This window comes from Salmo salar, chromosome 27 (genome assembly GCF_965601325.2).
Source record: "Salmo salar chromosome 27, fSalSal1, whole genome shotgun sequence".
Lineage (NCBI taxonomy): Eukaryota > Metazoa > Chordata > Actinopteri > Salmoniformes > Salmonidae > Salmo > Salmo salar.
In genome coordinates, this window is record NC_138317.1 from 11,101,388 (window position 1) to 11,173,476 (window position 72,089).

General features: G+C 43.1%; 1 protein-coding gene across 1 annotated transcript; it reads right to left on the reverse strand.

Annotated features, from left to right (window-relative positions):
- Window positions 1-10,078: 10,078 nt before the first annotated feature.
- Window positions 10,079-44,588, reverse strand: LOC106588418 (glutamate receptor ionotropic, kainate 5). Its single transcript, XM_014177375.3, has 19 exons — window positions 42,118-44,588; window positions 40,676-40,840; window positions 39,540-39,637; window positions 36,538-36,703; window positions 34,385-34,563; window positions 33,117-33,170; window positions 30,645-30,806; window positions 27,414-27,566; window positions 25,234-25,338; window positions 24,910-25,017; window positions 23,783-23,986; window positions 20,700-20,813; window positions 19,480-19,589; window positions 19,023-19,196; window positions 18,079-18,244; window positions 17,341-17,566; window positions 15,766-15,894; window positions 13,024-13,190; window positions 10,079-12,310 (listed from the first exon to the last, which is right to left on the reverse strand). The coding sequence occupies exons 1-19, from the start codon at window positions 42,224-42,226 to the stop codon at window positions 11,657-11,659; spliced, it is 3,243 nt and encodes a 1,080-aa protein (XP_014032850.1). The 5' UTR covers window positions 42,227-44,588; the 3' UTR covers window positions 10,079-11,656.
- Between the last annotated feature and the right edge of the window lie 27,501 nt (window positions 44,589-72,089).

Here is a 72,089-nt window from a genome sequence, read left to right on the forward strand (position 1 = left end):
AGTAGATTTCGTAAATATTTTTTCAACTTCTTTAGTTTGAAAACGTAGTTTATCGGCTTTCTTCTGACCCTCTATGAAATGTCTAAGTTGTAGGTACTTAAAAAAAAACTTTGTTGGGTAAGTCAAACTCAGTTTTTATCTGTTGGAATGATTTAAGAATGTCCTGAGTAAATAAAGGCATAAGGTCAGCAATACCCTTCATCTTCCATTCCAGAAATCCAATACTTCTTATTTGGAGGGGAAAATCTGGATTAAGGGCAATCGGTGACCAGAGTAATATATGGTCTGGAATCGCAAGTACCTCCTTGCATCTTTCCAAGCTAAGAGTGCATTATGTACTGTAAATTGTCAGATAAGGCCTGGATATTTTCAAAGCTATTATAAATGGTAAGGTAGCTAATGCTCTTGGATGACATGCTATTGATTCCATTCCACCTAAAGTGAGTGCATCTGTCTAGGCACCAACTAATCATGTGCTTGATCTGTGCAGACCAGTAATATAGTTGCAGATTTGGCAAAGAGACCCCTCCTAAATCCTTAGGCTTAATTAGCTTGGTAAATTTGATTGTAGGTTTTATTTTTTGTTCCAGATGTTTTTTTTTGAAGATATATTGGCATTCATTTTCTGAAAAAAGGACTGAGATAGATGGCAGGGAATATTTTGGAATAGGTCATTTAGCCCAGGAAGGATATTCATCCTGACGACATTAATTCTGCCAAAAAGAGAGTTTGGTAGGGTAGACCAGTTACTCAGATCCTGTTTAATCTTTGTAAGCAAAGGCATATAATTTGAAGTAAACAGGTCTTTAAGATTTGGAGTAACATATATGCCCAAGTATTTTAAGCCTGTTTCAGTCAATTGGAAAGGAGATATCGTTTCTAAGTTGATTGTAGAAGGGTTATTCAAAGGTAAAGCCATGGATTTATCCATGTTAATTTTGTACCCTGACAGGTACAAAATTGTACCTGTCTCTTTCAAACATATTATTTAGAGCAGGCATGAAGATAGGGCATATCGCAGGCCAGAACTTCTTGTAGAACTCTGCAGAGAGGCCGTCTAGGCCGGGTGCCTTGCCAGAAGGCATTGCCTTAATAGTTTCCCAAACCTCTTCAGGAGTAAAGGAAGCATTTAGTCTATTTCTGTCAGCAGGGGGGTGTAGCTGGTGCATGAAGTCAGGCGCAGGAGAGCAGAATGAGTGAGCATCGTACTTTACTCAAAATAAAGGCACAAGGTAACAATACACTTGACCAACAATAAACGGTAATCAATTACACACGGGTGAAAACAGCACCTGTCGAAAACCAGCCATAATGTACCGAATGAACATAGAAACAATCACGCACAAAAACATGGGGGAAACAGAGGGTTAAATACATGAACATGTAATTGGGGAATGAAACCAGGTGTGTAGAAAACAAGATAATCTTCTTCAGATATTTTGCAATTTCGTTGTTCGATCTTGTACATTGTGAACTATAAAGAGACGTATAGAAGTTGCAAAAAATATTATTGATAAGCAATTGATCATAAGAAGTGGAGCCATCTGCCATTCTTATAGACTTAATCAATCTTTCATTCTGTTCTTTTTTAAGTTGGTGTGCAAGTAGATAGCTCGGATGGTTACCATACTCATATTTTTGCTTTGTAAAAAACAACATTTTTTTTGCCTGCTTTATATGCTCTAAATTGAGTTTGGCCTCAGCACAACTTAGTGAATTCCAGTTCTCCTGGGTTGGTGGATGTTTATGAAAAAGTTCTAAATTCTTTACTAAATGCTTCTTCCATTCTAAGCTTCTTGATCAGAGAGGCTTGGGAAATGATATGACCCCTTATGGTTGCTTTAGCAGCATCCCAGACAGTTTCGGCTGAAACAGGGGAGAGTTGATTGTCGAGTCAGTAATGTGATCATTGATCTTTTATCACAGAGCAGAATCCTTCATTTTTAAAGACGTATTAAGTATCCAATATCTCGTTTTGAGAATTGTTTTGCCGATTTCAATATCTATATACACTGGGGCATGGTCGGAAATTACTATTGAACCAATAGCACATGACTGGACAACATGCATGTAAGTAGAGGGCATAAAAAAATGGTCCAGTCTAGAATAGGAATTATGGGGTTGTCACGTCCTGACCATAGAAAGCTTTTATTTTCTATGGTAGAGTAGGTCAGGGCGTGACAGGGAGTTTTCTAGTTGTTATTTTCTATGTGGGATTCTAGTTTAGTTTTTCTATGTTTGGTGATTGGTATGATTCCCAATTAGAGGCAGCTGGTAATCGTTGTCTATAATTGGGGATCATACTTAAGTAGCTTGTTTTCCACTTGGGGGTTATGGGATATTGTTTATGAATAGTTGCATTGTAGTCACGGTTCGTCTATTCTTTATTTGTTTTGTAATTGCATTACGTTTCACTTTATAATAAATTATGTGGAACGCTACTCACGCTGCGCCTTGGTCCGATCCTTCATCTAACGAACGTGACAGGGGTCTAGAGTAGAAAGTATAGTCTCTAACTGAATGAATGAATGAATAAAATGTTATTTTCGTGTCAAATCGCCAATTGGCAACCCATCCCTTATGGGATTAATTGACACATAAACAAACATTACATTAATTCACTGTGGTAATTAAATGATAATTCTTCTTCTGGCGTTCTCTGCATTGCGCATCACATAAAGAGTGGATAAATACATAATAGTAAGTAATGTCATCCAAACAATAATTACATCCCTAGAGCAGTATAATAATATACATTCATATATACATACATTCACACTGCCATATATACACATACCTACTGCGGCAGATGGCAGGGCATCTGAGAGGAGTGGTTATTGAAGGGAGATATCTTGCAGCCCGCTGGTTCCACCCCCTCACCTCTTCCTGCCGTCTGCCATAATAGGTACAGTATGTGTATATATGCAGTGTGCATGTATGTATATATGTATGTATATTATTTTACTATTTTATGGACTTCCTGCCCCAGGCGAGCCTATGGATCATTAAGCCAGGGAACACTGGGGGATAAAAGAAGAAGCGGCCTGCACAACGGGGCAGAGAACGGAGAGGGAAGCGTGTGTTATGAAGAGTGTAAGAAGTAAGAGAAATAACTGTGTGATTACTCGTTGTGACCTGGACTGTCTGACTCACTGTGTACTGAACCGGATTGGCTGAAGACCTGAGTTTTAGGATTACCCCTGGAGAACGGAACAGACAAGGAGAATGGATTGTGGACTGTGAAATGGTTGGTGAATTCCCCCCTTTTCCCCAGTGTTCAAAACTTCCTAATAAACTCCCCATTTGCATTCTAGTTGTGCTCCTTATGCGTGTTTGGTTATTGAACTTGGTGACGTGGAAACCCCACACCCTTGAACCTGCTACACTACATACATACATACATACATACATACATACATACATACATACATACATACATACATACATACATACATACATACATACATACATACATACATACATACATACATACATACATACAGTGGGGGAAAAAAGTATTTGATCCCCTGTTGATTTTGTACGTTTGCCCACTTACAAATAAATGATCAGTCTATAATTTTAATAGTAGGTTTATTTGAACAGTGAGAGACAGAATAACAACAAAACAATCCAGAAAAACGCATGTCAAAAATGTTATAAAATGATTAGCATTTTAATGAGGGAAATAAGTATTTGACCCCTCTGCAAAACATGACTTAGTACTTGGTGGCAAAACCCTTGTTGGCAATCACAGAGGTCAGACGTTTGCTGTAGTTGGCCACCAGGTTTGCACACATCTCAGGAGGGATTTTGTACCACTCCTCTTTGCAGATCTTCTCCAAGTCATTAAGGTTTCGAGGCTGACGTTTGGCAATTCGAACCTTCAGCTCCCTCCACAGATTTTCTATGGGATTAAGGTCTGGAGACTGGCTAGGCCACTCCAGGACCTTAATGTGCTTCTTCTTGAGCCACTCCTTTGTTGCCGTGTGTTTTGGGTCATTGTCATGCTGGAATACCCATTAACGAACCATTTTCAATGCCCTGGCTGAGGGAAGGAGGTTCTCACCCAAGATTTGACGGTACATGGCCCCATCCATCGTCCCTTTGATGCAGTGAAGTTGTCCTGTCCCCTTAGCAGAAAAACACCCCCAAAGCATAATGTTTCCACCTCCATGTTTGATGGTGGAGATGGTGTTCTTGGGGTCATAGGCAGCATTCCTCCTCCTCCTCCAAACATGGCAAGTTGAGTTGATGTCAAAGAGCTCCATTTTGGTCTCATCTGACCACAACACTTTCACCAGTTGTCCTCTGAGTCATTCAGATGTTCATTGGCAAACTTCAGACGGGCATGTATATGTATTCTTGAGCAGGGGGACCTTGCGGGCGCTGCAGGATTTCAGTGTTTCACGGCGTAGTGTGTTACCAATTGTTTTCTTGGTGGCTATGGTCCCAGCTGCCTTGAGATCATTGACAAGATCCTCCCATGTAGTTCTGGGCTGATTCCTCACCATTCTCATGATCATTGCAACTCCACGAGGTGACATCTTGCATGGAGCCCCAGGCTGAGGGATATTGACAGTTTTTTTGTGTTTCTTCCATTTGCGAATAATCGCACCAAATGTTGTCACCTTCTCACCAAGCTGCTTGGCGATGGTCTTGTAGCCCATTCCAGCCTTGTGTAGGTCTACAATCTTGTCCCTGACATCCTTGGAGAGCTCTTTGGTCTTGTCCATGGTGGAGAGTTTGGAATCTGATTGATTGATTGCTTCTGTGGACAGGTGTCTTTTTTACAGGTAACAAGCTGCGGTTAGGAGCACTCCCTTTAAGAGTGTGCTCCTAATCTCAGCTCGTTACCTGTATAAAAGACACCTGGGAGCCAGAAATCTTTCTGATTGAGAGGGGGTCAAATACTTATTTCCCTCATTAAAATGCAAATCAATTTATAACATTTCTGACATGCGTTTTTCTGGATATTTTTGTTGTTATTCTGTCTCTCACTGTTCAAATAAACCTACCATTAAAATTATAGACTGATCCTTTCTTTGTCAGTGGGCAAACGTACAAAATCAGCAGGGGATCAAATACTTTTTCCCCCCACTGTACATACATACCTGACATTAGGATGTAACTCTCTCCATAGGTCTATTAAACCAGATGAATCACAATCGCATCTGAGAGCATTTGAGGCTCTATGATTCCAGACTAGAGCAGTTGATGATTTATCCAGTTTACCCAAAGTACAATTAAATTCTCCTGAAATAAACCCAAGTCCCTTGCAGTGTTGATTAAATAATAAAATCATGTCAGACATATATTTTGGGGAGTCTGTGTTTGGGCCATGTACATTTAATATAGTAAAATGTTGACCAAGTATACTACCTGTAATCTAAATAAATCCTCCTTCACGGTCTGTATCTTGGTGCTCAAATATAAATGGATTTTTTTTATTTACGAGGACAGCAGTGCCTCTTTTGTTTGAACTAAAAGAAGAAAAGTGGACCTGGCCCACCCAATCCCTCTTCAGTTTAGCATGTTCTGTTGAAGATAAATGGCAATTGAAACCCTTTCCTTTTTTTAAGAATGTTCGAATTTTCTTCCTCTTGACCACATGCCGAATGACCAAAACATTCAAGGAGACTGCTTTAAATGAACTGTTTATGTTACAGCAGTAGTAAAGAATAACTTAACCCAGTAGTGCATCACAAAAATGAAAACAATTACTAAGACGTTTGTGTAACCCTAAACTAAAAAAGAAACATATAAATAAAGTTTAGAAGAACCCCACTGCCAAGTCACCAAATTAAACGACAGATCCCAAAAACACTATCTACCCTGTTTTCTGTCACTTTACTAACAGGAAGCCCACTAAGGGTTTTTAAGAAAAAAAGAGGAAAAAAAGTTTCACTATGTCCTATGTTGAATAAAGGGGAATTAACATAGATCTATGGACATGTGGATGAAAAAGGAATAACCTCATTTTTCAAATTGTCCTAAGCATTATTGCTATAGCACTCATATGCACGTTCCCGAACAGACACACCATACAGTCACATGTAGCCTAGCCTATATAATACATTTAAAAAAATGCAAATTGCGGGCCTAAAGAAAATGAATATATCCTAGTAATAACGCCCCTTCGCCTACCTTGAGGCCCAACTAAATGAGCAAATTAACAGGAACGTCATTGTGCTTTGGTTTATTCATCCATTCATAAAAAAAAATGAAGAAGAACCTCAGTTCTAGACATGAAAAGCTTAGTTACATTACACCATAATGCTTATTAATGATTACTTTGAATACCATGGCATGGTAGACGGTTCCGTCGCGAAGTAACGTTAGTCAGCAATCTGTATGCGGTGCATTGACTGCCCAGCTAGGGTAAATTAAAGTTACTCACGTCCATGTCCATACACTGTCCATGTGTGCACCCTAATAACATAACTAGCAACCTTCACGGATCTGGGTTCTGTGCCGCTGTAGAGTGTAGAGTGGATATCGATGTCTCGGTAGAAGGTGAGCGCAGACTGGGGATCGTCAAAATGTGTGGCTGGCCCCCTGGAAAGTAATCCTCATTTTAGCCTGGTGTATCAGGCCAAATCTGACTCCTGCCTTGTGAAGGCGGGCTTTCACATCTTTGTATTCAGCTCTGCGTCTTGCCAGGTCTGCCGACTAATCTGGGAAGATATCGATCCGCTTGCCATTGTAGTTCAGTTGTCCTCTTTTGCGGGAGGTCCGAATAATTTTCTCTTTGGTCTGGAAGTAATGTAGGCCGACCAGCATTGCTCTGGGAGGGCGACCGGGCTGTGGTTTTTCCGCTAGAGTGCGATGCACCCTGTCGATGACTGGGGGCCTGTCAAACGTCTCTCCCCCGAAGACGTCTTGCAGAAAATAGGCCATGAACTCGGTAGCATTGTGCCTTTCTGTTCCTTCTGCGGTTTCCGACCACACGTATGTTCCGTCTCCGGGAACAGTTTTCCTGTTCATCTAGACTAACCTTTAGCTTAACGTTCTCTGAGGTAAACTCATTGTTTTTGGTCTCCAATTAGGTAAGCGGTTTCCATATCCTTTATTTTTTGGGTTTGTGTCGCCATAGTTGACTGGACTTCTGTCATAATTTCATCTCCTAGACTTGAGACAGAGGAGCGAAGTTTGGTCATGAAATCAGAGCGTAGTGTAGCCATTTCTGCGCGGATGGTGACTAGCATCCGCCATCTTGTTACTGGTCTTCGTTGCATCTTCTTGTTTACCGTTTCGTCTCGTTTTCCCAGTTCCAGACCTATCAAATTTGTACCACCTGAATGTTGCTAGAGTCAGTAGGTGTGCAAAGTGTGTTCTAATATTGATAGATAAAAGGTTAAAACATAAAAGCATCAAGAGGCCTCAGAACATGTCTTTATGTAGCCATGTTGAAACCCTCTCTCTGTCCAAACTTTTGAATGGTACCTTACATTTGAAGTCACTTTTATGTTGACACTAGCTGCGTTACAAAACAATTTACCTCACAATTGGGGAAATACAGTTGAAGTCGGAAGTTTACATACACCTTAGCCAAATACATTTAAACTCAGTTTTTCCCAATTCCTGACATTTAATCCTAGTAAAAATTCCCTGTTTTAGGTCAGTTAGGATCACCACTTTATTTTAAGAATGTGAAATGTCAGAATAATAGTAGAGAAAATGATTTATTGCAGCTTTTATTTCTTTCATCACATTCCCAGTGGGTCAGAAGTTTACATACACTCAATTAGTATTTGGTAGCATTGCCTTTAAATTGTTTAACTTGGGTCAAACGTTTCGGGTAGCCTTCCACAAGCTTCCCATAATAAGTTGGGTGAATTTTGGCCCATTCCTCCTGACAGAGCTGGTGTAACTGAGTCAGGTTTGTAGGCCTCCTTGCTCGCACACACTTTTTCAGTTCTGCCCACAAATGTTCTATAGGATTGAGGTCAGGGTTTGTGATGGCCACTCCAGAACCTTGACTTTGTTGTCCTTAAGCCATTTTGCCACAACTTTGGAAGTATGCTTGGGGTCATTGTCCATTTGGAAGACCCATTTGCGACCAAGCTTTAACTTCCTGACTGATGTCTTGAGATGTTGCTTCAATATATCCACATAATTCCCCCCCCCCCCCCCCCCCCCCCCCATGATGCCATCTATTTTGTGAAGTGCACCAGTCCCTCCTGCAGCAATGCACCTCCACAACATGATGCTGCCACCCCCGTGCTTCACGGTTGGGATGGTGTTCTTCGGCTTGCAAGCTTCCCCCTTTTTCCTCCAAACATAATGATGGTCATTATGGCCAAACAGTTCTATTTTTTTTTTGTTTCATCAGACCAGAGGACATTTCTCCAAAAAGTACGATCTTTGTCCCCATGTGCAGTTGCAAACCGTAGTCTGGCTTTTTTATGTTGGTTTTTGAGCAGTGGCTTCTTCCTTGCTGAGCGGCCTTTCAGGTTATGTCAATATACAACTCGTTTTACTGTGGATATAAGATACTTTTGTACCTGTTTCCTCCAGCATCTTCACAAGGTCCTTTGATGTTGTTCTAGGATTGATTTGACATTTTCGCACCAAAGTACGTTCATCTTTGGAGACAGAACGTGTTTCCTTCCTGAGCGGTATGACGGCTGTGTGGTCCCTTGGTGTTTATACTTGCATACTATTGTTTGTGGTACCTTCAGGCGTTTGAAAATTGCTCCCAAGGATGAACCAGACTTGTGGAGGTCTACAATTTTTTTTCTGAGGTCTTGGTTAATTTCTTTTGGTTTTCCCATGATGTCAAGCAAATTACTTGTGTCGTGCACAAAGTAGATGTCCAAATCGACTTGCCAAAACTATAGTTTGTTAACAAGAAATTTGTGGAGTGGTTGAAAAACGAGTTATAATGACTCCAACCTAAGTATATGTAAACTTCCGACTTCAACTGTATCTCATAACCTGTGATTTAAGGAGTCAGGTGAATTAAGAACTCCTTTCCGTGAAATGTATTTTCCAGTTTGCCTCAATGCCTTGACCTTAGGCCTACTGACACCCTGTGTCACAGAGTAGCACTGTGGAGTGGCTGTACTACACTGTTAACTACTGATCCTGTGTTAGACTAGTGATGGCCAGGGGATGTTGTACTGTGAAAATCTATAAAATCTCTCAATCCCAAATTAAAATATTTCTGCGCACAAAAACACAGACATATGCAAAAATACCAGATATAGCAGTTTGTAATCATTTAAAAAAAGATATATATATATATATATATATACAAACAAGCCTGAAGGTAGGGAATAATCCTGCTATCTTTCGTCATGAAAGGTCCAAGTTGGGACGCAGGCAGAGGAATTCAATGACACTCTTCCTGCGTAGCCTCAACTGTCTGTCCTCTTGGCACAGAAGTGACAACAGGTACAAGTCCACTGCCACCATTGAAATTCCATGCTACAGTGATAAAGTTGACCACATCTGAGGGGTCGAGGGTGGTATTAAACGTGACGTTCTTTCCCAGTACCACAAACTCAGGACCAGCTGGCAGAATGCCATCTATATTGCAGTATCCTGAGAGAGATTCGTTTTACAAGTGTGGATGGCATGGATATAGGCCTAAACTATCTGCAGTGGCAAGATAGATACAATCCACCGAATACATCAAGAAGCTTTGTTTTCTTAGCTCCGCTATTTAATGCAACAGTCATAATGTATTCAGTAATCTTACCAACAGCTGACATCAAAAGTCATAAGTGACCTCAAAATAAACTAATCCATCCAGGACGTCTGAAACCCTTCTAGTGACAGAGAAAAATGCATGCTACTTGTTGCTTTTACTGACTGAATGACTCTATTCTGCACTGCACTGTACCCTACTGCACTGTAGCTCCTTCTACTGAGACATAATGTATTGTTGAGGGCTCTCATGACTTGTATGGACCGGCCAGTGCAGTGTAAACCATCCTGTGTGACAGACCACCAATGACACAACTAGATACAGCAGGAAATTGTAACTTATAGCTATTAAATCAGGTTTATGTTCATGCACACACACACACACAGGCACAGACATATGCAACGGCACCAGATTCAGAAGTTTGTGTACTGTTTTTTATTCCAAATACCTTTTGTGAGTCTATATATTTAACATAAGACGACTACGCCCCTCTTACAGTACCCCACACTTCAACAGTAATAATAATAACAATATAATCGTAATAATATACATTTTGTCGTCATTTTCTTAATAATCCATTTAGCACTGGTATAGAAATCTGAGGGGAAATAAGAAAGAAAGAGCATTAAATATGACAAAATGCACTTTGACCCATTCTTTCCTCTGTATGCACACACACACACATACACACTTATGACCCCCGTATGAATCACACAGAACACACATTAACACAGGTTTCCTCTTACCATATGAATCACACAGAACACACATTAACACAGGTTTCCTCTTACCATTGGCCAGACAGGACTGTGCATTACGTTTCTCCTGTTCTGCTTCGTATAACTATACGCAATCATCGTTTCGTCTCATTTGTCATTCCTTGTGCTGAGTTTGGTATTCTCCTTTTCTCTTGCTATTTATATCCACTTTCTTAAATTCTGATCTGTTTGAAGGATTCACAACGTACCGTGTCGTTTAACTGTGCTCTGTAGCTCCGCTGCTCTGTCATTTGATGGGGCTACGATACACTAACTCTGTGTTTGAAACTCTGTGGCAAAACTGGCTTGTTGATCAGTGGAAGGCAAAGCCACACTCTGCTACTCTGACAAGCAAACACAGACTGTAATATTGAGTCCTGTGATCTGGGTGTACTGTCAGTATATGTTTTAGAGAAGGCCACTTTAGACTATTGACCTTTGAACTTTGTTCCCGGGCTTGTGATTGGTGGGAAAGAGACCTCATTTATGCACGAATGGTTATGATCTCCACATTGGCTTTCTTAAGGATCTTTAATGACAGACCAAAAACACGAGTCAATAACTAAACAGTGACCAAGAAACCAATGATGACAATAAAAAGATATTCTAAATAAAGCAAGATAGAAAATAAATTAGGCGAGTTAGACTCTGAGAGAAAGCAAATCGAAAACACAGATCCCAAAGTTCAAGCTCTTCCAGCTGCTCTGGGGAAAAAAATATGCATCTTCTTGTGAGAACCAACTTCTTGAAGCGCTAGAGTTTCTGTGTGTTTGAAGTCTTATGGTCCCCTGAACCTCTCCGGCGCTTGTTGGATAGGTCAAGTCCTCCCATCAGATCCAAGTGAAAGAGAGAGAGAAGGTCAAAAGCCAAAGCAGGCAGCTTGAACACACTTATGCCTACTGTTGAACGGTCACCACATGGTCTCTCACTGCACCGTAGGCAGCTAACGGTCATATGTGGTCAAAAGTAATTTCCCACTCCATAGACAGCCTGTTCCATTGCTTAGCAGGACTCCTGGTTTAGGAGGACAGCCTTGACTAGGTTGGTGTCTCCGCAAATTCTGCCCTGGAGAATAACCCCTTCGCCGCCCCCTCAAACGGGTCAGAGTGGTTTGATCCTGCCGTGTCAATGCGCTACAAGCTCACAGCCCCTTCCGCTCCTCGTTCCTACGCGTTTCTCTGTTGAACCCTGACCTTTGACTTTTAACCCTCGACTCTTGTCACATGTCCGATCCCTCCGTCCCTCCTCAGTCTTGTTTCCCCAGCAGCAGGTCTGTGGTGGGCGCCTTCGCCGGGGGTAAGGGCCGCGGAGGGGGCGTGGGCTTAGGTTTGGGTCGCTTGGGGCTCGCTGTGCCGCAGCCGCCCCCCTCGCTGTCGGTGTTGGTGGAGGAGGGTGGCGGGGGTGGAGTGAGGCGGGGCAGGGACATGGAAGAGTGTGGGCCGAGGTGGGGCGGGATGCGTGAGCAGGACGATGCTGACCTCAGGCTCTGGATGCGCCGACACTCCTGGCAGATCCGCACGTGGGCACAGCTCCGGGAGGGTGGCGCTGTGGCAGCCTCGGCCGGGGGAGGGGGAGTTGTGGTGTTGGCACCCAGCGGGTCCTCCAGGAGGCGCTGTGGCCCCGGGCCCATGTCTGAGGGCCCCCCCCCTACGGCCCCGCATCCACCCCCTGCTGCTCCCCCTCCGCCAGTCAGGTGGCCCGAGCTGCTGTACAGCTTGCCGTTACTGAGGCGCATCTCGCGGACTAGGCGGATGGGTCTCGGGACACCCAGCTGGAGGCGGGTGGGGTGGCGCAGGACGCCGCCAGTGCTGGCCAAGGGACGCCGCCGCCGAGAGCGTGAGCTCTTCTTACAGGAGATGGCGTTGCGGAACTCAGTCAGCATCTCCTGACACACTGACACCTAGGTGAGAGAGAAGAGGAAGATAGAGGCAGAGAGCGACAGAGAGAGGGAGAGGAGGGATAGGGAGATAAAGAGAGAAGGGGATGATCGTGTGAATGTGGGAGAGAAAGACAGAGGAAAATCTTCCGAGGTTTACTAAAGTTGTTGCACTGTTCAAATACGGTGGGAAATGGAAATATGACAAATAAGTAGCTACCTCCAGTGACACTGACACACATTCAAAAGGATCTCACATTCAGAGCGAAGCTAAAGACGGAGACAGGAATCACAAAAACAAAGAAAGCAGCAAGCAGAGATAAAGTAGGGGCAAATGAAAGTCACAAACAGCGTTTTACCCAGACGACAATGAAATAAACAACACAATGGACTAGCGGGAGGAATAACAATGACCAACACAAAACATAGAGACAGAGACAGGAGTGGAGAGAGAGAGAGAGAGAGAGAGAGAGAAAGGGGGAGAGAGAACTGAATCCCAGACAGCCTAGACAGAGAGCTAGAGAGACGAGGGAGCGAGAGAGAAATGGAGAGAAACACAGGATAAAGAAAGGAAACGCAGACATCAACCATCCCCCACTGTTTGCTTGCAGCCATTTACACATCGACACGACGACGCCGAAGCACAACACTCACTGCACTGCACTACACACCACACGAGAGAGAGGGAGAGAGAGAGCGAGCTGGCGGACTGGAGTTGTGTTGCCGTAGTAACCTACTGGAGGGTGTCTGTGGTTTCGGCCGGGGCAGGAGTGAGGGCGTACCTCGTCTGTCTCTGCCGAGCGGCGGGTGGACCACACAAACTCCATGACGGCCACGAACACGGCGACGATGAGGCCACAGATCAACACCACAAAGATGCCCCCGATGTTCTCCATGCCCAGACCTGCGGAGGAACCGAGGAATTATGTACACAGTTCTAACACACGGATAGAGAGGGAAGGGTAGGGCTGTGTGTAAGGACATACACTTGCACACACATGCACGACACGCAAGCACGCACACAGATATTTATGATTACCCCCGGCACACACATAGGGCACAGAAAAAGCACAGGACAAAATGAAATAGCCTCCACGGGCTCATAAGGTCATTTTCATGCTCTCTATACAAAGCCTTAGGGGCCGAAAAGCTCTGTGAACCTTAAGCGGCCTAATGTTCCCACAGAGAGTGTGTGTGTCGCCAAAGACTTCAGTCACCCAAGTCATGGACTGTTCTCTCTGCTACCGCACGGCGAGCGGTACCGGAGCGCCAAGTCTAGGAAAAATGTATCCTTAACAGCTCCTACCCCCAAGCCATAAGACTGCTGAACAATTCATCAAATGGCCACCCAGACTATTTACATTGACACCTCCCCCCTTTGTTTTTACACTGCTGCTACTTGCTGTTAATATCTATGCATAGTCACTTTACCCCTACCTACATGTACAAATTACCTCGACTAACCAGTACCACCGCACATTGACTCGGTACCAGTACCCCCTGTACATAGATAGCCTCGTTATTGTTATTTTATTGTGTAACTTTTTTTTTTTGTTGGTACATTTACATTTTCGTCATTTAGCAGACGCTCTTATCCAGAGCGACTTACAGTAGTGAATGCATACATTTCATTTAATTTCATGCATTTTTTTTTTGTACTGGCCCCCCGTGGGAATCAAACCCACAACCCTGGCATTGCACACACCATGCTGGCGTTGCAAACACCATGCTCTACCAACTGAACCACAGGGAAGACTGGTAAATATTTTCTGAACTCTATTTCTTGAACTGCATTGTTGGTTAAGGGCTTGTAAGTAAGCATTTCTCGGTAGGGTCTACACCTGTTGTATACGGCGCATGTGACAAATTTGATTTGTTGTGGGTGTGTACAATTCAACAAGCCTGCATTCATTGACTTAATAAGTCAATCAACCACACAAATCCCCTTTGGCTCTTCCTGTTCTATTTCTAAGACAGAATATTCAACACGAAGGTTTTACATGTTTTTCTATTTTTTTTTTATCTTCAAAATGTCTCATAAGAATGCTCTGAGCAAGTACCCTTGTTATGTTGAGTGTATCAAAACAAAGGCTCAAGTCTCCCTGCTTTAACCTGAGGGCACTTATTTATCCCATGGATGACTCAGCCGTAACTAGTGTGTCTGGTTGAAAGTAGTGCACTATATAGGGATAGAGTGCCATTTGGGTCGCACCTGTGTCTTACTGCGGGGCTGCCAAATATGCAAACCACAAGCAACATCTAGCGTGCTACGTCTTGTTCTATATCGTCCAGTCTGTTGCTTGTAGCTATCTAAGCATTTGGAATGGGAGAAGGGTTAGCAGATGTCCCAAAAGGAAACTGCAGAAATGAAAAATAAGAAACATTTCAGAAAAGGGGGGAAATGTCTAACACACAGGCAAGGCAAATACAAAAACGAAATTTGCTTTGGCACACAAACACACACACACCATGTAAACATTTATATGCCCCTGGTAAAATGCAGTAATCATGACACTAATCAAATAAATCTTCCAAATTGAGTTTGTTCTTAAACCAACACTTGTTTTTCTCCTTGTTTTTCTCCTCAGGCATCATTGCATGCGCTATATGTACCGCAATTTTTCACGTGGCGAGTGGCTCGTCACCTATGCTTCGTCAACAAAACAATAACAACGGTGGTGGAGCGGACAGTGACGCAGTTTCCCCCTACTGCGGAATCCATCTTTAAGGATGAGGCATAATAAACCCAACATATTCACACACACACATATCTAACGCAAATGTAATGTCCAGCTGTGAGTCATTGTGATGGGAATAGAATGGACTACATTTATCAATTCACTTGTGTCCACGATTCTGTGACACCCAAATACATTGACTTTATAAGTATCTAAGAAACAAGTGCTTGCTACTACTTGAGGACATGTCAGCATTGTATTGTGTACAAATGGTATTGTGTACATTAGTAGTGTGCAATTCTAATGTGACTGCATAGGAGCTGGTTTGGAACAAATGAAGATTATCTCAGCGATTAGTATGACGGCTGACGGTTGCTGGGCAGTCGTTACCAAGAACAGGACCTGACGGAGATCCACTCCTGGATGGAAAAGTTGTGTATTTACTAGCCTCATTTAAGGTATACGATATGCTGAGCTGTGAGGGTGTGTGAGGGTTAGGGTCCTATTTCATTTCCCCACAAGTGTTTCATTCATTTTCATGCCTCTCAGAGTAGGAGTGCTGATCTAGGATCAGGTCCACCCTGTCCATCTAATCTTATTGATTAAGATCAAAAAGGAAAAACTGATCCCAGATGAGCAGGCCCACTTTGAAACGCTTGATATGGGGGCCCCCTGATCATTAGTTCTGGTACTTTGCCAGGTCTCCATTGCGAAAGAAGTCTTCTGACCTCAATGGGACTTCCTGGTTAAGTAAAGGTTAAATAAAATAAATACTACTGGCACAGGTGGTGCTGTACCCACCCTTGGCTCGGTGGTCCTCCTCCTTGGGGCACTGCCCCCCTTCCCACCACCTCCTCTTCAGGATCTCCAGCCTGTTGTTCTCTGCCAGCTGTAACACCCCCAGAGTGATCTCCTCTTTAAACGGCGAGCCTGGGGAAGAGGGGGAGGAGGGAGAGCGATAGAGGGTGGGGGAGAGAAAGAGAGAGAGGGCGGGAGAGAAAGAGTTACAGAGAGGGAGGAAAGGAGAGAGGGAGAGAGAGAAACAGACAGATGGGGAAGGAGGGAGAGAAGGAGTGAAAGAGAGAGAGAGAACAATATCACTGTTGCTAATTGTGTTTACTACTCATTGTGTATCACCATGTCCTCATTATTGATTTCACTTCCTGTGTCGTTGCTTGCCGATTAAAGATAGTGACTTATCGTGCCAATAAAGTTCAATGAATTGAATCGAATCAAGATGGAGCGAGGAAGCAAGAGAGGATTGGGAATAGAGAGGGCTTTAAAAAGAGGTAGAGAACGTGGTGATGGAGAAAGAAAACGAGGGAGGGGGTGAGTGAGCGAGAGGGAGGGAGAGAGAGAGAAATTTATAATTGGGACTCTGCACTACATGTGAGCCAACTGTAACCATGGAGGTTGGCATCCATGCTGTTGTGCAAATACAACAAACACCAATTATACTGTACATGTAAGTCAGAGGTTGTAAGGTAGGCCAGCCAGACATACTGTTAATATTCAGTAATAGGCTAGTTAGCTGGGATGGAACCATCTGTGAACTCCACAGATGGATCTCCGCTAACAAAGCTAACAAAATGTTAAATGTCAAAAATGTTCCCCCTGAGATTTTCACTTTGGGACCTCTGTTCCCAAGCGTTCCATCCCAATTCCATCCCCGGCTAATAGGGAAGGCGAAAGAGCTCACACATAGCTGGAGTCATGTAAATACATATTTCCCCCCCCAAAAAACAAGGATCCAAGCCTGTCCTTAAATCTGTCGCTGAGAACCACCTATTTGTGTAACATCAAAGTTGCTGAGGAAGAAGTAACTGTAGCCATGGCGACAGGTTTCTTAAAGAAAATGTGGGTGATGAGATGGGAGTTATTTCTGACCTTTGGGCTGGAAGGCCAATGTAAAGGCATGTTGATGAAAGAAAGAGGAACCGTATCCCTGGTCAGTCCTTGAGGGAAATGTGATACTGTATCTCTGAGGCCTACTTTGATGTTTTTAAATTCTGGGAATTCTTTGGGAAAAAAATGTCCCAAGGCTGTAATACATAGCCAGGAATCAATCTAAACCAGGTGGGTTTGATGTTAAAGTGGGCCTCCAGCAAGAACATGCAAGGTCACATTTATGTTTATCATCAAAATAAAATGAGAGAGGTGTACTAACATAAGTTAGATGGAAATTACACCATATAAAAATAGAGCTCTTGGTGGTTAGGGTGTGAAACCGTAACTCTTGGTGTTCAGCATGCCTCCTAACCCATCCTTCTCTCCTTCCCTCATTCTCTCTCCTCCACCCTCTCGAACACTCACTCAGTGGCATTTTGATGGCAGTCCTCACTCCTTCTCCCCCCCCCCCACTCCCTCTCCACTCACCCAGGGGCATGCCGATGCCGTAGCCCTTGGTGTCGAGAAGACCACCTATTTGGGTGAGGTTACAGTTGAGGCGGCGGTGGTACTTGTTCATGGTGCTCTCCAGCAGGAAGGCGTATTTAGAGTTGACCACGCGGGCGATGCCCTCCTCTGTGCTCTTCACAAACACACTGGGCTGCTTGGAGTGCATGTAGTTCCACATGCGCTGGTACGTCTGGTAGCGCGAGTTCTGTTAATGGGTGTGTTGAAGGTTGTCATGGCAAGACAAGAAGGGTTTTTGAACTTTTTGTGATACCCCCAACAAATACACATGAACCCCCATCCCCTCTCTCTCACACACACACACACACACACACACACACACACACACACACACACACACACACACACACACACACACACACACACACACACACACACACACACACACGCACACACACACACACACACACACACACACACTCACACACACACCCCTGCACCAGCGGCATAGCGCAGCTTAGAATGGCCCCCCCACAACATCTGAGCAAGGCCCCAACCACGTTTTTTTATTGTTGCAGTTTTATAGCTAATCTCATGCCATTTTACACACTTCTCCATGAAGCTGAGAGAAAATGTTCTTTTTTAAGCAAATTTCCTGCAATTCTACACATATTGCAATGAGCCTTTTTCATATTTAAAGCTAAATCCTTGTAATTCTAAACATACATGTATGACCTGTTCACATCATACAATCCCTACCATGAAGAAGGTCATGGTGGAGCCTCCTTGGATGGTGCCATATTGGATGTTTGTCTGGTCAGCCAGGTCGTCAGGAGACTCGATGGGCACCTCCATCCTCTGAACAGTAAGGAAGGCTGCCAGGTTGGCCGTGTAGGAGGAGATGATGATTAGAGTGAACGCCCACCTGGGATGGAGAGACAGGGGACAGGCATATTATCACAAGTTACACTATGGCAAAGTTAAGCCTAGCCTACTCCTGGACTAAAAAAGATACCTATATGATCTTAGTTGTTGTCCAGAATAGGGTGGAAGAATTATGGTACCTTTCCCAAAATGCAATTTTTTTACAAACATCCTGGTTGCATTTCCTGCTTTTTCACTACTTATTCTCTCCTGAGTCTTGGAATCTTCCACCCAGGATTTCTGGAAAACCTGGGAAATGTGGGAAGTTACCAGAACCCTAGTCCAGAAATAGGCTTCATCTGTGTCCAGGAGACCATCCCATTTTACTACACCTCAAAGTTCTGCTATTTTTCTGAATCCTTGTGAAGGTCAAAATGACAAATTGTTGAACTCTTTCCATTCACAAAATGCTGTTGCACTGATATAATGAAACGTTTGTTGATCGTCTGAGCATCTACAGTACATAGCTATCAAAAAAAGTAACTTATTGCACCACTTTACCCTTTAGGTTGAACCCAGTTTTATTCTGAACAGTGCATTGCAGTATCAAGACAATTCAGAGTTAATGGAGCTAACAAACTAGAGTGAGAAGTGGGTGAGGTTGGGTGCGGCACAATACTGCGGCATAATATAATTCCCATCAGTATATGACTGCCATCTGCTTGATCTGATGAACAGTAGCTTTGAGAGAAGAGTAAAGTGGAGGAAGGGAGGAGGAAGGAATACAGAGATTGATACTGTAGCTAGACCCCCCTCCCACACAGCCCATACACACTCACCAGACCCCGGAGACGCAGCGCGTGGACAGGGCGCGGGGCATGATCTCAGAGCCCTGCTGCATGAAGCCCCCCACGGGGAACCACAGGCTGTTGCCCAGGGTGTACTGGTTCTCCAGCACGTCCTTTCGCCCCATAGGACACGGGTGGGAGTTGTACCACTCATACGGACTCAACCTGGGAGGTGGACAGAGAGAGAGGTGGACTATGAGCTTTAGTCTTCAACATATGATTTACACATACTAGCATCGTGTCTTAATGAGTGAAAAAAAGATCCCCAAAATTGCATTTCGCTTCTCTCTATTAGATAAGTAGATGAGGGAAAGAAGACTTGTATAACCTCTGGTCCCAGATCTGTTTGTGTTGCATAGCCAACAGATATAGGACCACCAGGCTACTCTAACTAGTGTATGCAGGTTGAGGTGTCCCCCCCAGCCCACTAGGTGACGTAGTTAGCTACCTGGCGGCTAGGAAGAGCACACAGCTGACAGCCAGGTAGGCCAGCAGCATGAAGAGCCACACGGCCGGAGAGAACGGGTCCAGGAAGGAGAAATAACCTGGCTTCCGTCCCTGATTGGAGGACGAGGACAAAGCTAGTGTTAACAGAGATCAATAGTGGACGGTGCAGTTCAGATTTCAAACACAATGGGGCAGAGTATTGGCATTGATTGCATTACAGACTGGGCAATGTGAGTACAAGGTCGTATTCACTAGGACTTAACAGAGCAAAAGGTTTTGCAGCCGAAAATGGAAACAAGTTGTTTCAGTCCATTTTCTTCAATTTGGTACCTAATGAATACAACCCACGACAGCTTGAGTAATTAAATTGATAATGGAATATATTCGACTACAGAGTAAGTGTGGTTTGTTTTATTTGTTGTCCACATATGATAATTGCTTTTTGGATGAATCCGGTTGGGAGTGGCACTTTATTTTAACATCTGCTTATAATCGTAGTTTGAATACATCCCTATTCATGACTTGTAGATGATTACGTGTCCTCATAAGAATTTTAATTAATTTTTTTATTTTACGAGGCAAGTCAGTGAAGAACAAATTCTTATTTTCAATGACGGCCTAAGAACAGTGCCCCTTGTTCAGGGGCAGAACGACATATTTGTATCTTGTCAGCTCAGGGACTTGAACTTGCAACCTTTCGGTTACTAGTCCAACACTCTAACCACTAGGCTACCCTGCCGCCCTGATTGATTGAGTGATTGATACATGTAATGTACTTGCCTATGGGACTAGATACATACACGCCTGATAGACATTTTTGCTAATGCTTAACAAAGCATTTTATCACGGGCTATAAACAGTTTATAGGCACACAAATAAAGTGTTAGCCGAGGTAGTAACAACTAAGCCATATACGGAACAATGTATACAACAGTGCATATTCCACTGCACCCCTGGTCCAGCTGGAGGCTTTCCATTGCTTTCCATTACTTTCTATTGCTTTCCATTACTTTCCATTGCTTTCCATTACTTTCCATTGCTTTCTATTGCTTTTTCATAGCTAGAACTGACACTAAGGACATGGCAAGAGCTGTGACAACACTCACAGTGGAAAAGCACCAACATTAACAGTAACAGCACACATAATCTGTACTCAATGACAGTGCCTTACCATTAGTGGTAAGTCATAACTAAATGGACTGGTCTCCGTGGTCATCTTACCAAATGGACTCTGTACAGGATGCTGATGCCCAGAGACATGAAGGGTTTGGAGAAATCTATCACCTTCTCCCTCTCTGAGGTGATGGTGAACCCAGCTACCGCCAAGTCTGCTTTCTGTAGGAGAGAGGGACAGGCGGAGATGGATAGGGCGAGGGGGGATGGGGGAGAGGAGAGGAATAGAGGGATAGAGAGAGAGACAGAGAAAGAAAGCGAGAGAGAGAGAGATGAAGAGAGAGAAGGAAGGGAGAGAGAGCAATATAGAGAAGGGAGAGAGGGAGAAAAGACAACAGAGCGAGAGAAAAATATTGAGGGAGAGAGACATAAGACAGAGGGGAGTCGAAGAGAGAGGAAGAGAGAGCAGAGATGGAGAGAGATATAAAAAAAACAGATGTTATCGAGGAGGACTTGAAAGCAGTCTTGACATGTAAGAAAGCAGGAGGGGAAGAGTCTTCAAGAGGGAGGTCTAGAGGAAGGAGAGGGGCGGGAAACACCATAGTCATCATAGAGTGCATGGCTGCTCCAACAAAAACAAGACCCCAGACACCTCTCAGTTCCTTAATTACAGCTTAATTGATTAACGAGGACAGACTCGTTAACGAGTTTCACCCACTTTCATCATGCCGTACCAGAAGAGAGGGAGAGAGAGAGAGAGAGAAGGGGGTGGGTTAGTGTGTTATTCAATGAACTGTTCAGGCAATGCTAATTTGTGTGTGTATGTGTGTGTGTGTGTGTGTGTGTGTGTGTGTGTGTGTGTGGTATGTGTGTGTGTGTGTGTGTGTGTGTGTGTGTGTGTGTGTGCTTATTGCATAAGTAGGTATATTAAAAAATCTAGTGAGTGTGTATTTTCATGGAATTTACATAACTTTGTGTGAGGGCTCACTCTGCATATCCATTAGTGTGTGTCTCTCCGTGTGTGCCTCCAAGAGCGTGTTCACTCCACATGAGCGCATGCGTGTGTGCACTTACAGTGTGTACACTCTTAGAAAGAAGAGTGCTATCTAGAACCCAAAAGGTTCCATAGGAGAAGAACTTTGAAGAACCATTGTTGGTTACATGTAAAAACCTTTTCCACAGAGGATTCTACACGGAACCCAAAATGATTCTACCTAAAACCAAAAAGGGTTCTACCTGGAACCAAAAAGGGTTCTCCTATGGGGACATCCGAAGAACCCTTTTGGAACCCTTTTTTTGTAAGTGTACACGTGCGTGTGTGTACACGTGCGTTCGTCAGGGTTTGTGCTTGCCAACCTACGCTAGGGCATCACAAGCTGCACCACCATATAATTAGCGACAGAGAGACATTTGATTAGCCTCTTAACGCGCCGGATGGGTCACGCACGGCTCCACTACCCCACCAGTAAGGTCATTATGGATGCCATCATCATTATCATTACCATTTTCAGTAACGGCATTTATTAGACGCTATCGGGAGTCGAGATAGGGCCAGCAATCACACAGATAGCATCAGTAATTGCAATTGTCCTTTTTAGTTGCGGCGACAGCAGTGGCGGTAGAAGTAACGGGTGAGTCTATGGCGTTTGTGGCAAAAATATCGTTATCAGTCACAAACGTAGTAGCAACAGTAGTGCTAGACACTGTGTTGTTACTAGCGCAATAGCAGTTGAAGGAGCATTGAGTGTCTTGCGGATTCCGGTACATTTTTGCTCTGCGTCACAAAGTGGTCCTGGCTGCCTGCTCCCCCTTCCTCAGGGACCGGTTCCTGCTCAACCCCTCCTCTGAACCGCAGGTGGGTGCCAGGGAAAGCCACCTTGATACACACTATTTGGGTTATGTTTGATAAATGTCGAGTGTCCAGCTTCAGTTGATATACTAGCCCCTGACAGACACGTCTTGTCACGTGCCCTTTCAATGATCTGACTGTTTTAATAGGCATATCTTTGAGCCTGGGAAGTTCTCAAATGTTGCATCATGCCGGCTGTGGTTCCAGTCCTATGCCTCATTATAGTAGATTCTATCACAAGTCTTGCAGGATATGGCACGGCTTACACGATTGATCATAATAAAAATACACTACATGACCAAAACTATATGGACTCCTGTTCGTTGAACATCTCATTCCAAAAGGATGGGCATTAATATGGAGTTGGTCCCCGTTTGGCGGCTATAACAGCCTCCACTCTTCTGGGAAGGCTTTCCACAAGACGTTGGAACATTGCTGCGGGGTCTTTCTACCATTCAGCCGCAAGAGCATTAGTGAGGTCGGGCGCTGATGTGGGGGGCGATTAGGCCTGGCTCGCAGTCAGCGTTCCAATTCATCCAAAAGGTGTTCGATGGGGTTGAGGTCAGGGCTCTGTACAGCCCAGTCAAGTTCTTCCACAGCGATCTTGGCTCAGTCGTTGTTGCTCCTAGAAGTTTCCACTTCACAATAACAGCATCTTACAGTTGACCGGGGCAGCTCTAGCAGGGCAACATTTGACAAACTGACTTGTTGGAAAGGTGGCATCCTATGATGGTGCCACGTTGAAAGTCACTGTGCTCTTCATTAAGGCCATTCTACTGCCAGTGTTTTGTCTATGGAGATTGCATGGCTGTGTGCTCGATGTTATACACATGTCAGCAATGGGTGTGGCCGAAATCGCCAAATCCACTCATTTGAAGGGGTGTCCACATACTTTTGTGTATATAGTGTATGTGGTAAAAACGGTGACTAGGGTCACATCCCTAGCTGTGACACCAGCTCTTTATCCAGACGTTCTTACCACAGAGAGCTACAGGTTAACCTGACGATCAGCAGACTTTGATTGAGATGCATGACTCCACAACCCTTTTGATCAGCGGTCACCAACCATGGTCCTAGAGAGCTTAGCCGGTTTTTGCTCCATCCCGGCACTAACACCTGATTCAATGAATCAAAAAATCGTCACAAAGCCTGCCCGTCCCTATAGCTCTCCACGACCAAGGATTCTAGCCAGCCTTCTCATTAGTTATGGTGGCGATTATCGTAGGCTGCCTTTGACTGATTGACGACCCGTCTCATTGACCCACTTTTACAGTCAGTCGTCTAGACGGTGTGCCTGCGTGTGTGTGTGTGTGTGTGTGTGCGCGCGCACGTGTGTGCTTACCCTATTGATGAGCTCTCCCACCATGCCTGTCCAGGATCCATTCGGTTCAGGCGCTCCGTACAGCCCGTCATCCACCAGCTTGATCCTGAAGGAGAACTTCAACAAGTCCGACAGCTCTCTTAGCATGTCCACACAGAAGCCCTGGTACCGGTCGTTTCCCTGCAGCTCCTGGTAGTTGGACTTATGCATCACATACGGGTTCTCCTGCAATAGAAGGAAGATCAAAAAGTCCTTCAAGAGCTATAATTCAAAGAAGTGGAAGGCATTTTCCCGAAACGTGTTGATTTCTTTTTTAGCACTGACTTTGCGAATAGACACGTTTTAAGGAATACATTTGCTTACTATGACTTGTGATATGTGGTTGTCTCTCAAAGCTACCTTAAGATGAATTTACTAACTAAGTCGCTCTGGATAAGATTGTGTGCTCAGTGACTAAAATGGAAATCTATATGTACTATATATCTTGGAAGTAAACATCCTACCAACAGCTGCTGAATATTTCTTCATCATTATTCAAAGGAGGAACAGTGTCCTGAAGGATTTACTAAGGGCTGACTCTTTACTTGTAATGCGAGCACATACCTACATTTACATATTTTGTCATTTCTTGCATAGAGGTCACTGGCGAAATGATTTGTCATTAAGGGGCTATATGTGACTTATTAGCCATGAATGACATTAACATCTACAGTACTTAGCACTGACTTGATGAGGTGTATAGAACTGATATTACAAGTTACTGTACAATAAAATGATTAGTGTACCCCTAACTGTCTCCTTTTTTTGTTCTTTGTAAATTGAATGTCATTTTTTTCAAATATATTTTTTACCTTTATTTAACTAGACAAGTCAGTTAAGAACAAATTCTTATTTACAATGACGGCCTAGGAACAGTGGGTTAACTTCCTTGTTCAGGGTCAGAATGACAGATTTGTACCTTGTCAGCTCGGGGATTCGATGCAGCAACTTTTCAGTTACTGGCCCAACGCTCTAACCACTAGGCTACCCTGCCACCCCCCAAAGTAATCTTGAACACTTGAGAAATGTTGTTTGACCCAAAATGGCCAACAGAAAACCAACAGTTTCACATCTACCAATGCAAATGTGCGAAACCAATATGTCTTTACCAATATGGTGGTGACGATGAGCGTCTTGTTAGCCAACGTCTCCGACATGTTGTTGTCCAGAGACGTCGAGTTCATCGCCAACGTGTTGTTAGAGTACCAGATCCCGATCTGTACACGGGGATGACGAAGGAAAGAAAGAGAGGAGAGGGGGATGAAGTGGAAGAGATAGAGAATAAGGTTGAACCCATGATCAATGTGTATGTTTTAGTCAAAATGTTTTGTGCTTGTCAAATCAACTCCAAAATAGAGCCACCCCCCCCCCCCCCCCCCCAACCCCACCATGACCCAGTGAAATTTGAACCCATGAACCCTTGATCCCCTGACCTCTTTATGACCCCCACGGTGCTTCTCCAGGATTCTCAGGGTGTAGTTTGTCCTCTGGCCTTTGCTGTTGAACTCCACCCTGCCGGTCAACCCATCATACTCCACCTGACAGAGACATAGAGACAGAGAGAGAGGGAGAGCGAGAGAGTGAAAGAGGGAGAGCGAGAGAGAGCAAGAAAGAGAGATTGAGAGAGGAAGGGAGCAAGAGAGAGACATAGAGAGAGAGATGGGGAGACAGAGAGAGAGAGAGAGAGAGAGAGAGAGAGAGAGGAGAGAGAGAGAGAGAGAGAGAGAGGTATTGAGGGGAAGCAAGATAGAGAGAAAAACATACATTTATTATTTCAAGTAGCCAGAGAAAGAGAGAGCGGCAAATAGAGAGAAAAAGTATGTGGAACAATAAGAGAAAAGAGGGACAGAGGAACAGAGAGAAAGAGAGAGGGAAAGATTCAGCCAAGACAAACAGACAGGCAATAGCTAGGCTTGACAGTGGCGAGAGAGACAGAGAGATGTATGGCTAAAACAAAAGGCATGCAGCAAGACGGAGGGTGTGAAGAGAGATTCAGGATGAATTACACCCTAAAAGAGAGGAAGAACAAGAGATGCCCAAACGAGGAACAACAAAGCGGGGGAAGGAGGGGGGAGAAAGGGAGAGAGGAGTGGAACCACTGCCAAAGAGAGTGTAGGAATGATGGAATGATGTGCGGAGAGCGAGAAAACATTGTCTGAGACGGGGAGAGATGAGGGGAGAAACAGATGGGGGAAGATAAGTGGCAGACTCCGATAGGATAGGAGGAAGGAAGGAAGGAAGGAAGGAAGGAAGAAAGGAAGGAAGGAAGGAAGGAAGGAAGGAAGGAAGGAATGAAGGAAGGAAGGAAGGAAGGAAGGAAGGAAGGAAGGAAGGAAGGAAGGAAGGAAGGAAGGAAGGAAGGAAGGAAGGAGGAAGGAAGAAGGAAGGAAGGAAGGAAGGAAGGAAGGAAGGAAGGAAGGAAGGAAGAAGGAAGGAAGGAAGGAAGGGGAGAGGTGGAGAGAAAATACGCTGCCCAGCAGAGCGCAACAATGACGATAGGAAGAATACCATCAAGACCACAACACACACCAACCACCCTAACAACAACAACAACACCCACAAAACAATGTGGTTTACATGGCAACAACCGAAAGTCCCAAAGGCAACAGGAAGGTAATAAGACAGTGCTTCAAGCACTAATGTATTGCGAAGTGGAGCTGTGCCATTCACTAGTTAGCCTACTGGTACGGTTGGGGTAAATTCCAATCCAACTCAGTCAATTGCTCAATAATTCAGGATTCACTTCATGAATTGAACAATTCAATCACATTTATTTCATGAGCTGAAATGCCATTCATTCCGCAAATATACGGAATTTAAATGGATTTGTCCCACAACCCTTGTTACTTCTGTAGTTCAGGACCATGTTTTAGCTAAGCATGGAATCTATTGGTACCTGACTGTTCTGTATTCAACAACATAACATTGCTGCCTTGGCAGGAGAACGAGTTGGCTAAGGTGGCAAATGCATAAATAGCTAGCCAGGCTAGTTGGGAGAGTGTTCAGCAACAGGTGAATGTACCATGCCATATTGCATACTTCAACTAAGCTTTGGACCTATTGGGACACAATCTTTAGTAGTTCTTTCCTGCAGTCAAATTATCTAGTGGCCTCATAGGTGGAATATTATATATATATTTTTTTATAATTTCATAATTAATAAACATAATTTAAAAAACTGTTTTGTTATATTTATATTATATTTCAGTCTTCTGTGATGTATATAAAGTGTAATATTAGGAAGCAAACTCAAAATAATATACATTTGAACTCTATATCTGACATGGTACAGGTGTCTTCTATTTTCAAGCCCATAACCATGTGTGTACTTAAGACTATCAAGAGGACACTCTCTCCTGATTTAGCCCACTGCAGTAAAAGGTTAAACAATGTTACATTGTTGCCTAGGCAAGACAGCAATTAGTTGGCTTATATGCAGGTGGCACAACTGGCTAGTTGGGACACACAGGTGAACTAATAATTTCTGTAGTCAACAACATTACATTGTCGCCTTAACAAATGAATCAGTTGGCTAATACAAGATGGGCTAGTTGGGACAGCGTTGGGACAGCGTTGGGACAGCGTTGGGTAAAGAGAGAGCATGTGTTAGTACCATGCGCAGGTAGTTCATCAGGCTGGTGCCGTGCTGCCAGATCTGAGGAGTGGTGCAGCTGAGCGGCTTCACTCCAATCTCCTGACTCCGGTTGAGCTCACGCACCGCCCCCACCACCACATGCACCGCATCAAACATAAGAGCCGACGACAGCTGTGGGAGAGAGAGAGAGAGAGAGAGAGAGAGAGAGAGAGAGAGAGAGAGAGAGAGAGAGAGAGAGAGAGAGAGAGAGAGAGAGAGGGGAGGGAAGCAGAGAATAAGAGGATAGTTGATACAAATGTGAGAGAGAGTAAGAAAGACATAGGGAGGGAGGGAAGGAAAGCGAGAGAAGGAAAGACAGAAAAAGAGAGAAAGATGTGAGGCAGGCATGAAGCTCGAGATAGAGAAAGAAAGACAAAAAGAGTAAGAAACGTTGGGATAGATGTAACGCTACTCAGTCAACAAGGTGGCACTGTGGTCCGTGCCAAAGCTGTGTGATTCAATCAAACCTTAAAGGGATACTTCAGGATTTTGGATATGAGGCCTTTTATCTACTTCCTCAGAGTCAGATTAACTCGTGTATATCCTTTTTATGTCTCTGTGTCTCGTATGAAGGAAGTTAGAGGTAGTTTTGCGAGCCAATGCTAACAAGCATTAGCGCAATGACTGAAAGTCTATGGGTATCAGATACCCATAGGATACCCATAGACTTCTAGTCATTGCGCTAAGGCTAGTTAGCAATTGTGATAGTGCTAGTTAGCAACTTCCTTCAAACTGCACGCAGAGACATAAAAATGGTATCTATGTGTTCATCTGACTAGATAAAGAGCCTCATTGCCATAATGCCAACGTATCCCTTTAAAAAGGAATGACATCTGGTCAGGCATCAGTCAACCTGGCAGAGTGTGAATAACGCAGATCGTGAGTGACAGCATGACAATATGTGTACTTTGACTGGCAGTTTGACCGTGTCAAAAGGAATAGTGATAAAGTCTGTCTATCAGAGGAGGCTGGTGGGAGGATCTATAGGAGGACGGGCTCATTGTAATGGCTGGATTGGAATTAACGGAGTCAAACATGTGGTTTCAATATGTTTGATGGGTTTGATACCGTTCCATTCCAGCCATTACAAAGAGCCCGTCCTCCTATAGCTCGTCCCACCAGCCTCCTCCGCTGTGTATGACCTAGAAATGTACGCGTAAAGGTGTGGCATTGCACGTACGAGTAAGTGTATGAGTGAGAATGTAGAATTGGATGTCATTATACTGTTATAGTATAAAATATATAATACTATATCAGTATAAGTTATCATAGTCGAGAGTATACGGGTAACAGCACGTGGATAACTTAGCAGTAGAGAGTACACAAGAAACATACTTAGCTGACCGTATATGAGTAAATTACTGTAGCAGTATATGAGTGACAGCAGTAACAGTATGTGACAGTGTATGAGAAAATGATATGAGTAACAAGTATACAGTGAGGGAAAAAAGTATTTCATCCCCTGCTGATTTTGTACGTTTGCCCACTGACAAAGAAATGATCAGTCTATAATTTTAATGGTAGGTTTATTTGAACAGTGAGAGACAGAATAACAACAAAACAATCCAGAAAAACGCATGTCAAAAATGTTATAAATTGATTTGCATTTTAATGAGGGAAATAAGTATTTGACCCCTCTGCAAAACATGACTTAGTACTTGGTGGCAAAACCCTTGTTGGCAATCACAGAGGTCAGACGTTTCTTGTAGTTGGCCACCAGGTTTACACACGTCTCAGGAGGGATTCTGTCCCACTTCTCTTTGCAGATCTTTTCCAAGTCATTAAGGTTTCGAGGCTGACGTTTGGCAACTCGAACCTTCAGCTCCCTCCACAGATTTTCTATGGGATGAAGGTCTGGAGACTGGCTAGGCCACTCCACGACCTTAATGTGCTTCTTCTTGAGCCACTCCTTTGTTGCCTTGGCCGTGTGTTTTGGGTCATTGTCATGCTGGAATACCCATCCACGACCCATTTTCAATGCCCTGGCTGAGGGAATGAGGTTCTCACCCAAGATTTGACGGTACATGGCCCCGTCCATCATCCCTTTGATGCGGTGAAGTTGTCCTGTCCCCTTAGCAGAAAAACACCCCCAAAGCATAATGTTTCCACCTCCATGTTTGATGGTGGAGATGGTGTTCTTGGGGTCATAGGCAGCATTCCTCCTCCTCCAAACATGGCGAGTTGAGTTGATGCCAAAGAGCTCCATTTTGGTCTCATCTGACCACAACACTTTCACCCAGTTGTCCTCTGAATCATTCAGATGTTCATTGGCAAACTTCAGACGGGCATGTATATGTGCTTTCTTGAGCAGGGGGATCTTGCGGGCGCTGCAGGATTTCAGTCCTTCACGGCGTAGTGTGTTACCAATTGTTTTCTTGGTGACTATGGTCCCAGCTGCCTTGAGATCATTGACAAGAACCTCCCATGTAGTTCTGGGCTGATTCCTCACCGTTCTCATGATCATTGCAACTCCACGAGGTGAGATCTTGCATGGAGCCCCAGGCCGAGGGAGATTGACAGTTCTTTTGTGTTTCTTCCATTTGCGAATAATCGCAACAACTGTTGTCACCTTCTTACCAAGCTGCTTGGCGATGGTCTTGTAGCCCATTCCAGCCTTGTGTAGGTCTACAATCTTGTCCCTGACATCCTTGGAGAGTTTGGAATCTGATTGATTGATTGCTTCTGTGGACAGGTGTCTTTTATACAGGTAACAAGCTGAGATTAGGAGCATTCCCTTTAAGAGTGTGTTCCTAATCTCAGCTCGTTACCTGTATAAAAGACACCTGGGAGCCAGAAATCTTTCTGATTGAGAGGGGGTCAAATACTTATTTCCCTCATTCATATGCAAATCAATTTCTAAAATTTCTGACATGCGTTTTTCTGGATTTTGTTGTTGTTATTCTGTCTCTCACTGTTCAAATAATAAACCTACTATTAAAATTATGGACTGATCATTTCTTTGTCAGTGGGCAAACGTACAAAATCAGCAGGGGATCAAATACCTTTCCCCCTCACTGTATGAGTGTTATTAAATAATTAGTATATGAGTGACAGTAAGACTACACAATATATGAGTGTTTGAAGAAGATATGAGTTACAGTATATGAGAGTATATGAGTACAGTATATGAAAGAGAGTGAGTATGAGTATGAGTGTTAGTCACAGTAATAGTGTATGAGTACAACCACATACAAGGATTCCGGTTCTCACCGACGGGCCGGGGTAGGGGCTGAGGTCACAGCCCTCCCTCCAGGACAGGTTGAGACTCCTGATGAACTCCAGGTAGAAGGGATGGCTGCTGTTGAGCATGGAGAAACCTACGATGTTGGATTGGTCATCCACCACGTCGTCCAATCGCAGCAGGGGAAAGTCCTGATTGACAAAAGAGGGAGGGAGGGGCTCGGGAGTTAGTTTAATATCAGCAGGAGAAAGTCCTGATTGACACAAGAAGGTGGGAGGGGCTTGGGAGTGAACAATCTGAGAGAGCTAGCTAAACCATACAGGTAGGGGAAAATGTTAGTGTTTTCCCCCTCCCCAGTCATGTCAATTAAATGATTGTTCAACAGTGAGCAGTGGAGGCTCCTAAGAGGAGGAAGGGGAGGACCATCCTCCTCAGTGAATTTCACCAAAACAAAAATGGTATTACATTGAAAAAGTGATCCTTTTTAAATAAAACTACACTAAATATATTCACGTCACCAAATAATTGATTAAAACACACTGTTTTGCAATGAAGGTCTACAGTAGCCTCACCAGCACTCTGTAGGGTAGCACCATGGTGTAGCTGGAGGACAGCTAGCTTCCGTCCTCCTCTTGGTATATTGACTTCCATACAAAACCTAGGAGGCCCTTGGTTTTCTAACCCCTTCCATAGACTTACACAGTAATTATGACAACTTCCGGAGGATGTCCTCCAACCTATCAGAGCTCTTGCGGCATGAACTGACATGTTGTCCACCCAATCAAAGGATCAGAGAATGAATCTAGTACTGAAAGCATAAGCTACAGCTAGCTAGCACTGCAGTGCATAAAATGTTATGAGTAGTTGACTCAAAGAGAGATAAAGACAATAGTTGAACAGTTTTGAACAAATTAATTTCTTCAAAAATGAAGGAGAAGCAAGAGAGAGAGAGATTGTCATTTTTTCACTTTCAGTTTCAGTTTCACTTACTTAGCTAGCAAATGTAGCTAGCTAGTTTAATTACTCAAACACCCGGCTCAAACAGAGGGATGCTATCTAGCTGGCTATGACTATCCAACACAACACTGAAACTCTTCCAAGTCAAGGTAAGCTTTTGGTTTTATTAATATATTGCCTAACTGCTTACACTGTAACGTTACTGCATGATTGTAGCGGGTTTACTAACGCATTAGTTCTATTAGCTATGTTGACTAGGATGTTACTTTGGCAAATATGGGGACAACGATGTAGGCTGTGTGTAGCAGTTATGACATGGTTTGGCTTGGAAAGGTTTTTCGCCTGGCCACATAAAGCTGATGTGTTGTTCATTGAAGTCCACAAACGAAGGGAAAAGGTGAGAGGAGGAGAGTGCATAAAGGTGAGAAGGAATACAACATGGCTGCTATGAAAGTGAACTGTGTTTATGCATGATCAGGGATGTGTATTCCTTCTGCCGATTCTGTTGAAAAACCTTTCTTAAACGGAAGCAAATGAAACGGGGATAAAAATACCTGAATTTGTCCAATAGAAACTCTCATTTGCAACTATTGGACTAATGATTACACCCAAGATAAACTAGTTGCAGGCAAGAGTGTGCAAGGAGGTATTGAATGTGTCACTGTTTGTCCATGCGTCACTGTCTGTCATCGCAAAATTCTCTCGACCTGTGTGCACCTATGTTGTATACTTTCATTCATAGGCGAGTTTGTAGAAACCTCATGATGGGTATAGGGAAAATGTTTGTATCATGCTATAGCCTAAACCTATCATTGTTACATTGAACTGAGTGAATGGAATATGAATGACAGTCATCCAACATGCTGTAATAGAAATAAGGCCATGCTCATGAACGGCATTGACCGCCACTGACAGTGAGGTATGAGATAGCAGTGTGGAATAGGGGTAGAAAAGGGTAGTAAGTAAGTACATCTTTCTTCTTTTTTAAAATCATTTTGAAATACAGCATATCTGAAATACGGCTCTGGAAAAGTTGATTGCAGTTGGACAACAGTAGCAACGGTACCACAGCGTCTCACAGTAGCTGAATACAGTAAGGAGACCATGGTCCAATACAGGGACAACGTTTTGGTGCCCGGAGGCAGGACACCAATGGTTCTAGTTCCAGACAGTAGAGCGGCGTGCCATTCAGCTATGAAACTGAAAAGGGTCATGATTTTGAGATTTCTGGTCCCTCTCCAATGTTCAGGGAACTGCCGTTTTTCCCATGGGTGTGTGAGGCGTGCACCCCTTGTAAGTACCACAGCAAAAATGCCCTGCACTGTAGACGGGACGGGATAAGATGTAGAAGATATTACTAGCTATGTAAGTCACCTCGCACAAGGGCATGCGCCGGGCACAGAAATAATGATGACAAGCGATGCACTCCCATCATGCATTTCAGATGAGGTCTGCCGCGATAGCCGTCCACAGGCCGAGCAGACAGGATTGTGGGTAGGGTACGGAGAGGGAGAGGAGGAGAATTTTGATTGGTATGCTCTTACCATTGTGGTGAGTATGTACTTGTAAAACGCTGATGTCATCCCCAGTTCTGATGCCTGAGGGGTGGAAAAGGAGAGAGGGGGGGGGGGCATTGTAACAGTGCTGATACACTGAATTGCACTGGACTGTGGGTGATGCAGTAACTTTATCATATGGCATTCAGGTAACACGTTTGCTAGCTTTAGACACATGAGCAGGTGTTTAGCATGTAGAGCTTTGACCTTGAAAGCTAACAGCGCATATCCGCTATTTTTGACAGTTTATTACACGTGCATACACATAGCATACGTGAACACTACATCTAGCGTTTACATAGCTTACAGTACTGGCGCCACTGGTAGTACCACCAGTAGACTACAGAATAGAATAATACATCATTTCAAAGCATACATATATAATGTGCCTTCTGGCCACAATATTGAGTAGGATAAATGGTGCTATGTGTTATACTGCAGAGAATGACATTGAGCTGGGCAAGGCGAACCTACATAAGGATCTGCTAATACATTAATAATTCATACATAGCAGATTCATAAGCAGCGCTTAAGCATTTATTGAATGTAATAAATGCTCATGTCAACACCTTCAAGTAGATGAATTATATCATGGTAACATCACTATGATACAATTATCAACTTGACATAAGCATTTATGGAATGTTTATGTACTGCTTGCAAATGTGTTATGTATGAGTTATACATGTGTTATGAAGTCCTGATGTAGCTCTAGGTAATCTTCAAATAAAGTGCTACATGATTCTTTGAAAGATTTTAAACTACATTATAAACTGGATAGTTCGAGCCCTGAATGCTGATTGGCTGACATCCGTGGTATATCAGACCGTATACCACGGGTATGACAAAACAGTTATTTGTACTGCTCTAATTACCTAGGTAACCAGTTTATAATAGCAATAAGGCACCTTGGAGGTTTGTGGTATATGGCCAATATACCACGGCTAAGGGCTGTATCCAGGCACTCTGCGTTGCGTCATGTTTGAACAGCCCTTAGCCGTGGTATATTGGCCATACTGTGTACCACACCCCCTTGGACCTTATTGCTTAAATATATAATACTAATATATGCCGTTTAGCAGGACCTATATCCAAAGCGACTTACAGTCATGCGTGCATATATTTTACGTACGGGTTGTCCCGAGAATCAAATCAACTATGCTGGCATTGCAAGCGCCTTGCTCTTTCACCTGAGCTACAGAGGACCACACTGTTGTTAGTTGTCTTTGTGACTGTAGCCTGGTGAGGGTCCTGACCTTTCTGAGGATGAGGTAGGAGATGGAAGCATTGGCGTCGATGATGATAGTAGCCACTTTATCGTCTCTAATCTCCTTTAGCAGGGGGGTGGGGTCCAGGCTTTCGTCCAGCATCCTAACGGACAGTGTTTCCCGGGAGATCAGGAAGCGCCGGACCAGCTCCTCCAATCGCAGCAGGCCTACGGGGTGGAGGCGGAGCACTTCAGAGGCTTGATGAAACACATACTTTGTGATACCTCAACCAAACAGTACTATAGCACTGTATTGCTATTTCAAAATACATTTTGATTACTGCTATCGGAAAAAACATGATATTTTGCTCTATTTCTCTGTCCCCCCATCACTTTATATTATGTTGGGTAGTAACTTTAAAACTACTTTGGTAACCAGAAGGTAATTGTACATGTCTAGATGGTGCTGTTAACACATATTTTCACATTCTCTGTTACCAGTATGTTTAATCAGATATTTAGGTGAGGTGTGTAACAAAAGGTATCATTTGAGCTACAAGAAGGATTTCTGAACGTGTTAAATTGTTTCACTTTTTCCTTAAATGAATGAGGAGGACCATCCTCATCTTCGTCCCTGGACAGAAAGTACATGTCCATCTTTACTTCCTACCCCTTTTTATAACATTCAGTGACCAGTGAGTTACTCTATCCAAAACCAAGTCTATCACAAGCCTGACCTTGATAATCGCAACAATAGGGTGACTGGAATTGAACTGGGCCTTGAACAGGGAACAGACAAACCAATACAGTGGAAAAATAGCCGACTGGAAAATAAAACAAGAAAAACCAAGGGAAGAGGAAAGAATAGACACCATTTTGCGAAAGAACGTTACACGGAGCGCAGACCAGACCAGCCAAGTGGAAAACAGTGGGCTCCATAAAGCGGGAGGGTGGCGCGGACTGTTAAAAGATGCATTCGGCACACCCAACCTTGGCCTAGACCTGAGCAGTCGAGTAGAGCAGCAGCTCATAAGTGGAAGGCATAATCCACTCTGGAGGGGAACTGGGCTAATCCACCACCTGGACTGGCTGGGCGGCTGCACTCTGTGTGCAGGGGACCCTGGAGCGCAGGAGGACTGATGGGAGGGTGATAGAGGGGTAGTATGAATGGCTTCGAGCTACTGGAGTACTTTTGTACAGTTCAGGGTCTTTGTTGGAGTTGTATTACTTGGAGAGAGGAGCATCAGACCAATGCAAAATGACACGCACTACTGCTCTGGTGAAGCTTCAGGGGCATTGGCTGTACGCTGACAAGTCTAACGCGTCAAAACACATACACAATACATGAACCTCAACAAATAGCGATGCACTACTTGAACCTACTTGGACTACTTGAACCGGCTAAATAAAGGATTACGTGAGCATGGAGGCGGCAGGTAGCCTAGTGGTTAAGAGCATTGGGCCAGTAACCGAAAGGTCGCTGGTTTGAATTCCAGAGCCGACTAGGTGAAAAATCTGTCGATGTGCCCTTAAGCAAGGCACTTAACCCTAATTGCTCATGTTAGTCGCTCTGGATAAGAGCATCTGCTAAATGACTCAAATGTAAACATGCACATTGAGGAAAACAGCAAAGCAGGGCATCTCATTTGACAACGTATACAATGTATAATTTCTTATACACTCTCCACCCTCACACAGGTGATACCGCAACAATAGGCAAGGTCTAGAAGCATGAGACAAACGCAGTATCCAACACCCTGCACTCGCACTCAACCTTCGCTCAGATCAAACCGTAACCGTGGAGAGTTGATGTATGGAGGTAAAGGAAATAGACTGTACACTCTTAGAAAAAAGGGTTCCAAAAGGGTTCTTCAGGTGTCCCCATAGGAGAACCCTTTTTGGTTCCAGGTAGAACCACTTTTGGTTACAGGTAGAACCCTTTTTGGTTCCATGTAAAATATTATGTGGAAAGGGTTCTACCTGGAACCCAAAATGGTTCAACCTGGAACCAAAAATGGTTCAAAGGACCATTTTAGGTTCTAGATAGCACCTTTTTTGGTTCCAGATAGAACACTTTTGGGTTCCATGTAGAACCCTTTCCACAAAATGTGTACGTAGGGAGGTATCGTAGTACGGAATTATACAAGTAGGGAACTATAGGAACATGAATGCAGTATCAGACACCCTGAGGCATACACTCACACTCTGCCTTGGCGCAGATGAGGCTGGCGGTGGGATAGCTGAAAGAGCGGAGGATGGCCCCTATAGCCAGGCTCAGGTCCTCGTTGCTGGGGTAGAGGCTGACCGAGGCGAAGCGGAGGTATGGTAGTTTGGGCGTCTCCTCCGGGCCCACCTTCACATGAGGGATCTGAGACAGCAGGCAACATAAGGTGTTATAAATGCACTTTTAGGCATTACGAACTGGTCATGGGAAGTGTTCATAATTGTTTATGTGAGTATGTTATAAAAGGATGGTCATGTATGATAATAACAGATTATTATTATCATACTTGTGTATACTATAATAAGCTAAATTATTATTATCATATCATACACAAAGAGTAAAGGAAGGGAGAGGAAGGGGTTGGGTGGTAAATGAAAGGCCCAGTGCAGTCAAAATGATGTTTTTCCTGTGTTTTGTATCATATTGTACAACAGCTGATGAAACTAACACTGTAAAAGTGGGAAAACATTTGATTGGGGATATTTCCTGATAGTTGCTGGTTGAAAATATAATCTACACAGGACCTTCTAATCAGCAGGTTTTGCATGGGTGGAGTTTTGGCTTGCCTGGTGACATCACCAGGCAGTATAAGTTCATATAGACCAATAACAAAGTGAGTTTAAAACTTCTGCCAATAACAGCTAGTTTTCAGATTACATATCTCTCCCCCTTCCCCTTGTCACTCAGACCACTCCCAGACAGTCCTAGCAAAATCCTTGCTTGAGAACTATTACAGTAAGGTAATTATTTGATATAGAGATAAAAACGGCTGCATTGGGCATTTAAGCATTCAAGCTTTAACCCTGGACATTATTATCATGCTCTGTCCATCACATTGACATATTCAACCTAATTCAACCCAACAAAGCAAAAGCTGTTTTTATACTGGTATTTCATCCATAGAATACTCCAAGGTAAACAGGCTACATTTTTTCACATTTGCATTTTCTTCCTATGGCGAGATTTTAAACCCTGTTTGACTTAATCTGGCTAAGGGCCAGGTCTGAAATGTTTCGCCCCTGGGATGAGATGCTGCTTGGCCCGTACTGAAATAAAGTGTGTAATGTGAATTTTTTGGTTGAAAATGCCTGAAGAGATTTCCATTAGTAGATGATTGACAGCATCCAGTTGCAGATTTATATGACGAGAGATCGTCATCTAACCATGGTTTAAGACTGATTCATTATCGTAGCTAGTGAACGAAGGAGTATTAACCAGGTCAAATCTCTGCATGACCGAAGTGTGACCATGCAGGTTCGAACTGAATGAGCCACAGTTAACTCATTACAGAGTTCACTAAACTATGACCGAGAGAGGTCAGAGAGGACATTTCCTAGAGTGGTGTTGGCTGTGTCCCAACATGAACTGTTTCCACGTCTCCTCTCCCTTATATCCACTGACCTGAAAGGACTTAAAACATATGCCGTTTAGCAGAGGCTTTTTCCCAAAGCAAACACCATCATTAAGTTTGCTAATGACACGACAGTGGTAGGCATGATCACCGACAACTATGAGACGGCCAAAAGGGAGAAGGTCAGAGAACTGGCAGTGTGGTGCCAGGACAACAACCTCTCCCTCAATGTGATCAAGACAAAGGAGCTGATCGTGGACTACAGGAAAAGGCGGGCCGAACAGGACCCCATTAACATCGACGGGGCTGTAGTGGAGCGGGTTGAGAGTTTCAAGTTCCTTGGTGTCCACATCACCAACGAACCATCAAGGTCCAAACACACCAAGACAGTCGTGAAGACACGACAAAACCTTTTCCCCCTCAGGAGACTGAAAAGATTTGGCATGGGTCCCCAGATCCTCAAAAAGTTCTACAGCTGCACCATCAAGAGCATCCTGACCAGTTGCATCACCGCCTGATATGGCAACTACTCGGCATCTGACCGTAAGGCGCTACAGAGGGTAGTGCATACGGCCCAGTACATCACTGGGGCCAAGCTTCCTGCCACCCAGGACCTATATAATTGGCGGTGTCAGAGGAAAGCCCATAAAATTGTCAGAGACTCCAGTCACCCAAGTCATAGACTGTTGTCTCTGCTACCGCACGGCAAGCGGTACCGGAGCGCCAAGTCTAGGACCAAAAGGCTCCTTAACAGCTTCTTCTCCCAAGCCATAAGACTGCTCAACAATTAATCAAATGGCCACCGGATTATTTACATTGACCCCCCTCCCCCCCTCCATTGGTTTTGTACACTGCTGCTAATCGCTGTTTATTATCTATGCATAGTCACTTCACCCCTACCTACTTGTACAAATTACCTCAACTAACCTGTACCCCCGCACACTGACTCGGTACCGGTACCCCCTGTAAAAAGCCTCATTACTGTGTTACTTTTATTATTTTTTACTTTAGTTTATTTGATCAATATTTTCTTAACTCTTCTTGAACTGCACTGTTGGTTAATGGCTTGTAAATAAGCATTTCATGGTAAGGTCTACACTTGTTGTATTTGGCTCATGTGACAAATAAAGTTTGATTTGAATTTATTGCAGTGCTACATACAGTCACCGGCCAGTTTATTAGGTACACCAACCGTTCATGAAAATGGATTGCTCCTACAGACAGTGAGTCACGTGGCCTTGGCTTGCTATATAAAGCAGGCAGACAGGCATCCATGCATTCAGTTACTGTTCAATTGAACGTTAGAATGGGCAAAACGAGTGGCAGTCCCATAGGCGAAAACAGCTCTTTGATGAGAGAGGTCAAAGGAGAATGGCAAGAATTGTGTAAGCTAACAGGCGGGCCAAAAACAGAAAAATAACAGCGCCGTACAACATTGGAGAGTACATTTCCTTAATATGTAACCCCAGCAGGATAGGTATAAACAAAATGTCCGAAACCTATCCTGTCCTTTCAATGATCGGTAATCATCCAGTAAGCAGACAAGTAGTGGAGTAGTGGTTTATGGGAGTATGGGGATATAGTATGAGTAACAGTGTGAATGTGGTTTAGAGGACATAACTAGCTCACCTCCTTCTCCCCACAGATGTGACTGACAGTTGACCCTGAGGCAGGACTGGAGGCGGGGCCAATCACAGAGACCACCCCCTTCGGCAATATCTGACACACTGAGACAGAGGGAGAGAGAGAGAGAGAGAGACAGAGACAGAGACAGAGACAGAGACAGACAGACAGACAGACAGACAGACAATTTACCAGCAAGACGGAAGAGTCAATGTCTTGGACGAGGTCCAGTTCTTGGATGATATATCAAATTAAGAGTCAATGCCGGACACTTTTGATTAATTGGAGCCATAACGGCAATCTAAATCCTCACTCTGTCTATTGGAGATGAGTGTTATTATTCTGTTCAGAAAAACCTGCTCTCCCAGATCCAAGACAGATCAGCAATGTGTGTGTGTATCAGTGGAGGCTGTTGAGGGGAGGAAGGGGCACAATAATGGCTGGAACGAAGTGAATGGAATGCCATCAAACCATGTGTTTGATGTATTTGATACCATTCCACTTATTCTGCTCCAGCCATTACCACAAGCCCATCCTCCCCAATTAAGGTGCCACCAACCTCCTGTGGTGTGTATGTGTGTGTGTGTGTGTGTGTGTGTGTGTGTGTGTGTGTGTGTGTGTTTGCACGTGAATACTTGTGGATCACTCACTGTTTAAAGAGCAACTGTTAACACCCACTACCATATTGCCTCCCTTTGTGATGGTGGGAGTACAAAAGGCTATAACGTGAAAAAGAATGATCTTGGACACACACACTTAGCTTACTCGGTCAATTCGTCCTTCTCCAAGACAATAACTTCTGTCGGCGGTACACTGTAAGTGTGTGAGTGTATGTCGGTGTAACTCATGTGATGAGTAACCATGCCTGCGATCAGAAGACTTGCATTAGCTCCTCTGAGATAATGTCTTGTCTTTAGCTCAGAGGGCTAACAGTCTTGTGGCTCTCAGGAGATTTTGGTTTGAACCCAATCTGTCAAATTTGTACGAGTAAAGTATCTATCCAGATATAGTTGACAGTAAGTGGAACATTGGCATTAGCTCAGGATTCGACCTGGGTTTGAAACCCGTCGGTCACATTTGAATGAATAAAATGTCTATCCAGCTCAATTTAGAAAATAATGGTTTGTACTAATCATGCTTACTGGTATCGGTGGTGTCGTACTGTGAGTCCTTCTGCAGCTCGAAGATGTCCACCTCCACCCGGGCTCTGGACTGGCCCTCAAAAATACTGTTAATGTTCTCCCTGGCCAGGGCCAGCGCTAGCCGCTCCCCTCGCCCACACACCGACTGGTCGTCCAAAATGGCCGCTGGGGGGATAAATAGAACGATAGAAAGATAGACGAGAAGATAAAGGAGCATGAAAAACCAGACCCGGGGGCAGATGGATTCAAATCCACTGTTGGGTTTTGTCGTTCCTTTCAAAATAAGTCTATCTGATCTATGTTCCAATAAGGCTGACCTTTTGACTAACATTCAACCCATCTGCGAAATGGATGACAGGGGTGAGTCACAGAGAATCACACAGGCTAGAGCCATTTTCAAGGAAAGGTTATTCAGGGGGAAAAGTGGACAACCTGTCGTCTGACATTTAGGAGGATCACTGAATGATGATCACATCGGTGAAGTCAGCGAGATGTACATAACCAAATGAGTTCATCAATTATTCTATCATCCTTATGGTAACGACCCTTGTTTACATTACAATTACTGATGAATGAGGCATTCTCTGATCCAAGCCTTATCTTCCTGATCTTCAATTAGCCTACAGTATGTGTATCCATGGAGACATTGATAGAACAATGTACTGTAAACAGTACTGTACTGCACTGCAGCTTCCTGTGCTAGCAGACACTCTTACTGACACTCTTACTGACAGTTGTTGCTGCTTCGCGTGATGTATTGTTGTCTCTACCTTCTTGCCCTTTGTGCTGTTGTCTGTGCCCAATAATGTTTGTACCATGTTTTGTGCTGCTACCATGTGGTGCTGCTGCCGTGTTGTGTTGCTACCATGCTGTGTTTTCATGTCCTCTTGTCCTGTGTTCTGTCCTATATTTTTTATTTAATTTTTAATTTTTAATCCCATCCCCCGTCCCCACAGGAGGCCTTTTGCCTTCTGGTAGGCCGTCATTGTAAATAAGAATGTGTTCTTAACAGACTTGCCTAGATAAATAAAGGTTAAAAATATATATACATATGGTAAATATGATGAACTATAATCGCATTAATCAAAATGGCAAGTCAATAACCACAATCAGTTGGTAAAGACATTGAGGAGTAGATGGCCTTGTCAGCCATGATGATGTGATCCCATCGCACACGTTCGGTCATCACTAGTTACCACAGCCACAAAGGCATATACCCTGCCTATTTCTACAATTTATCTTCATACAATTTGATTTTAAACCTAACCTTAACCACACTGCTAACCTTATCCCTAACCTTAACCTTAAATTAAGACCAAATACCTAATTTTAGTTTTCATGCCTTTTTATGATATAGCCCATTTACATTTTCTACATTTAAGTCATTTAGCAGACGCTCTTATCCAGAGCTTTGTGGCTGTGGTAACTAGTAGAAACCCCACCCATTCTGACGGAGGAGAGCGCGGGAGCCTGGGTGAAAGAGAGCAGGGCCATGGTCAGCAACAGGAAGAGGAAGTAAATCGACAGCAGCAGCGCTGGCAGAGCCGGCATCTTCCACTACTCCTCATGGAGAATGGTCTTCTGGCTGCCTGGTCCACCACCTGCTGGACGGGAGGACTCATTATAACATAATATACAACTATATGACATAATATATGGCTGGAGCAAAGTGATATGATACACACCTGACTAGGGGAGAATTTCAGTTGCATACTCCTCGCATCCTCTCCCCTCGCCTCCTTCTTAAAATCCATTGGATGAACAAGCCAGAGGTCCCTCCCCTCTGACCTTCTACTCCAATGGGTTTTAAGGAGGTGAGGAGAGAGGACTTGTGGAGTATGTAATTGAGATGCTCCACAGGACTTCATGTCTATATTTCAGAGGTAAGGAGGCAGCACACACACAGATAGTTCACACTCACATAGAAACTCACATGGCTACCAGAATTAGTCACTCAAGGAAAACTTAAAGAGCACAAAGCGAGTAAGAAATAGGGGAAGCCAGGAGAGAGAGAGAAATGGAGCGAGAGAAAAAAAGGAGAGACAAAGGCATCGAAAAATAGGATAATTAGTTGAGGAGGGATGGCAAAATGTGTAAAAATCTTCAAAGTAGATTACAGCTAGAGTAGTGAGATTTAGGGAGGGCCGGCATAACTGAACACAGGAAGTAGCCACGGGGTAAAAACAAATCTAATATACTTCCATCACATCCCATAACTTCATCTTAACTCTGGACAGTGAGTTATTTTGTCAACTGTCTGATTTGTTACCCCTGCTAAATGTTTATTTGTCCTGACAGTGACGCCTTCCTGCATGCATTTAAACTGGATTCCAAAAGGAATTTAAATTGAAAGAGTTGAGTAGGACAGGCTGACAAGGCAAGAGACAGAGGAGGGCAAGACAGTGTGAGATGAGCGGTAATAGATCAAGAAAGAGAACTGAGCTAATATTAGAGGAAGAGAGAGAGCACACGAGACAGCTGTACTGAGTGACAGAAAATATAGTAGGAATAGACACGGTACAAATTGTAGGAGAAAATGAGAAATGGTGCCTGGTAGAAATAAATATTATAACGATCCTAATTAATTTGGAGCTTCCGCTAGGCTATAAGTGGTGCCGTGTAGTGCGCCTGCTGTTACAGTACACTGCTACAAAACACTGCACCTCTGGGTGCTTTAGCTCAAAGAGGCAATCTGCGATTGGCACATACATTTTTGGGGACTTTTAAATGAATGATACATATAGCCATTGATTCTTGAAGAGTAGAACTTCTAAACACCTCATGAGCTTAGTTAAACTGTCATACCCCATCAGAACCCACATGATATGCTTTGTTTACAGAACATGGTCAGAACTGTGTTGATCTCATCGATGGTAAGTCCTTGCATCCATAGCTCTGTCTATGAATTTGAGTGGTTACATATCACCAGACCCATCCCTCAGCTGTTTACCAAAACAGTGGTGGTGTGGCGGCTTTGTTATTGTTTGAACTGCAGATTACCCCTTTAAATCAAGAGGGGATTACAAACATGAGTTACTTTCCTATGAATAAAATGGCAAATATCAACATTGAGCTGTCTCATCGTTAAATCATATCTGAAAGCTCTTTACCGTGTTAAACAATACGGTCCTGATAAAAATCTACCTCACATTATTTCTGCTGCTTTGAAAGTGTTTTTGGTCCAGTTTAAAGAAGTTCAAAAAGCAAACACTTGAGTTAACATTAGCTCTGCCTTTCAAGTAAAAAGTAGTTGCCATAAACTACTCTAATGTGGAAGAAGATAGCCCCACAAATACTGAAAGTTTTTTTTTTAATGTTTTTTAGGGGTGCATCAGTTTTAATTTTGCAAATAGATTGTGGCTTCTATCAATGTAATTGTCTGCATCATTTCCAATCCCCCATATATCTTTTTTTTATAAATATATTGTGGCAGACAGCAGAGAGAGGTGAGGGGAGGGGTTATTGAGGGGAGATATCTTGCAGGTCTCTGGCTCCACCCCCGAGCCTTATATGGTCTTCCTGCCCCAACGAAGCGAGGCTGTGGACGTTGGGGCAGTGCTTGGGGATAAAGGAGGAAGCAGCCTGCACAAAGGGGCAGAGTAAGGAGAGAACAAAGTGCTATATGAAGAGTGGGAGAAGAGAGAACAATATCTGTGTGATTACCCGTTGTGACCTGGACTGTCGGACTACACCCCTTGGGTACTGGACCAGATTGGCTAAGGACCCGGGTGTGAGGATTACCCCTGGAAAACGGAACGAACAACAAGAACGGCTTGTGGACTGTGAGGTGATTGGTGAATTCCCCCTTCTTCCCCAGTGTACTAAAATCCCTAATAAACTCCCTATTTGCATTCTATTTGTGCTACTGGTGCATGTTTTGTTATTGAACTTGGTGACATGGAAACCCCACACCCTTGAGCCTGCTACTATATATATATATATATATATATATATATATATATATATATATATATATATATATATATATATATATATATAAACACACACACACACACACACACACAGTACCAGTCAAAAGTTTGGACACACCTACTCATTCGAGGGTTTTTCTTTATTTTTACTATTTTCTACATAGTAGAATAATAGTGAAGACATAAAAACTATGAAATAACACATATGGAATCAAAAACCAAAAAAGTGTTAAACAAATCAATATATATTTCAGATTCTTCAAAGTAGCCACCCTTTGCCTTGATTACAGCTTTTCACACTCTTGGCATTCTCTCAACCAGCTTCACCTGGAATGCTTTTCCAACAGTCTTGAAGGAGCACTTGTTGGCTGCTTTTCCTTCACTCTGTGGTCCAACGCATCTCAATTGGGTTGAGGTCAGATGACTGTGGAGGCCAGGTCATCTGATGCAGCACTCCAACACTCTTTTACACACTGTCTGCCATCTGCCCATTACAGTTGAAACCGGGCTTCATTCGTGAAGAGCACACTTCTCCAGCGTGCCAGTGACAATCGAAGGTGAGCATTTTCCCACTGAAGTCGGCTACGACGCCGAACTCCAGTCAGGTCAAGACCCTGGTGAGGACAACGAGCACGCAGATGAGCTTCCCTGAGACGGTTTCTGACAGTTCGAAATTCTTCGGTTGTGCAAACCCACAGTTTCATTTACTGTCTTGGTGGCTGGTCTCAGATAATCCCACAGGTGAAGAAGCCGGATGTGGAGGTCCTGGGCTGTCGTGGTTACACATGGTCTGTGGTTGTGAGGCTGGTGGGACATCCTGTCAAATTCTCTAAAACAACGGAGGCGGCTTATGGTGGAGAAATGAACATTCTGCAGTCAGTCTGCAAATTGCTAGTTCCCTCAAACTTTGACCTCTGTGGCATTGTGTTGTGTGACAAAACTGCACATTTTAGTGTGGCCTTTTATTGTCCCCAGCACAAGATGGACCTGTGTAATGTAAAGATAATGATGTTTAATATGCCACACCTGTCAAGTGAATGGATTATCTTGGCAAAGAAGAACTGCTCACTAACAAGGATGTAAACAAAATTGCACATTTTAGAGTGGCCTGTTATTGTTCCTAGCATAAAGTGCACCTGTGTAAAGAATATTTAATTTCATCTCATGAAACATGGGACCAACATTTTACATGTTGCGTTTATATTTCTGTTCAGTATAAATTCCAGTCTTACTTTATCAAAAGCCTTTTCAAAGTCCGCTATGAATACCAGGCCTGGTTTCCCAGATATTTCATAGTGTTCTTTTGTTTCCAGTACTTGTCTTATATTATCTCCAATGTATCGTCCATGTAAAAAACCTGTCTGATTAGAATGAATAATATCCGACAATACCTTTTCAATTCTATGCGCTATGCATTTTGCTAAAATTCTTGTGGCACAACACTGAAGTGTAAGGGGCCTCCACTTTTTTTAATGGACTGGATCTTTATATTATTTTTCTTGACCAGGTTGCAGTTGCAAATGAGAACTTGTTCTCAACTAACCTACCTGGTGAAATAAAAAAAGAAATAATAAATAAAATGTACCACCCTGGGTCCTGAATTAGTAATAGTGAAATAAAACCTCGTTGAGTATCTGATAATCTACCATTTTTACAGGAGTGGTTAAAACATGCTAATAACAAACCTTTTTTGAGTACATCAAAAAAGGTTTGATATGCCTCAACTGGTTGCCAGCCCTGGAGTTAAAGGCTTTAATTGCATCAAGTTCCACCTCTGTAACTTGGCCTTCACATGAATCTTTCTGTACAGCTGTTATTTGTACATTATTAATATAACAAAAAAATCCTTACAATTATCTTTGGTTAGTGGAGATAGAGGAAACTGAAATGAAAACATATTCTTAGAGTACTTTGGTTCCTCTTTCAAAATATTGTTTAGTGAATCATGGGTGACTCCATCATTTGTAATACGTTTTAGTAAATCATTTTTGGTAGCATTTCTATGTTGAAGATTAAAAAAGAATTTCGGACATTTTCCCCCATATTCCATCCAGTACGCTTAATTTTAAATAATATTACACTTAATCTCTCTTAAAAATAAGTTCCTCTAACTTATTCTGTGCCTCTATGGTACAGTTTTTATTGCTATCTATCTGTACTATTAGTCCCTCAATGTCCTTTGTTAATATGAACTCTTTTGACCTAAATTGCTTTTGTTTTAAAGATGAGTATTCAATTGCCTCTAAAGGCCAAGCAACAAGGGGATCTTGCTGTACCTATGGTATATTGGAAAAAGTCAGTTATACATTTTTCTGTCCTAGTCAAAAACAAGTTGTCATCCAATAGGCTTCGATTAAATGTCCAATATCCTCTCCCACATGGACTTTCAGCAATTTTGACACCTATCAACACTTTCTTTTAAAGAATTACATAATTTAATCAAGATGACTTGATTAATGTATATCATGTATATCATGTATACCATGTATATCTCACTAGGTCAGGATATTTAAGCCTCCATACTGTATATCCACTAATTCCAATATATCCATGATATTCGTGCATGAGGGGGATAGTTTATAATGTGGTGTCCTTTCCTATCAGGGATCAAGGTAAGACCCAGATGCAGACTGTTGAAGTAACACTGTTTATTGTAGCAAACAGGGGCAGACAAAGACAGGTCAAGGCAGGCAGGGGTCGAAAATCCAGGGTAAGGCAAAGGTACAGGATGGCAGGCGGACTCAGGGTCAGGGACAGGCAGGGTTCAGTAAACCAGAGGTGGAGCAAAGGTAGAGGATGGCAGGCAGGCTCAGGGTCAGGCAGAGAGGTCAGGCGGGCGGGTACAGGGTCAGGACAGGCAAAGGTCAAACCGGAAGGACTAGCAAAGAGAGGCTGGGAAACAAAAGGAGCTGACAGGAAAAACTCCGGTAAGCTTGAACGAACAAGACGAACTGGCAACAAGCAGACAGAGAACACAGGTATAAATACACAGGGGATAATAGGGAAGATGGAGACAAGCACAAGGACAGGTGAAGCAGATCAGGGCGTGACATTTACGATTCATTGAGGTATTTAAAACTGTATTATAATCTCCCAGTCTTGTATTGCTTGTAGGCTTGATAAATTATTATATATATATATATATATTCAAAGAAGCATGGATCATCATTATTTGGACCGTATAGTTTAATGAGCCAAATATGTTTATGGTCCAATAACATATTTAAAAGAATCCATCCGGATCAACTGTTAGTCTGTTGGGTAATGGGACTTAATACCGTCCCTAAATATAGGATATTAGCATTATATTCCTGGGGGATAAGACGGTTTTGTTTTGCTTTGCCGGCATCATGGAGCCGTCTTGCTGACTCAAACGCTATAATGACATGGTAATCCTTTCATTTAGCCCGAGGCACATTACATAAATTTCTCCCTACAAACAGTGGCATGGGTTCAACACGAGCACGCCCTTCCGCTGTGCTTTTTCTTCCGACAACTAGCATGCCACTTTAGGCTACCGTCACCACATGCGGCACAAACAGGAAATGAAAGAGTGAGCCAAATTGATTTGGAATGGGTAGTGAATGGTGAATGGTGGTAACTAACTATATTGTTTACATTGACTCCACTAATTGCGGTTTTGACGTCTCTGTGTCTTCTTGAATACTATTCAATTAAACGGCGGCCCATTGTCTGACACAGATGGTTAGGGAAAACCACCTGGACACTAAACTGTATTGTTAATGTATTGCACAGTCCAACAAATGGTTGTTCCATTGTTTGTACCAACTGTGTATGTGTACAGTTGGCTGCACTGTAGACTGTACTGTATATATAGGGTTTGTGAATAAATGTATTAAAGACATGCACTGTGGCTCTATTTTTTATTGCTTCAGCTGTTCATTCCAGGTTTACTCTTGTGGTAGGTGTGTTTCTCTACTCCAATCATTGTTAAAGCACTTGATCACAAACATGGAAGGACGGAAGGAAGGAAGGAAGGAAGGAAGGAAGGAAGGAAGGAAGGAAGGAAGGAAGGAAGGAAGGAAGGAAGGAAGGAAGGAAGGAAGGAAGGAAGGAAGGAAGGAAGGGATAGACAGAGGAGAGGGTACTGCTACTACAGTGCGAAGGTGAGGCTGAACCTCTGTGGCCTGACTGAGCTCAGCTGCAGAGGAGAACATGAGACATCACACCAGCGGGGAATGAGTGAGATTGTACAGTGTCAGCGAAGACAGAACGAAATTGGGGGGAAAGAGGTAGATGGGAAGGAGAGGGGGAGGGTGGATATATTTTATATATGGGCAGGAGGGTAACTGCAATATAAAATCTGAGCCTAGAGTGCACAGAAATTGGTCAAATTTGAGAAAAATAGAACATTTGCTGTCCAACTTGACCAAGGTTACACATGTATGGCAAGGTTCTACGGATGGAACATAACACAACCATGACTGGTTCTGAGAAAACGTTCTCAATTCCACGAGCACGAACTTGGCTAAGAATACAGAGAGCTAGCTAGCTACAAGTGATGTACATAGTAAACAGATTCTAAGCCTGGTAAAAATGTCTACAGTACAACCTATAACAAGAAAATACCTTACACAGAGACACATTCAATGAAGGTACATTTAACAGAGGCTTGGCCAAAGAATAAAGATAGCTAACATCAAGGGATGTACATAGTAAGTAGCCTCTACGCCTGATAGAACATGCAGAGACACATTCAATTAAGGCGCCACTAACTGAGCTAGTCATAACATTGTGGATGCTACTAGAGACTCACTAATTTGGGGTGCATTAAAATTGCAATTGCAAAAGTAGGCTCTCTGCCAGTCTTTCACTGTCAGCAGAGAGCCAAATGACAGTCTAACACCCCTAGAGCCTTCCCCACATCCACCACTCCTATAAAAGTAGAGCCATGCTAAGTCTAATATGAGTTAGTCAGAGTGCTGCTAAAATTAAACAAAATGGCCCCCGAGCTATGGCAGGTTCTTCCGCTCTACGGAGCTGCGCGTTACTGTACTCGACAGAGAATGCCCTCTCTCTCTTTATCACTCTCAATCCTTCTAGTTGGATGATTTGACAGAGGACACAGTTCTTGGAATTGGTTGATGTGGGATTGAGACAGTTTTTGAGAAAGAAGGGAGCCGGTAGCTAGCAGCGGGATCCCAGTGCAGTAGTAGCATCATCGTTGTTTTCATTGCTGCATGCTTTATAAAAACTGTTGTACATTAAGTATTTACATTGAGAGTTAGTTAGCGGAGCTGGGAATGACCCCTCTGGAGTCGCTAAGGACACACAATTTCTCTTAATTACCTCCATCGCCGTGGAAACAAAGGGAATGCTGCGAACGGCAGGCTGTCCCTATAGTGACCGAGTCACTCCATATGCCACTAGCTTCTGCCGCCAGCAGCTTATTCTACCAGCTTTGCCATGCCCTCACAATCTGTGCAACAGATAAATAGAGGGATTGTTTTCAGTTTGAAGTGCCATGCAGCCAGGCTTAATTGAAACCTACCATATGTCTCAGTATACATACTTACTCCCTACTTAGTATGTATAGCGTGTCTGTTACTTCATTCTATAGGCTTATATCGTCATGTGTGCTAGTATGGTTGAGTTTACACAGGCAGCATAACTCTGATCTTTTTGAACCACTAATAGTTTTTTGGACCAATCACATCAGATCTTTTCACATCCGCACTTTTTCAGAGCTGTTCTGATTGGTCAAAAGACCAATTACAGAACATCTAAAATACAGAATTGGGCTGCCTGTGTAAACACAGCCGCTGAATGTTCAGTCTTGTCAATTGGTATAAGAACTGTAAATACCATCGGGAAAAGAAACAAACATTTTACAATTTCACACGAGCTGCCTCAGTAAATTGCATATACTCTGAGAGGCTGAGGAAGAGGAAAACATTTCCCTCATGCTTTGTTATCTGCATGAAATCATCCAACGTGTGTCATATCAGATTCATTACAGGCTGGGTAGTGTTTGATGGAAATGTACCCGATCCCCTCCCCCTCTCCCCTCACCCCACCAAGGCCCCTTACCATCCTCTCTTATCTCCCCATCGCATCCAAAGAAAAAAAAGGGTGAGTAGGCTAGATTTATGGGAGGTAAATGAAATGGCTTAAAGAGCATTCCGCCCCCCCGCATAGCAATAATGTCCTCCTTTTGCTTTCTGTCAGAATGTAATTTTCCAAGGCAGATCTGGGCGCTAAATACCAAGTCTGTCATCAATCACAGCCTGTGGTTATGAAACACACCATCCCCGGGGTGGATAGTGGAGAAAACAAAACTGTGCTGGTGTGCTGGGTAGCGAGTACTGAGTGAAAAATCCCTGGATCGCCTTTCCTCTCTCCCCTCTTCCTCCTCTCCCTTCTCACTCTCTCTCTGTCAGTGCTTTGGTTGTTTTGAAATGACCTATTAGAGGAAATCACAGTTTGTTTGATACGGTCTGATATCCATATTTCATGTCTACTGCAAACAGGAAATGTAGACATACGGCTCCTCATCTAACGCTATACAAAGAGTAGGGGAAGAGGTGGCCAGGATTTGTACTGAAAGAGAGATGAATCAAAACAACGTGGTAGATTAACATGGAGGGAACAGAGAAGGAGGGAGGGAAGGGTGGATGAAGAGAGGGGAGAGAGGGAGCAAGAGAGGTTTAGAGAAGGGGGGAGACAGTGGTGATTCTTCTATGCTACAGTGTGACCTATTGAAGTAATTAGAGTAAAATGTCATATCCCAAAATTAATAACATTTACATTTTTACATTCGTAAATAGCCTCATCATCAACCCTCATTGGTTTCTATCAACATCATTCTATATTTTCCTCCCAAAACATATTAAAACCAGAATGTTGAAGCATATCTTGCTTTCTACATTTACAAGGCTAATTGATCCGTGCAAATCTTTGGGGATTTTGTTTTGCAATGGATGAGAAAGATTTATCAAATTCAAATTGAGTTTGTATAAATCAGCCTCCCTCTTGTTGTAATCCATATGCATACAACTTGACCTACTACAGTGGGCTCCGAAATTGCTGTCACCCTCTATAAAGATGAGGAAATATGACTGTACAGTATAAAATTATTCAAATACGAAGCTATTGTATGCAAAACAAAAATGGCAAATTATATTATTTGATACTACTGCAATTGCTCAGAGAAAGATATTTTGTTTAACAAGTAATAATTATTTTCCTCAAAAAGTTAGGGGTCAAAATGATTGACAACCCTGTTTTGAGTACCTTTCAATACCTCACCTTGTAAGGATAATGGCACTGAGCCTTTTTTGAAAATGTTTTATGAGTTGGAGAACACATTGGGAGGGATCTTAGACACTGACGTACCACACACCTCCGATTGTATAGGCGCATCTAAAAAAAATGGAATTACAAGAAATTAGCTGTAAAACTGCTACATTTTCTCTTAGCCTAATGGAAGAATTAGTAAAATAGCAGGAATTTAGCTTTAAAAATGCTAAATTCTCTCAGTCTCATTGCAAAATGTGTAGAATAGCATGAGATTAGCTATACAACAACACATCTTTCTCTCTGCCCCATGATAACATGTGTAGAATTGCAGGAAATTTGCTTTAAAACAGGAACATTTTCTCCATCTTACCTGAGACCCTAGACCCACCCCAATAGATCCACAGACGATGCAATCGCCATTGCACTGCACTCTGCCCTATCCCATCTGCATAAGAGGAACACCTATGTAAGAATTCTGTCCATTGACTACAGCTCAACCTTAAACACCATAGTACCCTCCAAGCTCATCATTAAGCTCGGGGCCCTGGGTCTGAACCCTGCCCTGTGCAACTGGGTCCCGGACCTCCATGACAGGCTGCCCCCAGTTGGTTGAAGGTAAGAAACAACACCTCCACTAAGCTGATCCTAAACACAGGGGCACCACAAGGATGGGTGCTCAGCCCCCTCCTGTACTCCCTGTTCACCCATGAATGCGTGGCCACGCACGACTCCAACTCAATCATTAAGTTTGCAGATAATGCAACAGTAGTAGGCCTGATTATCAACAATGACGAGACAGCCTACAGGGAGGAGGTGAGGGCTCTGGCGGAGTGGTGCCAGGAAAATAACCTCTTCCTCAACATCATCAAAACAAAGGAGCTGATAGCGGACTTCAGGAGACAGCCGAGGGAGCATGCCCCCATCCACTTCGATGGCACTGCAGTGGAGAAGGTGAAAAGCTTCAAGTTCCTCGGCGTACACATCACTGACAATCTGAAATGGTCCACCCACACAGACAGTGAGGTGAAGAAGGTGCAGCAGCGCCTCTTCAACTTCAGGAAGCTGAAGAAATTTGTCTTGGCCCCTAAGACACTCACAAACTTTTACAAATGCACCATTGAGAGCTTCCTGTCGGGCTGTATCACCACCTGGTACGGCAACTGCACCGCCCACAACCGCAGGGCTCTATAGAGGGTGGTGCGGTCTGTTCAACGCATCCCCACTGCCTGCCCTCCAGGACACATACAGCACCTGATGTCACAGGAAGGCCATCAACCACCCCAGCCACGGCCTGTTCACCCCGCTATCATCCAGAAGGTGAGGTCAGTACAGGTGCATCAAAGCTGAGACCGAGAGACTGAAAAACAGCTTCTATCTCAAGGCTATCAGACTGTTAAATAGTCATCACAATACCCTGCCCTGAACTGTCACACTACTCTTGTTCTGAGAAATGAAGGCTATTCCATGTGAGAAATTGCCAAGGAACTGAAGATCTCGTACAACGCTGTGTACTACTCCCTTCACAGAACAGCGCAAACTGGCTCTAACCAGAATAGAAAGAGGAGTGGGAGGCCCTGGTGCACAACTGAGCAAGAGGACAAGTACATTAGAGTGTCTAGTTTGAGAAACAGATGCCTCACAAGTCCTTAACTGGCAACTTCATTAAATAGTACCTGCAAACACCAGTCTCAACGTCAACAGTGAAGAGGCGACTGGGATGCTTGCCTTCTAGGCAGATTTGGCAAGAAAAAAACATATCTCAGACTGGCCAATAAAAATAAAAGATTAAGATGGGCAAAAAAACATAGACACTAGACAGAGGAACTCTGCCTAGAAGGCCAGCATCTCGGAGTTGCCTCTTCACTGTTGACGTTGAGACTGGTGTTTGCCGGTACTATTTAATGAAGCTGCCAGTTCTGTGAAGGGAGTAGTACACCGCGTTGTACCAGATCTTCAGTTTCTTGGCAATTTCTCGCATGGAATAGCCTTCATTTTTCAGAACAAGAGTAGACTGACGAATTTCAGAAGAAAGTCTTTGTTTCTGTCCATTTTGAGCCTGTAATCGAACCCACAAGTGCTGATGCTCCAGATACTCAACTAGTCTAAAGAAGGCCAGTTTTATTGCTTCTTTAATCAAAACAACAGTTTTCAGCTGTGCTAACATAATTGCAAAAGAGTTTTCTAATGATCAATTAGCCTTTTAAAATGATACACTTGGATTAGCTAACACAACGCGCCATTGGAACACAGGAGTGATGGTTGCTGATAATGGGCCTCTGTACGCCTATGTAGATATTTCATAAAAGATCTGCCGTTTCCAGCTACAATAGTCATTTACAACATTAAGAATTTCTACACTGTATTTCTGATCAATTTGATGTTATTTTAATGGACAAATGTGCTTTTCTTTCAAAAACAAGGACATTTCTAAGTGACCCCAAACTTTTGAATGGTAGTGTATTTCTCTGAGCAATTATATTAGTCTAAAATAATGTAAGAAAATGTTTTATTTATTTTATACAGTCTTTAAAACAAATATTGTTGTCAATAATTTGGGACCATTTCAGCCAGGTTACAGGGAGAAAAAGCATTTGAGATAGATTACTACCAAAATGCCTGCAGATTACAGCCAGGTACTAGAAACAAAGCCGGATTACAGGTATAAAGCAGCGTGAATACAGACCCAATTTCAGGCATATCACTAGTACGGTAACACGGGCCCCAGCTGAGACCCACAGACCCAGACTTCTCTATAAAATATAAATTGTATTATAGGCTATTAAGTCTCTCATATCATCCTCTCTTATTCCCTCCTTTTCTCTTGAATCTTGGTTTCAATTTTTTAGACAGTAAGGGGATTGAGGTATATCCCTTTGTAGCACACTGTGTAAAGCAAAGGACATGCAGAGCTTTCCACACACACGGCCAAATGAAGTGCTTAATGCTATTGTTAGACTGTGTACGCTGCATGAAATGGCCGATCCAGTAGACTACTACTACATTGACATTTTAGTCATTTAGCAGACGCTCTTATTCTACTGCTACTACAACTACTACTACTACTACTACTACTACTACATTACAACAACTGTTATTACTACCTCACTTTAAAACTGCAATATGTAACTTTTTGGGAAACCCAACCAAATTCACATAGAAATGTGACTTATAGATCTGCCATTCTCATTGAAAGCAAGACTAAGAAGCAGTAGATCTGTTCTATGTGTGCTATTTCTATGCTTCCTGTTCTTCAGTTGCATTTTTGTGTTTTTTTTACACCAGTTTCAAACAACTGAAAATACAATATTTTTGGTTTGGGAAACTATATTTCACAGCGGTTTAGATGGTACAATAATACTCCACACTTTTGCTTGTTTTGTCACATAAACTGAAATTTGGTGACTATTCAAATTTTAGTAACCAGGAAATGGGGAGCGATTTCGGCATCTTTATCTATTGCCATAACCCCACAATCCCATTCACCAATTACAAAGTCAATTGTGTTGATAATATCACCTATGTTTCATCCAATACATAAGGCAAGATTTTATGATATATGTGGGGCTTATGGTTGATCCTTTAAAAACATTTTTTTTTATAAGAAGTCACCTTTGGCAGGTTTTGAGTTCCCGTTAATCTTCTCCATTCTGACAATATCTATTCTATATCAAAGGACGGCTGCAAACGGTGATATCTTCTCAGTCAAGAAAGACTGTCTTTTTCTCTCTCTCTCTTAGCCATTGTCTGTCTCCCTTTCTCTCTTTCATACACTCTCTCCCAATGACTATGTAGGCCTATGGGCTCCCTCCCCCTTCTCCTCCATCAGCCTTTTCCTCAATCTCTCTCACTTTCTGCCTGTCTTTTGCCCTCTCTCTCGGCTCTCCCTGAGTAACAGAGGAGATGACAAGGTGTGAGCGGAGAGTCCTGGGGGCACTGAGTGACAGCTGGAGCGACACGGGCCATTGGAGACCATCCTGCCACCAGCCTCTCGCTCGCATCCAGCCCTCAACCCCCAACCAAGCCATCTCCAGATGCTGTCTATAGCCAACACTGCATTCAGTCTCACCACTACTGCTCTCCGCAACGCCCCGAGCCATGGGCTGCAAAGCAGAAGGGTGACAGCCTAGCCTTCCATTTTATCCCCAAACTGACAGTCATCCACATTTCAATCGAACGGAACACAACGATGAGTAACATCGAGATGTTTTGAGTCGACAGAGAGAGAGGATGAGTAATGTTTGGCACTCTTAGCCGGGATGTCTTCCCTAAACTAGAGGTCGAGAGAAGACGCGTACAGTTTAGGATCCCTTTTGTTGTTTTGTTTGATGTGGAAGACATTAGCTGGGAGGCAGATATAACACGTTGCCGTCAAGACAGAGCTAGCACTATGATCTATATTTTAACACGCTTCTCAGCAATGACCTCCTCCCCGGCTCCTCTTGCTCATGTAATCGGTTTAACTACCACATGGGCTGAAGAGCAAAATACGCCTTTTATCCAACGTAATCTTCAGTGGTTAGCTAAATCTCCACTGACTGCTTACACATGCCAGCCTATCAATGCATTGTATGTATTCATGACCAAGGAAGCCTACATCTACAGGGAACTGTCAAAATAAAGGAAACACTTGAATGAATGAGGGATATAAAGTGTATCAAACGAAGGTGCTTCCACACAGGTGTGGTTCCTGAGTTAATTAAGCAATTAACATCCCAACCGTGCTTCTGGTCATGTACTGTATACAAATGCCCTGTTGCCCATTATTTTGGCTACCATGGCTAAAATAATAGATCTCAGTGATTTTAAAAGAGGGGTCTCAAAGAAGCAAAGGGGGTTTAAAGTGTGTGTGTGTGTGTCTGTGCTGTATCAGTGTGTGTCTTTCACCAGATCTCAACCCAGTTGAACGTTTATGGGAGATTCTGGTGCCAAATTATGGAATTTTTCATGGAAGAATGGTGTCGCATCCATCCAATAGAGTTCCAGACACTTGCAGAATCTATACCAAGGTGCATTCAAGCTGTTCTGAATGGCTTGCGGTGGCCCAATGACCTATGAAGACACTGTTTGTGTTTCCTTTATTTTGTCAGTTACCTGTACATACATGTACAATAATATACACTGAACAAAAATATAAACACAACATTCAACAATTTCAAAAATGTTACTGAGTTACACTTCATATCAGGAAATCAGTCAATTTAAATAAATAAATGAGGCCCTAATCTATGGATTTCACGACTGGGAATACAGATATGCATCTGTTGGTCACAGAAACCTTAATAAAAGAAATAGGCCTCAAAATGGGCATCAGGATCTTGTCACAGTATCTCTGTTAAAACACAATTGTATTCGTTGTCCGTAGCTCATGCCTGCCTATACCATAACCCTACCACCACCATGGGGCACAGCACAACGTTGACATCAGCAAACCGTTCGCTCACACGACGCAATACATGTGGTCTGCAGTTGTGAGGCTGGTTGGACATACTGACACATTCTCAAAAACAACGTTGGAGAATGCTTATGGTAAAGAAATTAACATTCAATTCTCTGGCAACAGCTCTGGTGGACATTCCTGCAGTCAGCATGTCAATTACATGCTCCATCAAAACTTGAGACATCTGTGGCATTGTGTTGTATGACAAAACTGCTAATGTTATTGTCCCCAGCACAAGGTGCACCTGTGTAATGATAATGCTGTTTAATTAGCTTGTTGATATGCCACACCTGTCAGGTGAATGGTTTATCTTGGCAAAGATGAAATGCTCCCTAACAGGGATGTAAACAAATTTGTGCACAGAATTTGAGAGAATTAAGCTTCTTCTGCCTATGAAAAACTGGATCTTTTATTTCAGCTCATGAAACACTGAACCAACACTTTACATGTTGCGTTTATATTTTTGTTCAATGTACATACATTCAGTTATAACTAGTTGATTTATGCAAAGGCCTAATTACTGTGGTGTCAGCCATAGCGATATCAAATTGAAGTAAAACTAAACTCTTTATTTAGTGATTCCCCTGACATAGCGACCATCAGACAGTGATAGTTCAGGCCTGGTGGAGCTTGGTGACCCTGTTCTGCCACGGTGTGTCCTGGGTGGCCTTTATCATAGTTAATCCATAATGACTCATCACATTAAAGGGTGTCCGAGCAGATACTGTGCCCAAGACTGTGAGCTTCTGTCTCCCTAGCACATCCCCCCCCCCCCCCCCCCCCAGAGATGATGGAAGTAGGGGAGTGAGGAAGCCGCCCCTCTCAACTGAAAATACATATTTGGATACTTACGTTTTTGCCTACTGTAGTAAGTGAAGGGAAATATGGACACAGACTAAATGCCTATAACTCTCATATGTCGCTTAATATAATAGTAGTTCTTGCAGTATAACGATACAACAAATGTTAATTTTGTCTCAGGAATAGGAGTGGAGAAATCGGATTTATTTCTTTCAGCATCGTGAGAGAATGTGAATGCAAGGTGCAAACGTGCTGTTTTTGTCAGTGAAGTAAAAGCTGACAGTAGGCTATTTCAACCACATACAATATGAATCCAAGACTAACTGAAATCTAATGAGATTGATTTTGGAGAGTTTTCACAGCTTTTCATTTCCTTGAAAATGGTCAAACTGAAATTATTTGGAAATGTTGCAGGGAAAATCTTTCCATTGTTTTAGCATTTTCTCCCAGGGCCCTGCATGTCCTTGCTCTGCGAACACAAATGGAAGAGCTCGACAGATGGTCATACTATCAACAAACTATCTGTTGATATGCAACTGCTTGCTCAGGTTATGGTTAGGGTTAAATTTAGGGCTAGGTTTAGGGTAGGGGTTTAAGTTTAGGGTTAGGATAAGGGTTAAGGTTAGGGTTAGTAGATAGCTAGTTGAAATGTTGCTAATAGTCTGTAGAGTATTTACAGTTGGACTATCCGAATAATGTCACAAAGAAAACTTGTGTTGGATTCGTCTTATTATCGATTTATTACGTTGTTCTGGTGAGCACCGCTTTTTTGTCTTCTAGGGCAACAAGTCATGACAGAAGAGAAGCTGCATGTAGGCCTATATAATTATAGACAAGTTGACTAACAAATAGCCTACAAAATGTCGGAAATTATATGAGAAAAAAATATCTAAAATAGTGGTGAGTAGGCAAAGATCACTGGCTGGGACCGTGACGCACCCGGACTGCAGGTGAACGCATCAATCAAGTCAGACTACAAGTGTGCCTAATGAAGATCGCCAAATGTCAGTATACTTTTGGTGTTTTAATAGACATTTCTTTCCATTGACCAAATTACACTGTTTTAGATGCTGGAATCATTATAGAGAGTGGATCGAACGTGCGCAAGTAGCCTACGTTTTGAAGTGATTTGCTTGACAGTCAGATGAAAACAACATGCCTGGTTGTGTTCACGCCGCATTCAAAAGATAATACATTTTTACAGTGTTCCCCTCACCCCCTGTCAAAATATCGTTCCGCCATCCCTGCATTACTGTAAATTACCGGTCAGCAGACCAATCACACTGAGCATGTGCACAGGATGAAGCCACCCTATGCTCTAGGATCACACTGAGCGTGTGCAGTAGAATGTTTCAAATGTTGCATGCTGTGCAGTATGGTTTTAACTTCTCTATCAAGGTACTGTATTAATACAGACATTATGAGTCTCATGGCCCATTTTTGGTCCTCCACCTTCAATTCATCGAGGCATGGACTCTACAGTACAAGGTGTTGAATGTGTTCCACATGGATGCTGGCCCATGTTGACGCCTAATGTTTCCCACAGTTCTGTCAGGTTGGCTAGACGTCCTTTGGGTGGTGGACCATTCTTGATACACACGAGAAACAGTTGAGTGTGAAAAACCCAGCAGCGTTGCAGTTCTTGACACAAACCGGTGTGCCTGGCAGCTATTACCATACCCGGTTCAAAAGCAACTTAAATCTTTTGTCTTGCCCATTCACCCTCTGAATGGCCCAGCATACACAATTCATGTCTCAATTGTCTCAAGGCTTACGAATATTTATTTAACCTGTCTCCTCCCTTTCATTCGATTGAAGTGTATTTAACAAGTGACGTCAATAAGGTATCATGTCTTTCAACTGGTCAGTCTATGTCATGGAACGAGCAGGTGTTCTTAATGTTTTGTATTATCAGTGTATATTGAACGCCACCGCTGGTGTTAATTACTTTATCAGTATGCTCAGTGACTTTCTTCTGACTTATCTTCTCAGGCCATTAACTAAGAGATCAAAGGCCATGAAACCACTCTACTCCTGTAGATTGCACCTTACAAAGGTAAACAGCATGTACAAAGACATACAGTTAGGTTTCAACCAAACATTCGATTAAATCTGTCTTTTTCAAAACGCTGCAAAAACAGGATAATCTTCTTTTTGATTTCAATCATTTTTTGAATGCAGCGGGAGCCCCTACAGATGTAGGATCTTAATTTGATAACTCTTTTGTTGCTGAGAATTTTCCAGCAAGAAATACAAACTTGTAGTGTATTTGATTTTTAAAAAGGCTTCGAAAGTTTGTCATTTCCACTCCAACATTTCAGAATTGATTTGGCCTAACAAAAAATGTTTCAACCCCTACAAAAATGTCCATTAATTATAATCCACATAATAATTCACATTTCCTGGATTATTTTCCTTGTGTAGTAAACTGGCTCAAATTAAGATCCTACATCTGTACGTTATCAGAGTAAGGTAAAAAAAAAAAAAAAATCCCCGACCATGATTCCGTTTCTTTGTTCAGAGTAATGAGAAACTACACATCAGTGTGAAAATAACTATATTGTTAAGGAAAGGCTTTCTTTGAAGTATTTTCTCAAGTCTTCAAAGGTCTTGTTTTGATGTCATTCCAAAGAATTCACATCTTCAACCTCTCTCGAATCTCCTTCGCACCTCTCTTTCAGATGTCATTAGCTCATTTGAAAAACATGTCATTTCAAAAAGAGGCAGTAGACAAAACAACCCACAGGTGTTATATGAGTAAAAATAACTGGCCACAACAGGTCGCAACCAGCAACAACAGTTCGCAACTGGCTACAACAGGTAGCAACTGGCCACAACAGGCCACAACAGGTAGCAACTGGCCACAACAGGCCACAACAGGTAGCAACTGGCCACAACAGGTAACAACTGGCCTCATCAGGTTTCACAAATTTCAGAGCAATGTGTTTTCACTTGCTTATCTATTATCTCCCTCTATTCACAGTCTTTCCCAGTTCTTTCATTCACTCCCCATCCTCCCTAAGGCTTCCTTCTCCTCTCCTCCTATTCTTTCTCTGCCCCCTTCCTTTCTGTCTCCTTCTTTCATGTGAGCATATGGCCCTGTGTAGCGTAATGCTAACCCACCGGTCTGACAGGCAGAGCACTAGCCACCTCTGATCAAGCAGGGTGAAAGGGGGAGGGGGTCCTCGGATCATGTCCCCAGGGAGACTGCCTGTTGGGAGGCAGGACAGGGGGATGAGAAGGATGTGAAGAAAGAGGAGGGGGATGAAATGCTGAATCATAGACACGGCAACAGACGAACACTCATTGAGATTCTGCACTGTCCACCTCCATCCACCAGCTATTGTCAAACCAGGCGTAAAGTAGGACAATGTCTGCGGTACATACACTCCAACACCGATTCAGGCGTATAACCACGGCACAGTCAGAACGACACACATGGGACTAGCCTGCGGTGGTGGATTTGCGAAGCAAATCAATAGGCTGATCCTGAAACGGGCCCTTTCTTCTGCAACGCTACTCGGCTCACTGAATGGAGAGCAGTGTAGAGAGGGACCTGCCTAATAAGTACCCCCTAGGGAGAACATGCAGTGCAGTGTAAGGACAAGTATGCTTCGCCAAAACACACAGTCCCTGCATAATACTCAACCATTCAGTCATTCAGCCTACTATTTCTGCTTTGCTAGTGTATGAACTTGCATTTACTTGGCAAATGTCACAAATCCAAGCAGATACTCACTCAAACACACACCTATATGAACAGATACTTAGACAAACATGCTGTATGTTCAGGGTTGGGTAGGTTACTTTCAAAGTGTAATCTGTTACAGTTACTAGTTACCTTCCAAAATTGCAATCAGTAACGTAACTTTTGGATTACCCCCAACTCAGTAACGTAATCTGATTACATTCAGTTATTTTTAGATTACTTTCCCCTTAAGAGGCATTAGAAGAAGACAAAAATGTATGTTACCAATTGAATTACATCTATTGCAGTATAATACAAAGTTAAAGTTTACATGGCTGGCCATATGTGGATGTAAAATGTTACTTTATGGGTTGGTCATGTAGGCTTCTTCTAACCCATCACTTTCTACTACATATAATACGACTAAAGTACATCTTTACATTAATACATATAATTTATGTCCAAAAATAGATGTAGCAACTACAGATTGTCCTTTTAAGTCTATCAAAAGTGTGCGAAATTGAGCATATGTCCATTAGGCCTATGGATTGATTTATTTTATCAGCATGAATTAGATAGAGCAATAAAAGCCCCACTTTTATTCCATAGGCTGGGATCCTCACTACGCAGCTGTTGCAAGAGGGCATTTTTCACTGGCTGTCCACTGGTTTAAAAAAACAATGATTGATAGGGAGCTTAAACTTCTTGAATTGAACTATTATTGGGTTCAAATACACATTTAGATTTGTGAACTGCCATCCACAACAACCACAAACCGTAAGGCGCAAATAGCTAAATGAGAGAGCAGCAGTGTGATTCACTTCAATGCGCTATGTAGATATCAATAATAAGTGATATCCATATCGCCGCAGACTACACCACTGCTGTCATCCTTACCTCTAAGCGTTCATTCAAGTTAGATCATCTCTGGATGCCAACAGCAATCGCACCATTGGAAGACATAGCTTGGACTGTAGCTGACAAAAGCCTATTCCTGCTCTTTTCCCGCTATCCATCAAAGACATTTTGGTGTGTCATCATAGTGGTCTCTGACTTGTGGTCAGACACGCTCAAGTGGAACAAACTTAAACGTGCGTCTTTTTTCAACGCTGATTTGAATGTCATTGAGAAAACAGAGAAGTGTCCCAAAACATTTCCGCAAACATCCTTTCTGAATTTAAAAGTAATCCTTGAAGTAATCATCTAGTTTTTCAAAAGTATCTGTAATCTGCTTACAATATTTTTGCTGGTAACGTAACGGATTTTTTTGTAATCTGTTACTCCCCAACCCTGCATATGTTTAACTGCTAAGAAGCCGCCTTGACTTCCTGGCAAAGTAATAGTGCATAAAGGCCTATTTGGAGCTAATGCCCTGCAGCAAATTGATATCCTGTTATTTAAAGGAGGTAAATATGGGCTTTAATCATGGATTCTGGCGCCGAAGTGAGATTTTGCTTCCTGTTAATGAGGTTGTAGTCAGTGTTGGCCTCCAGGAGACCTTTTGAATGCAGGGATACGTATTTGTACACAGCTGCTTGTTCACAGCCCTGATTGGTGGACTTCTGTTTGTGTAATGAACACGACGAGGGAGCATTATGTAGTCCTGCCGCACTGAGTACATTTCACATTTAATTACAAAGACTGAGAGAGAATAGTCTCTCCTCTCGCACAAAAATACCTGCACTCACACTGATACAGTATACACACACAACTACCCTTATGCACATACTAGCTCTTAACACACACACACCCAAACAAAATTACATGCATGCTCTCGCTCATACACTGATAATGGACTACCTGCTCATGCATACACACACAAGGACCTGCATAATCACACATGTGCCAATGCACACACACTTCACACACACACACACACACACACACACACACACACACACACACACACACACACACACACACACACACACACACACACACACACACACACACACACACACACTCCACACATGCAAATCGCTTTTGTAAGCCCGCTGTCCTTCACTGCAGTCCTTCACTGCAGTCACTTGTGTGCCGGGTGTGTTTTTGTTCAGTGTTTTTCAAACGGAATGATTGCTTGCCATAAAAGTGGCCATTTTTAGCTCTGGTCGACAGGGTGGGGGGGAATTACGCAACAGACTCTGTGCAGACCGAGACCCCCACATCTCTCCCCTCTTCCCCCTCCACCTTTCCCTCTCTCAATCTACCCCCCCCCCCCCCCCCCCCCGTCTCTGATTCACACCATTGCTGGACCCTGACGCCTATCTCATTTTGACCAATTCTCTCCCTCTCTTCTTCCTTTCCATCTATCTCTATCTCCCTCCTGGTTCTCTGTTGCCACGGCAGCAGTGTGAAAAAGAACGAGCGAGGGAGGGACAGAGGAAGAAAGGAGAGAGGGAGGAGGAGAGCTAAACAGCAAATGCCATCTTGGTCATTTTGATGGGCAGCCTGCCTGTGTACGTGTGATTGTGTGCCTGTGTGCCTGTGTGTGGACGTGTGTTAGAGACAGAATTGGTAATAAAGCTTTAGCGAGAGATGCAGTTGGTGAGTGTATAAGTGAGAGGATGAGTGACTGTTGGAATGACAGACAGACACCCGAGTAAGTGAGTGAGCGAGTCATCAACTGCTAGGAAAGGTAACTGCAACTGTACAAGGCTACGAGTTAGTTTGAGCGAGTAACTCAACACACAACACACTAAATGGGAAAAGTTGAATGTTGGACGTTTCTGCGCCACGAAAAGAGTGTCGTGGATCAACGGTGTGTGTTGTGAAGCATGGCGAAACACTTGTCAAACGGGTCGATTGAAACCACACCGTGGGACGTTTCTTCTCTAGTCGCAGGGCCGGACGATCGTCGCTCAATATTGACTAGCTGAAAACACAAAGTCAGAGAGCAAAAACCTTCGCTGTAACGATCGCACACAAAGGAGACAGTCCAGTGGTTTGGCCTAGGGATCAGAAAAGGAACCTACAATACTTGAGTGTGTCTAGTGCAGGACTCTCCAACCCTGTTCCTGGAGAGCTACCATCCTGTAGCTTTTCCCTCCATTTCTAACTCACGCACCTGATTCTAATATTTAGCTGGACGATAAACTGAATCATGTTAGTTACAACTGGGGTTTGGGCAAAAACCTACAGGGTTGGAGAGCCCTGGTCACTGCTAGAAGACTTACAGTAACTTTCGAGGGGGGCTACTATCATTAGTTGCTGTATCTATCTTATTTCATCAGTGGTTTTTATTTTCATCTATTTGTACTGTATAGATATGTGTCCATTGCAAACAATATATACTTGATATGTGTTCATCCAGTATATTGCTTGTGTGTGTGTGTGTGTGTGTGTGTGTGTGTGTGTGTGTGTGTGTGTGTGTGTGTGTGTGTGTGTGTGTGTGTGTGTGTGTGTGTGTGTGTGTGTGTGTGTTATTTCCCATCTACATGTTTTTGTGAGTGTCACCCGTCTCCATAACCTCACTGTATACTTCAAGTCTCATCTCCCTCTTCTCTCTGACCAACGTGAGCGCTTAAGGAAACAAGAGCTATTAACGGTGGCCAGCGAGGAGAATCCATTGACTGCACCACGCTGGGCTAATCGGGAGTGCCTATCGCACGCCGTTCCAAGACTCGAATTTAATAATGACACTGATTCATGCTCCCATTGTTATACCTGTCAGATTTGCGTTCCACCTTAGAAGCAAACAAATCGTCTGAAACACCCCCCTCTCTCTCCTTCTCCCTCCTCTCCCGCCCACCTCCCTCTGTGTGTTTGTTTGTTACCAACGCATGTATTGCATTCTGTTTAAAGCGTCGTCTGTTGCACTCACTTTGACTTTTTGCGGTGACTACAACGGGCCCTTTGGGGTTTCAGACTGTGTGTTCTCTTTTGTCTTCACTTCATCCTCCTGCCTTTCTCTTTACTCAGTCTACCACTTCACATGTCTGCCTTTCTCTTCACTCAGTCTACCACTTCACATGTCTGCCTTTCTCTTTACTCAGTCTACCACTTCACGTCTGCCTTTCTCTTTACTCAGTCTACCACTTCACCCTCCTGCCTTTCTCTTTACTCAGTGTACCACTTCACCCTCCTGCCTTTCTCTTTACTCAGTCTACCACTTCACCCTCTTGCCTTTCTCTTTACTCAGTCTACCACTTCACGTCTGCCTTTCTCTTTACTCAGTCTACCACTTCACCCTCCTGCCTTTCTCTTTACTCAGTGTACCACTTCACCCTCCTGCCTTTCTCTTTACTCAGTCTACCACTTCACCCTCCTGCCTTTCTCTTTACTCAGTCTACCACTTCACGTCTGCCTTTCTCTTTACTCAGTGTACCACTTCACCCTCCTGCCTTTCTCTTTACTCAGTCTACCACTTCACCCTCCTGCCTTTCTCTTTACTCAGTCTACCACTTCACGTCTGCCTTTCTCTTTACTCAGTCTACCACTTCACCCTCCTGCCTTTCTCTTTACTCAGTCTACCACTTCACGTCTGCCTTTCTCTTTACTCAGTCTACCACTTCACCCTCCTGCCTTTCTCTTTACTCAGTCTACCACTTCACCCTCTTGCCTTTCTCTTTACTCAGTCTACCACTTCACCCTCTTGCCTTTCTCTTTACTCAGTCTACCACTTCACCCTCCTGCCTTTCTCTTTACTCAGTCTACCACTTCACCCTCCTGCCTTTCTCTTTACTCAGTCTACCACTTCACCCTCCTGCCTTTCTCTTTACTCAGTCTACCACTTCACTTCACCCTCCTGTCTTTCTCCTTACTCAGTCTATCACTTCACTTGACACATCTGCCTTTCTCTTTACTCAGTCTACCACTTCACGTCTGCCTTTCTCTTTTCTCAGTCTACCATTTCACCCTCCTGCCTTTCTCTTTACTCAGTCTATCACTTCACTTGACATGTCTGCCTTTATCTTTACTCAGTCTACCACTTCACTTCACGTCTGCCTTTCTATCTCCGTATATACGTTTTCTCTCAAACCCACTGACAGGTGATAGCTAGGACCATAAAGATAAAATATCTAGAACTGCACATCTTTATGGCTAGGACTGATTAGATATTCGGGATATTCCTCATGGCTTTGAGGTCTTGAGGAAAAGGGGGGAGCCAAGGAATGGATAATGGTTGACAGGTTTAGAATATTGGAACAAAGCTCAGCTTTCCTCTTTGTCCTCCTGCCTCTCCCTCTTTCACCGCCAGTAATTAAGATCAGAAATGTTAGGTTTTTCACGCTCACAATGGATAGCTCCAGAGGCAGCGAGTGCCATTCCAAGTCTCTGTTGAAACCTGGCAGATATTCATATTGTGAATAGATTACACATGCATGCCTATACACACACGGACGCACCTATCCATGCATGCACACACACACACACGCACACAGAGACACGCAGGATGTGCCCTTGTCCCTGGCTCCAAAGACCTTGTGCTTTTTCATGTCACTTCACCCAGTCCCCAAGGACCGAAAAGCGCATTCATATATCATCTTCCAACCAACCCTGTCAATCAATCATACTGACAGTGACAAAAGCCAGCTACAGCAAGTCATCCATTGTCAGTCACAATAGGCTTCCGCCTTTACCTCTCTCCGCCGAGCTATTCATTAAAACATTTGTTATCCATTATTATAAATGATCACATTGTCTATCGCGCTTTTCATATGTACTTGTAGCACTTACAGTGCAAATCAGACAGAATGGACAGGAATATGGTCTTCAGAGCGTTGCAGAACATTGTTCCCTTCCTTGTTTTCTCTTGGACATTCACAGTTCGTTTTTTTCCTCAAATTTTCATTCACTTTTAGTATAGTTACTGTAAACCCTGGCATTTGTGTGTCTTCAGAAGCAATGGCAGAGCCACACTTAGAACACTGCGCCGTGGACTGTGTGAAGCGAAGTTCCTTTTTGCATTCATAAGCGCAGTGTCTTTGAGTACATAGCTCTGTGCTATTGGCTTTTATACTGCGTGTGTAACCGGGAGAGCCTCGGGCGAGTGGATTCAAATAGTGTTCGTCGTTATCTCTCTTCTCTCACTGTCCATTCTGCAGCAGTCCTCTTAGGAGACAGACTGGGGGAAGACATGTGGCAGCTCAAAAGGACATTGGCACGTACAGTATTGGGATGATGAGACATCAACACACGCTAAAACACACATCCCCACATACATTCACACATTTCTCTCTCTGACGCACGCAAAAGTCCAAACATCGGACACACACACATTCATATTGCATTAATCATATACACGTGTAGCGTACTCTTAACTCACAGGCATCTGCACACGTATTCTCAACTTGTAGGCACACAATACAGACTCTCTCAGTATCTAAGCACCAACATCCGGACACGGAGACATAAATATTGCATGTACTGTAACTATACACGTGTAGCCTATTCCAAACGAATGGGCATGAACTCTAAACTTCTATGCACATGCACACGCTCGCTCGCTCGCTCACAAACGCGTGCACCTACGCATCGATTTTTAGAGGAGCCAAGAAAAACACAGAAACCAAATTGCTATACTGTACACGCCTGATGTCAAAGGATCATCTCTGTGAATAGGAATGGGTTACTTTATTTACAGAGTTGTAGAGCCGCCGAGACATTTCCATCACGAAAGTGTTTCAACTTTGAGCTCTCTCTCTCTCTGGTAAAAAAATAACAACATCACCTTTTGTCATGTAACAAGTAAGATCATACAGGCACACGGGCAAGTAAATTTGCCTACGAAAACACAAAAACAACTTCATCTCATCTAAAGGGTGAATGAAAGCATACCCGGTGACGCTTTTCTTTATAGACCGCTGCTTACCTATCATGTTTACCAGGTAGATACTTAGATATTGTTAAATGGAATATATCATTATATATTAAATTACTTTCTACAGTAAAACAGTAATTACCTAATTGCATAGCAGTAACATGTCAGTTCCTTTAAGATTCATTGACTAAAGGGTTACCATTTGGTACCAGGTAGTCACCATTTGTTTTGAATTCTTTGAGGTAAGTAGGGTAGCAAAATAAATTCGAGGAACCTTTAATAAATTCCCTGGTTTTCCAGAATTCCTAGTTGGAAGCTTACAGATGTCCTGCTTACTCCCTCCATATTCCAGGAATCTTCCAACCGGGATTTCGGGAAAATCAGGGATTTTATTGAAAGTTCCTGGAATTTTGTCACCCTAGAGGCAAGGGAGTTAACGTTGTTTATAATAAGGGTTACATGGAGAAAATCGGACCTCTCCTGAAATTAAAATGGATGGCCCTCCCTTCAGCAAAATATATTTTACCTAAACCCTGAACGCTTGAAAAACCCTTCCCTACACCCAAAATAATAATTAAAACAAATAGATAGCAGAGAACATGTCTACAGTTTACCCTCATATATTGGACAGACCAGAGCCTTATTTATGCAGTTGTAGAAACTGCACTTTGTCCTGTAAGCATTACATGGCAGCTCAGGAATTTTGATCGCTCACAGGGCTGCTGTAACGGCTGTCGTAGAGAGGGGACCAAAGCGCAGCGTGTTGAGTGCTCATGATGAATATTTATTTGAACTCAGAACACTAAAGAAAAAAAATCAAACAACGAAAACAAGCCATCAGTTCTGTCAGGTACAGAAAACTAAACAGAAGACAACTACCCACAAACACAGGTGGAAAAAAAACCTACTTAAGTATGATCTCCAATTAGAGACAACGAGGACCAGCTACCTCTAATTGGAGATCATCCCAAAAAACCACAACATAGAAATAGAAAACTAGAACCCAAACATAGAAATACAAAACATAGAAAAACACAAAACACCCCCTGTCACGCCCTGACCTACTCTACCATAGAAAATAACATCTTACTATGGTCAGGACGTGACAGCTGCGGGCTGGAAGGTTGTGGGTTCGCAGACCACCTTGGACAAGAGTAGGGGTGGAAAGATCTCCTTTATAGTAAAAGCATTGCATAAATCTATCATTGTATTAGGAAATCCGAGAATTTATTTTACTTTATAAACATGCAATTCTACGTCATTTTACATATTAGCAGAATCTTTTTTAATAGCACAAAAATTACCAAAATTACAGGCTCATCATATTTCTCTACTGACAAATAAGTGTGTCTCGTTTGTAATGAAATTGTCCGTTTACAAATACTTAAATCTGAGACATCATTAGGTATCTGAGCATGGTACTTTCAAAAGTTAGGCCTACCCTTCCACCCCAGACAGAGTAGACCTACCGATGCCGAAAAATGTAAGCTTGCTGGATACTCTTCTTCAGTGGTTTAACCCAACGAGAGAAGGTCACAAGTGTTTCCTTAAAAGCTGTCTGTGTTTAAACATATTCTATTGTACAGAAAGTGAATAGCTTAATCAATTTCTAGGGACAGAATTAGATGACTTCCCAAGCAAAGTCTATGTTTTTGTCTCCTCGCCTATAGAAGGTTGTAGCTCAGCCTTTGAATGTCAAAAGAAAGGAAACAAAGATATCTCCATCAGAGTTCCAGCTTGTTTCTCGCATAAAGCATCGCTGACCAAAACACCGTAGATCGCTTTATATCATCTGATCAGTTCCATTTTATTCAACATCTTAAGCTAACAAGGCTTTGTGCCTGTGCTGCCTTTCTCTTCAATCAATTATAGTAGTAGCAATCTCTCAAAGCTGACCTCCAGTCCTCATCTTCGAACTCTCCTTCTCAAACTGAACAGAACATAGTCTATACTGCAGGGGTACTCAACTCTTGCCCTACCAGGTCCGGACCATGTCGGTTTTCTGTTCTACATGATAATTAATTACACACACCTGGTGTCCCAGGGCCTAAATCAGTCCCTGATTAGGGGAAAACAACGAAAAAATGCAGTGGAACTGGCTTCGAGGTCCAGGGTTGAGTTTGAAGGGTCTATAGGCTAGGCCTAATCAACAATTATTTTCAGAAGAAGCCTTTGACTCTCCTCCTGAACTGCCACCTTAGGCCTACACAGCACAGCCATTGGTGAGGCAGCACACAAAAAAGTGTTTGATCGTCAAGAGCAGAGCAGGCGGGGCTCAGGGTTGGAATGTCCAACGCAGTGTGTAATTCAGCCTTGTTTTAATTACACCATCCCAGCAGCTATCTTAGAAATGTAACTTTTCTCTGTGCTTCTACGAGCATGTACTTCCTATCCTTTAGGCTATGGATCTTTTGATTGAGACCACACTAAATAGCCTATAGGCACACTTGATATTGCGCGCCCAGCGGAGAGTAAGAGACGAGCGGTAGCATCGGGCACACGTCAGTATAGCCTAATAATCATAATTCTAAAACACTGAGAAATATAGAAAATTCAAATGACAAATTACATGACCATCCCCTGGACAAAATAATATATATACTAAACCCTCCCCTTGACTGAAATTGAAAAATCATGACCCTCCTCCATGTAACCACTCTGTAAATTTCGAGCCATCCCTAAGTATCAGAAATGATACATTTACCACGTCGTTTCTGAGTTAATACATACCAGGTAAGTACTAGCTTAACCGGGCTGTAAAATAAAGTGCCAACGTATAACTCATAGTGTTGTGTATGCTGTCGTGATCTTTTCATTCTTGCCATTACAAGGCTACATAATGGAGTCGTGTGGTTGAATGAAGATAAATGTCCCTCAGGCCGGGGTAATCCGTGTATTACGTCCGCCTCATTTTGTTGATGGATGTAATGTGGGGATTCTCTTAACCTCGCTTATCATAAATGACCTCATTTTGTGCCTAGATGTGCCATGACCCAGAATGGGGACCTCCGTCAAGATCATTACAGAAAACCAAAGCAAAGATTTCCACATTTACAAGATAAATTCTGAGCAGCACCTCCATACAGGGCCGGCTCTGGCCTTCTGGGGGCCCTAAGTAAGATTTGGAGGTCAATGGTTTCTATTGCTTCTCCTAGTAAGCACTTGGGGTTACTCCATATGCTTATCTAGGTACGACATGGTGCCCTGAATGAAACCATTAACTAACCTTAGCCGTGGGGCTCTCATAGGCTACTGCAATCCCATGAGGGGATAATGTATAATTTTACAAGTACTCTATCTTTTCAATTACTTTAATGTTTTTATTAATGGTAGAAATAAGATAGGTTTTATTGTCACATACACAGGATAGGTGCAGTGAAGTAAAGGCATGTGACAGTCAGAGTACACTACATGACCAAAGGTATGTGGACACCTGCTCAAACATCTCTATCCAAAATCATGGACATTAACATGGTCCCCCATTTGCTGCTATAACAGCCTCCACTCTTCTGGGAAGGCTTTCCACTAGATGTTGG

What these genes read in the sequence shown, in the direction of transcription:
- LOC106588418 (XM_014177375.3), bottom strand. Translation starts at nt 42,226, where the DNA reads ATGCCGGCTCTGCCAGCGCTGCTGCTGTCGATTTACTTCCTCTTCCTG. An exon ending in CCTACCTCATCCTCAGAAAG is followed by an intron (nt 33,171 to 34,384) that starts GTCAGGACCCTC and finishes TCCACCCCTCAG; the next exon opens with GCATCAGAACTGGGGATGAC. An exon ending in ACCGTGGGGGTCATAAAGAG is followed by an intron (nt 25,018 to 25,233) that starts GTCAGGGGATCA and finishes CCCCGTGTACAG; the next exon opens with ATCGGGATCTGGTACTCTAA.